General features: G+C 44.2%; 1 protein-coding gene and 1 long non-coding RNA gene across 6 annotated transcripts in view; one reads left to right on the forward strand and one right to left on the reverse strand.

The window, feature by feature from the left end:
* Nucleotides 1–9,750: 9,750 nt before the first annotated feature.
* LBR (lamin B receptor) lies at nt 9,751–39,593 on the reverse strand. Of its 4 annotated transcripts, none has more exons than XM_042257128.2 (14): nt 39,463–39,593; nt 33,930–34,108; nt 31,901–32,116; nt 29,423–29,506; nt 28,569–28,761; nt 26,504–26,700; nt 24,618–24,672; nt 20,528–20,719; nt 19,731–19,834; nt 18,709–18,834; nt 15,051–15,219; nt 12,767–12,847; nt 12,542–12,664; nt 9,751–11,801 (listed from the first exon to the last, which is right to left on the reverse strand). In XM_042257128.2, the coding sequence occupies exons 2-14, from the start codon at nt 34,092–34,094 to the stop codon at nt 11,641–11,643; spliced, it is 1,866 nt and encodes a 621-aa protein (XP_042113062.1). In that variant the 5' UTR covers nt 34,095–34,108; nt 39,463–39,593; the 3' UTR covers nt 9,751–11,640. The 4 variants fall into 4 exon arrangements, with proteins under 4 accessions (XP_042113062.1, XP_004013674.1, XP_042113063.1 ...); XM_004013625.6 differs by lacking the exon at nt 39,463–39,593 and adding an exon at nt 38,580–38,682; XM_042257129.2 differs by lacking the exon at nt 39,463–39,593 and adding an exon at nt 37,995–38,664.
* Nucleotides 39,594–70,018: 30,425 nt separating this feature from the next.
* LOC114117292 (uncharacterized) overlaps nt 70,019–72,089 on the forward strand; it is a 4,603-nt gene continuing 2,532 nt past the window's right edge. For both annotated transcript variants that reach the window (XR_006061453.2, XR_003591009.3), the window contains exon 1: nt 70,019–72,022. This is a non-coding gene — a long non-coding RNA (uncharacterized LOC114117292). The remainder of the gene's footprint in view (nt 72,023–72,089) is intronic.

Here is a 72,089-nt window from a genome sequence, read left to right on the forward strand (position 1 = left end):
AAAGGGGCCGCACTAGACTGTAATATCCACGAAGGCAGAAGCCAGTTCCGTTTTTATTCCCTATTGTATTCCAAGCACCAAAAAAAAGTTCTCAGTAAATATTTGAAGAAAGAGTAAGTGTCTTTCTAAATGAATATAAGAATAGATGAATATTCTTAGAGCCTAAAACAGGAGGACCTAAACTAAGGGTCAGGAAAGGGAATGCTACTAAGGAAATAACTTCTAAGATGAGACTTGAAGCTTCCTTCTTACCAATTAGATATTATCCAGGTAGGGACAGAATAAGAGGACAGCAATTAGCACCCTTAGCACTTACTAAATATAGTACTTATTAGTAGGTGCCAGGCACTCTCTAAGGAGTGTGTGTGTGTGTGTGTGTGTGTGTGTGTGTGTGTGTGTGTGTGATTTTTCATTTTTATTTATTTATTTGGCTGCACTGGGTCTTTGTTGCTGCCTGGGCTTTTGCTCTCGTTGTGGAGAGCTGGGTTTGCTCTCTGGTGGCGGTGCGTGGGCTGCTCATTGCAGCAGATTCTCGTTCAGACTTCAGTAGTCATGACACGTGGGCTGAGTAGCTGCGGTGCCTGGGCTCTGGAGCACAGGTTCAGTAGTTGTGGTGTATGGGCTTGGTTGTCTTGTGACACATGGGATCTTCCCGGAGCAGGGATCGAACCTGTGTCCCCTGCATTGGCAGGTGGATTCTTTACCACTGAGCCACCAGGGAAGCCCAGGATTTTGTCTATATTAAGTCATTCAATTCTCATGACAATCTTATAATGTTGTTACTATTATTATCCCTATTTTCAGATAAGAAAACCTAGGCAGAGAGAAGTTGTAATTTGTCCAAAATCACATAATAAGCGACTGAGCCAAGGTTCAAACTTAGCCTATCTGACTTGGAAATTCACATGTTTAACCACTGCATTAAACTATGAATAGCATTTTATCAGAGAAAATATCATCCTCTCCTGGAGCATTTAGTCTTCTGAAAGGGGCACAGAGAGAGGTCACTTCTGGCTGGGTCTGTAGAGATGGTCTCTTGGGCATTGAAGAACTGTAGGGAAATTTGAGAAAGATTATCTAAGGCTAAAGGCTGAGCAAAGGCACTGAGTCAGGCCCAGGAAGTGGGTATTTAGAGTAGAGAAGACATGACAGGATGACAGGGTTTAAATTGCCCAGTCAAAAGAAACTAAAATTCACTCTGTGTGCACTGGTATAGTGGCTTCTAGGCAGCAGTGTTCCATGATCAAGAAGTAGAGTGGAGTTACTTAACCGGCAATTTATGCAGAACAAGAACTAAACAAGAGAAAAGGAGCTAGTGGCAAGGAGAATAGTGAAGCATTGTGTTAGGTATCTTGGTATCAAGCTACAGAAGGCAATCCAAACTTGTGTAAGCAAAAGAGGACAAGTTATAAGCACGTATAAGTGGAAGGGAAGCCAAAGGGGCCTGGCTTCAAGCATGGCTGGATTCAGGTAGTCAGTATCCTCCATGTCACTCTCGGGCTGCCTCCTCATGTCTGAGCTCTGTTTTTGCTCTATCTTGGTCTCTCTGTTTTTCTCTGCTGCACATAGCCTTTCTTGATGCAACCAAAGGAAAAAATGGCCACAAGAAGTTTAACATCTCCACAGGAAAAAGAGCCTTCCTCTTCCTAATGTCCATATGGATCTTAGTTGTGGCATGTGGGATCTAGTCCCCCAACCAGGGCTCTAACCCAGGCACCCTGTAGAGCGTGGAGTCTTAGCTGCTTACCACCAGGGACGTCCTCGTACGTCATTTCTTGAGAAAGGCTCTGACACACTTGGGTCTTGCCCTTGCCCCTGGGCCCCATGTTTGCTGCCAGGAAGATAAGGTACTTTGATCAGCCAAGACTGGGTCTAAAGTGATCAGGTCCTGGGATCCATAGCCCCTCTCTTCCCATGTTGAATATGGGAGGAACACTGGGCCTACAAATGCTCTCCATGTTCCCCAGGAAGCTCGCGCTACTAGCCAGACTAATATCCCCAAGTCCTTAGTGAGGCAGTTGGATTTATACTCTCCTCCCATCCAGCCCTGTCTCGCACCCACCACAGGTGTTTCCTGACACTTTCTTCACTCTTCCCTTCCCATGAGATATCAGTGTTGCTAATCCCCACGGGAAACTTTGGGACAGGCACAGCTCCTGAGTCCCTGAGACTCACAAGGAGCTTGGCGCATATTTTTCTCCAAAGCCTTTCTCATCACTGTGCTTCAAGACTATGGACGGTCCCAAGGAATCTCTACAGATGCCCTGACTTTTACCCACCATGTGATCTCGGACACCACCGACGTCAAAGACAAGGAGTTCTCCATAATCATCCAGAAGAAACTCAACATAGTCAGGAGAGCCTTTAAGGTACTGGAATACTTCAGAGGTTGGAAAGGATAATCATTCATTCATTCAATCCATCCATCAATCATTCCCTCAACAAAACTTCATTCCTCATTTACCAAGTGCCAGGTCCAATGCTAGGCACTAGAGCATGGCACAGTCTCCCTCAAGCCCAAATGCCATCAAATGCCATCTCTCCCACTCTGCTTCTAGGGAGTTGAGAAGAATTAGAAATATATTAAATGAATAAAAGATTCAGATAAATACAATAAATGAACTTTACAACTCTCCCCTGACATAAAGGAAGACTGAATGCTGTTAGATCAGGATTTGAAGATGGTATTTCTTTCTTTCTTTCTTTCTTTCTAAGATTTTTTTTAATGTGGACCATTTTTACAGTTTTTATTTATTGCAATATTGCTTCTGTTTATAACTCTTCCCTGACATAAATGAAGACTGAACACTTCTACATCAGGATTTGAAGGCCGTATGTCTTTCTTTTTTTAAGTTTTTTGACTTGGACCATTTTTTTTAATTTATTATAATTTTGCTTTTGTTTTATGTTTTGGGGTTTGTGTTTTTTTTGTTGTTTTTTTGTTTTTTTTTTGTCATGAGGCATGTGGGAAATTAGCTCCCTGAGCAGGGATCAAACTTAGACCCCCTGCGTTGGAAGGCAAAGTCTTAACCACTGGAAGCCCCCAAAGGTAATATTTCAAACAAATAGGGCAGATCTCTCCTGAGGCTGGCTCAGCTGAACTGCCTGCCATCCAGCAACCCACTCACTCCAGAGTTCAGCCACTTGCAAGGAGAAGCACTCACCCAGCCTGCCATGAAACTCAGGGCACTCAGCACATGTGCTAATTATGCTGGAAGCAGTTTATCTGGGCGTGTGAGTGCTGACAAGCCAGATGCTCAGGCCAACCCTAACCCCATCATGCTCCCGCCATTGTCCCACTGGTTTGAGGGCCACTCTTGTGGTTTACTAAACTCCAATCTGTTTTAGCAATCTATTTTCTATTCCAGGACCAACACCACACAAGTCAAGAAGTTTTAAGTTATATATGGAGACAGTAGAGCAAATCATTCCTCATTTTTCCTTTTTTTTAATTGAATTTTTATTCTATTACTTTTTTTTTTACTATTTTTGATTGTGGTAAAATAAACATAACATAAAATTTACTATTTTAGATATTTTTAATTGTACTGTTTAGTGACATTGAGTATATCCACACTGTTGTGCAGTCATCTCCAGAACGTTCTCATTTTTTCAAACTGGAACCCCATACCCATTAAACACTCCCCATTCCAACCATCCCAACCACCACACTACTTTTTATCTCTAAAAATGTGACCACTGTAGGAACCTCATATTAGTGGAACCATAACATATTTGTCCTTTTGTGACTGGCTTACTCGCTAGTGATGAAGAACCCCACCTGCCAATGCAGGAGACATAAGAGATGCACGTTCGATCCCTGGGTCAGGAAGATCCCCTGGAGAAGGGCATGGCAACCCACTCCAGTGTTCTTGCCTGGAGAATCCCACGGACAAAGGAGCCTGGCAGGCTACAGTCCACAGGGTCGCTGAGTCAGACACGACTCAAGTGACTTAAGTGAAGTGTTAATCGCTCAGTCGTGCCCGACTCTTTGCAACCCCATGGACTGCAGCCCACCAGGCTCCTCTGTCTTTTGGATTTTCCAGGCAAGAATATGAGTGGGTAGCCATTTCCTTCTCCAGGGGATCTTCCCAACCCAGGGATCGAACCTGGATCTCCTGCACTGCAGGCAGATTCTTTACTGACTGAGCTATAAGGGAAGCCCTGAAGTGACTTAGCACGCACATTATTTCACATAGCATAATGTCTTTATAATGTCTGTTGTCTATGTGGTAGCATGTGTCAGAATTTCCTTCTTTTTTAAGACTAAATAATAGTTCATTGTATGTGTATACCACATCTCAGCTCAGGTCTCCATAACAAACACCACAAGCAGGATGGCCTAAATAACAGAAATGTGTCTTCTCCCAGTTTTGGAGACTGGGAGCCTGAGATCAGGGTGCCAGCTGAGAGCTCTTCCTGGCTTGCACACAGCTGTCTTCTAGCTATGTCCTCACCTAGCTATGTCTTCACTTGGCCTTTCCTTGATGTGCATGTGTGGAGAAAGAGAGAGCAAACTCTTTGGTATCTCTTCTTATAAGGATATTCATCTTATTGGATCGAGAAACCCCCATTCATATGACTTTAATTGCTTCTTTAGAGGCCTCATCTCTAAATACAGGTACTCTGGGCAATAGGGCTTCAATTTATGAATTTGAGGAGGGTACAAACTTTGGCCACCTGATGTGAAGAGCTGACTCACTGGAAAAGACCCTGATGCTGGGAAAGATTGAGGACAGGGGGAGAAGGGGGTGACAAAGAGTGAGATGTTTGCATGGCATCACCTACTCAATGGACATGAGTTTGAGCAAGCTTCAGGAGATGGTGAAGGACAGGGAAGCCTGGCATGCTTCAGTCCATGGGGTCACAAGGAGTCGGACATGATTTAGTGACTGAACAACAGCAACAAAAGACTTTTCGTCCACAACACCATGTTTTTTTCATCCATTCATCTGTCCATAGATGTTTAAGTCGATTCTATTTGGCCATCGTGAACAGTGATGCTACGAACATGGGTTTGCAAATATTGGTTTGAGTCCTTGTTTCAGTTCTTTTGGGTATAGATCTAGGAGTGGAACTGTTGGATCATATGGTAATTGTTGAAATTTTTGAGGAAATGCCATACTGTTTTCCATAGTGGCAGCATCACTTTACATTCCCATAAAGTGGCACCCCACTCCAGTACTCTTGCCTGGAAAATCCCACGGACGGAGGAGCCTGGTAGGCTGCAGTCCATGGAGTCGCTAAGAGTCGGACATGACTGAGTGACTTCCCTTTCTTTTCACTTTCATGCATTGGAGAAGGAAATGGCAACCCACTCCAGTGTTCTTGCCTGGAGAATCCCAGGGACGGGGGAGCCTGGTGGACTGCCGTCTATGGGGTCGCACAGAGTCAGACACGACTGAAGCGACTTAGCAGCAGCAAAGATTATTGTGTCTATGTTCATCAGTGGTACTGGCCTGTAATTTTTTGTTTCCATCATATCTTTTTCTGGTTTGGTTTCAGGGTAGCACTGGCCTGGCAAAATGAGGTCCAAAGCATTATTTCCTCTTCAATTTTTTGGAATAGTTTGAGAAAGATGGATGCTAATTCTTCTTTAACACCCTGTGAAGCCTTCTGGTCCAGGACTTTGTTTGTTGGCAGTGTTTTGATTCTGTTTCATTACTGACTCGATTTCATTACTGGTAATCAGTCTGTTAATATTTTCTATTTCTTCCTGATTCAAACTTGGGAGATTGTACATTTCTAGGAATTTATCCATTTCTCCTAGGTTGTCCATTTTATTGGCATGTTGTTCATGGTAATCTCTTATGATCTTTTAAATTGTTGTGGTCTCTTTTGTAACTTCTCTTTCGTTTCTGATTTTATTTGGGCCCTCTCTCATTTTTTTCTTGATGAGAGTAGCTAAAGGTTTATTGATTTTGTGGTACTTTTTAAAGAATCAGCTGCATGGATTCAGTTTCATTGATCTTTTCTCTATTTTTAGTCTCTATTTGATTCACTTCTGCTCTGATTTTTATTATGTATTTTCTTCTACTAACCTTGAGTTTTTGTTTGTCCCTTTTCTGGTTCCTTTAGATGTGAGGTTAGGTTGTCTGAGATTTGTCTTGTTTCCTAAAGTTGGCTTGCGTCAATATAAACTGGTCTCTGGGAACTGTTTTGCTGCTTCCTTAGCTTTTGGATCATCGTGCTTCCATTTTCATTTGTCTTAAGGTATTTTTTAAATTTCCTTTTTTATTTCTTCAGTCAGTCACCTATTGGTTGTTTAGTGGCCTATTGTTTAGCATCTGTATGTTTGTGTTGTACAGGTTTTGTTCTTGTTAATTTCTAGTCTCTTAGCATTGTGGTAGGGAACTTGATACGATTGCAGCAATCTTCTTAAATTTAATGAGACTTGTTTTTATGGCTCAGCATGTGATCTGTCCTGGAGAAAGTTCCATCCGTGTACACTCAGACCACTTGCTCCTTGTAGAGAACCTCTGCAATTGTGATTATCTTTCCATTTGTGGTCTGCCTACCTAGGGCATGGGTCTTCAGTAAATGCTGCATTTCTGCCCCTCTTACCTGTCTCATTTTGGTTCCTTCTTTACATCTTGAGTTGCAGAAAGTCTTCAGATCACTCTCATCGATGTTTGCTCTGTAAATATGGTGTGGCCATAGGAGGAGGTGAGCACAGGGTCTTGCTGCCCTGCCATCTCACTAGAAGATTGACTTGTTTTGTCATTGTTTTTGCTCTCTTTTTAAAAAGTGACCTAAGGATTACAATTCTAGAAATTTGAAGTTTTACTGTATTTGAAATACTTGTGAATCCAGGATCATCATATATAGATCAAAACCTACAAGTTGCTCATGCTCTCAGAGAAGAGAATGAAGTACTTGCCTTAGAACCTGGCAATGAGTATCTCTAAGATGAAGTACTCACCCTAGAACCCACACGGCAGTGGCAGGAAGTGCACCCCCTCCTCTTTGGCCTCCTCCCTGACCTTCCTCTAGATGCAGCTTCTATTAAAGGGAACATCTCACCTGGGACCCTCTGACACCACCTCTCTTTGTTCTTAGGGCACAGACCCCACACATGTTGGAGTTCACGTCTTTGGTTTATTCATTGAGGGGGCAAGGTGGAATCACAAAGAAAAAATACTAGAAGACTCGCTACCTTGTGAGATATGTTGTGATTTTCCTGAAATATACTTCTTGCCAACAAAGGTAATCTCCCAGATGTTTATCACAAAGTTTTAAACCACTGAGCTTTCCCTCAGTAATACCAACCATTCCTTCTAGTTTCCATCCTTATGATTTCACTAGGGAGATTGACCAATATACTTCAGACTACAAACATGTAAAATAGCCCCAAATACTCCTAAAACCTAAAATAGATGCTGTACAAACATCCAATGTGATCTCTCAAGAATACATACTATAAAGCTATACTAGTGACCCTAAAAAATCAGGCATAATTCTATATGCAGTTACATAACCACATAATCACCTAAATGTATTCAATCTATAACAAACTTCCCAAATCTAGTATAAAAGAAATGTTAGCTGCTGGCTTACTTAACTGTGTAATTTGAGCGTTTTTTTTTGTTTGTTTTTTTTTTTTAGATTTCTACTGAAAGTTCAACTGCATCTAAGCAGACAGAGCCAGAACTCTATACTTTTGAATGCCCAGTTTACCAGACACCTGAGAGGTCGAGTATTTTGACAGCTGCTGGTTTATCCTCAAACTTTTTAACATCTGTGTACTTATCCACAAAGAAACCTCCTAGTCACTGGATCACAATGCAGGTTGCACTGCTGTGTGAGGAGAATGAAAAATAAAACTTCCATAACAAACCATGTAATTGTGGACTCTAACCAGTTACACGCTTCAAGACATTCACATGGAGTCAGCATCCTTCATGAAAATAATCTTGTGTGATCAAGGCAGATTAGACAGTGCCATCTCTTCCTTCCATTTGTACGTGAAAACTTTTAACATGTAGGGGAAGCTCCCAGCTGCTTCCATTCTAAGCAATATCCCTGTGGGTGGGCTCTCCTCCAGGTGAGAGAACATGCCCCCAGAAAGCAGAAGGTCTGAGTTTTCTAAAAGGGAAAGCCACGGCAACTAGCATGGCATTAGGGCATCTAATTCTTATGGAACTTTCGACTTCAGAGCGATTTCTGCAATTATATACAATAAAACATATACATGAAGAGTAGTCCTTTGGAATACTTTCCCAGGCTGCTCTGAGAGAACACAGAACATGACACTGTTGGCCTGACTGCAGACTTCTGAGACAAAAAGTCTTCCCTGAAAGAAATGATCTTGTTCTGATTTCACCAGATTTTCTCTTTCCACTGAAAAATCAATGCTGAGAACTGAGAATTTAAGTGTCAAAACTGGATGAAAAATGTGAAAATTGCATGTCAAAATGTATTTCTGTAGGTAGATTTTTATTGTTGAACACCAACTATGCTGAACTCATATTCCTATACCTTCAGGCCACCTGTACTATGTGGCATATCGATCTTTATACATGAAGACACTGGTGCTCCTGGAGCTTGCGTTGCCCAAGCTCACACTGCCAGAAGCAGGGCCTGGATTCCAAGCCACGTTTGTTGTCACATTACCTCAGCAGTGGGCCCATTGGCAGAAAATAAATCCCATGTTTCCACAAATGAAGATCAAACAATCCCTTCTATCTGCAATAAGGGGGAGAAGAGGTTGTGGAGAGAACTAGTCTAGTTCATACCAGAACTAGACTCTAATAGCCATGAACAAAATATTAACATCTACTTACTTTTGTGTCTAGGAAACTACACTGAAAGTCACATTATCAAAAACATATACATTGTGAATCTAATTACACACAGTGCTGTAGAAAATAATTATAAAGACCTAGCCCCTGTCATTCAGGAACCAATAAGAAAATGACAAATATAGGATTTTAACAAAAGAAACAAGCTGCTGCTGCTGCTGCTAAGTCCCTTCACTTGTGTCCGACTCTGTGAGACCCCACAGACCGCAGCCCACCAGGCTCCCCCATCCCTGGGATTCTCTAGGCAAGAACACTGGAGTGGGTTGCTATTTCCTTCTCCAATGCATGAAAGTGAAGGAAGCCTTATTTGGTCCTTGAATTCATTAAAATAGTTTTAGCAATTATCCATGATTTGCTAAAACAAAACAGTCCATGAGTTACAGAAACCACCAATAAGCAAACTCTTTTCCGCAAAGAGTACAAAAATAAGACCAAGAATCACATGATGTGATATTTTTAACTTAATTGGTTTTGGAGTGTATTCTGACACACCCACCTTCTGCAAAGTCATTTCATACTGTGAAGAGAGATCAAGACATGGTGTCTGATCTCACTGACACACAAATGTGTCTCACATGCATGTACTGGCTTTCAAATGCACTTAGGTGCATTTGTAATTAATACAAATTCATTTGAAAGCATTACTGAGTCTATGACACTTTTGATCATTCCTCTATTTTCTTAAAGAGCAAATACTAAATCTATGATCACCATCTGCAGGTTAAGACCCTCCACTAACCCTCTTCAAGCTCTGATGTCTGAGAACCTTGATGCAAACTGCAGTTTGCCAGGGGTCTCAGTCTACCTTTTGGATTCCTTGTGTCCAGGAGGGACCCAAAGGATCCTGGAATAAACCAGGGGTTGGGTGGGGAGCAGAAATCTAAGGGTTCCTGTTTTGGTCCCAATGATCCCAAGAGTTACAGGCAGAAAAAAAAGAGAGATTCCAAAGTGGTCAAAGCAACATCTTTATTTTCAACTTTATTTCCAAACTTAAAACTTCATTATAAAACCTGTCAAAAAAATGTCAAAAACAAATTAAAAACAAATTGTGGCACTATATTGGTAACAGCCCTTTTTTCATCACCAAGGAAAGAATTAATGGTCCTTCTTCCTCCCCTAATGCTTCATTGGTGAATCTAGTATAGAACAAGCTGGGACATTTTCTGATGCCAGAAGAAAAGCATAAAAAAAACTGCTTGCATACATCAGTACTAATAAACACTGACAATTTCACCAAAACCACATTTAAAGATTACAGGATGTGGAACGCTTGAGCAAACCAAGTTCATGATCACATCAACACAAGCACAGTTATATACACTTCAAACTGCAGCACAGAATAAACACTGCATATCTAAATGGCTCATATAGAAAATGTATAATTGAAAACCCCAACATACAGACTATATTTATTAGGTTTGCCTATGTTTAAGATACTGAGAACAATTTAACTCTGAATATGAAAGCTTAGTGAATTTGCTACTGTTCCACTATAGGATAATTAACAATGAGACTATATCAACTTAAGTAGAATTTAAAGGCTAAAGCTACCTTATGCACATCTGCTAAACTAAAAGAAATGATTTTAAACTATTCCCTTAAATTGCTTTTAGACAAACAGATTTCAAAAGATGAACACAACACTCCTTAACTGGGAGTAGAGTTTTGTAAATATAAAGGATATGCAAAATACAGTATACACTGCATGAACTAACAGTAGCAAAAACACAGTTTAATTTAAAAAGTCAAAAACATATAAAAATATTAGCCTTTCTGGAAATGGCAAATTTTTAAACACCAATCTGTGTAAAAAGGTTTAAATAGTGATGTTACTCCAAAAATATATATTTATTCTATTTTTCTATTTGCAACAGTTTATAAAGGCAAACAAACACCTGCAATCGAGGTAGCAAAGCCAAATTCAGAAACTTTGGATTAGGAAAAGAATACCCTTCCTATGTTTTAATACCATCTTTCATACAATAGTAAATGAATTCTCCTTGTTTCAAAATGTTTAATTCACATGTATTACTTTACAAAACTTAATTAAAATACTGCAAATGTTTGTTTAAAAGATATTGGGTTGGATAAAAAATTCGTTCAGGTTTTTTATGTTAAAACCCAAATGAATATTCTGGCCAACCCAATACTTAGTTCTGAAAATTATTTCACATTCAAAATACTATACAGAAAAACCTGAAGTCACCATATATTACATAAAAGCTACGTATTTACAGTTTCAAATGCAGTTTTAGAAGCTGAGGTTAAGCAAACCACTACTAATGGTCTTCATTAAACAGTGTCCACTATCAGTTATTCCCCTTCCCCTACAGCATTGAACAGACAATTGGTTTTTACTTTCAAATCACACAACTAGAAAATGATTTAAGGGGAAACAAATGAAAGTTCTATCCCCTTAATGCAAGAAAACATAAATGAACTTTAAAATGTAACAATGTTTTTATTTAAGACAAAAACCAACCCAACTGGACAAAAGAATCAAAATTTGAAAGGTAATCAAAAATCCTGAACATCAGTATTCAGTGCATTTATAAGACTGTTTTTTGTTCTCAGGTTTTTAAAGATTAAAAATTTACTACGTGCAAATTCTATTTATATTTTCCTTATGTTAATTGTTACGATTTATTAAACATGGCTACAGGAAAAGACTTACTACTTGGCTCTATCTTTAGTCCTGCCTGAAAAAGAAATATACAGATTCTGTCAGTGCAATGAAAGAAGGTTCGTTTTGGATTTTTTTTTTCTTTTTCTTTTTTTTTTTTTTTTTGCAAACGGAAGATAGAACTGCAGGAGCATTTAGAGGGTGCCCAGAGCAGAATCAGTAGATGTAGGGAAATATGCGGTAGGGGACTCGCTGGCAGTACTTCTCCCACGCCAGGCCATACTTCTTCCTACAGTGGTGCTCGTCACGGGCTTCCCGGTGCACCAGCAAGATGGTGAAATAAATCACATAGAAATAAGGCAGAATGTGATTGAAACCTGGGGGAAACAAAAGGAAACAGTACCTAGTATTTTTATTTTTCACTAGACAACACTGTTTCCTGCGCTTCCCCAAACAGCCTAAAATTGGGGCGTCCCATTACTCCATTTTCTCCAATAATAGGGGAAACAACTAAGCCAGTTCATAAAATCCCACTGCTGTGTGGCAGGAGGTAGTCATTTGAGTTAAAAGCTATTCAGAGAAGAGTGATTAATCCATCCTAACAATCCTTCATAATCAGAACATCTGCCCTTCTAATTAAAGCAAATCCCTCCATTTCCTCCCCTCCGGTGCTCAGGGTAGAGAGCTGCTGGCCATCACTGCGGGGCAGGCAGAGCAGGGCAGCCAGTGCTGCAGGGTGTGGGCTGACCCAGACGCATGAAGCGCCATGTGCGCCTTTTCTTAGGAGCCAAATTTTTTCAGAATCCATGTATAGCAAGTCATGAATAAAAAGTTAATTATTAATTCCTACATAGTCCGCTTAGGAAAAAAGCTACCAGACACAGTTGAAAACAAAGTTTTGCTTGCAGGATTTTAGAGTAAAACTTCACGGTCTGTGAATTCCTAATTCCCCTCAGACACAGGATGAATGAGGTGCTGGAAATAGAACCCAACACTCAATCAGGGAACGAAAAACCCCAACCTCTAACAGAGACAACACCCAGACCCACAGAGGACAGACAGACATGTGTGGGCGGCCTGGGAAAGAGTCCCATCAGCTCTCTTCCTGAATGCTTACCACACGGGAGGGACCAGGCCAGGGCCATGATGAGATCACCCAAGTAATTGGGGTGGCGAACAAAACCCCACCATCCAGAAACAAGAAGATTTTTTCCCGTTGAAGTATGAATGGTTTTTAAATCTATACAGAAATAAAAAATACACGTTTAATGATTCTAAGACAAGCAGAGACATAAAATCCTTACGTAATGCAAAAATACAATAAATATAAACCAATACTTACGTGCAAGCCTTGGATCAGTGGGATTTTTCCGGAATGCATTTTTCTGAGAATTTGCACATCGGAAGATTACAAATCCGCATACTGTAATTTTTTAAAAATTTCATTTGTTAACAATTCACATATAATCTTTATTTTAAAGCATCTGTAATTTCATTTAGAAATGATTCCTGTGTTTCAAGGAAACGTCCAAGGTACAGAAGAGTCTGATTTCTTAAGAACAATTCACACCCTCTCAATCTCAGGATGACAAAAGAAGATCCAATCCTGATATCTCACTATCTTACAGCTTTCCTCATCTACCTGGGGACACCTTGAAGGCAAAACTAACAAATACGCATTATTATTCACGGTGCATCCATGAATAAAATCTACTGCAGCCCACATTACAATAAAATCAATACTGGAGTTCATCTGTTAGTTATGACATCTACTGACCGTAACAGGAATGCTTCATTAATAAAACTATAGCTCAGAATCTGTACCAGAACAATATGCACATAAACGTGAATATATGCCAAATCCCACTGCAAGCCTCTTAAGCTGGTAGATTTATTTCAAATTTCAAAATGTCAAAACTAAGAGGCCCTGACATATGACTATGTATCATCAGTCCTCAATAAAGTAGTAAAAAATATCTCCATTCCCCATTTTTAGCTTAACTGTAAAATAGACATAGCCTGTCTTGAATAACACACAGGCATGTGTTAACCAAACCAATAGTGAAACTAAATCTTAATTTCAACCAGAGACTTGAATTTTTCTTCTACCATAGATATTAGTGTAGTGAAACTAGCAACATTTGAAGTCCAGTGGTCATTTTCCCTGCCCTCCCTCTGGTGGATGTGTTTAACGAACAGTGTAACAGAAGAAAAAACCCATCCTGAATCTAACCTGCTACCATCAGCCAAGCTGTACTCCTCACTCTTCCCCACCATCCTGGTTGAGCTGTTCCCTCTGTCCAATGTATCTGTCTCCCCATGCCACTTTCACCCACCCAATAGATCAAATGTCACATTCTCCAGTAAGTTTACAGTGATATTCCCCAGAGAGACGTGCTCTCTACCTTAAACTCCCATCATATTTGCTCTATTAGTCCCTCCTCTAGACTCTTCCTGTGCTTCAATCCAGTGTCTGAGTGTCTTATTTCTTCTATAAGAGCATAAGCTCTAGGAAGGCAAGACCATCTCCCTGTTTTTCAAGGTACTACCAGAAAAAGCGGGCTCTCAACAGAAGAAAATCAATCATTACTAAAACAATAAAATTTTATTGTTTTTAACAATACTTGTATTATTTTTAAATAAAGAGCCTCTTGATGAAAGTGAAAGAGGAGTGTGAAAAAGTTGGCTTAAAGCTCAACGTTCAGAAAACTAAGATCATGGCATTTGGTCCTATCACTTCATGGGAAATAGATGGGAAATAGTGGAAACAGTAGCTGACTTTATTTTCTTGGGTTCCAAAATCACTGCAGATGGTGACTACAGCCATGAAATTAAAAGACACTTACTCCTTGGAAGAAAAGTTATGACCAACCTAGACAGCATATTAAAAAGAAGAGATATTACTTTGCCAACAAAGGTCCATCTAGTCAAGGCTATGGTTTTTCCAGTGGTCATGTATGGATGTGAGAGTTGGACTGTAAAGGAAGCTGAGTGTCAAAGAATTGATGCTTTTGAACTGTGGTGTTGGAGAAGACTCTTGAGAGTCCCTTGGACTGCAAGGAGATCCAACCAGTCCATTTTAAAGGAGATCAGTCCTGGGTGTTCACTGGAAGAACTGATGTTGAAGCTGAAGCTCCAATACTTTGGCCACCTGATGCAAAGAGCTGACTCATCTGAAAAGATCCTGATGCTGGGAAAGATTGAGGGTAGGAGGAGAAGGGGAAAACAGAGGATGAGGTGGTTGGATGGCAATACCGACTCAATGGACATGAGTTTGAGTAAACTCCGGGAGTTGGTGATAGACAGGAAGGCCTGGTGTGCTGCAGTCCATGGGGTCACAAAGAGTCAGACATGACTGAGCGACTGAACTGAACTGAATAAATTTTTAAAACAGGTGTTTTGTTCAAAATGATGTTTAAATAACTACTGAAGAACCCAAGGAAGAAGTATCCACTCTCTTTGCAAGCTGCAAGAATCTTTTATGACTCAACTCATCCATGACAGATTATTTCATACTTGAGCTACTCATGGCCATTTAAAAGGGCACGCTGTAAACATGTAGATACCACACTACAACAGACTCAGTACACAGTATTTAATACACAGAGACTGAAATTAATACTCACGTTTCAGAGCAATGATTAGAGAAGCCATTGGCCAAGACAGTTCATTTGGATGACTGACTAAATAAAAGGCCTGAAAGCTGTAGATAAATGGAACCCACACCAAATCTCCAAAAGCCAGCATGAATCCAAATCCATCATGGATAATGTCCATGGTTGTCAATAATGCTTCCTAAATGGGTACAGAGAAGGGAAAAAAATGTTCTAAAGTTTGGGGAGAAAAGCTTCGATGTTTAAAGTATTCAAATACAGTACTAATTTACAGTCAAATTTACAAAAGGTTAAAGGAAGGTAGTTGTTCAGCCACCCAGTCATATGCGACTCTTTGTGACCCCATGGACTGCAGCACACCAGGCCCCCCAGTCCCGCACCATCTCCTGGAGTTTGCCCAAGTTCATGTTCATTGCATCAGTGATACCGTCCAGCCATCTCATCCTCTGAGACAGTACAGCAACCTAAAATGTTTGAAGGCGGGAGCGGGGATCTGTCTCCCTTGGCGCAGGTATCACACTGAGTCATTCGGCTTCATCCCGTCACTCTAGCCACTCCCTCCACAATCCTGAACCACAGAGCTCCCAATGCCTCTTCTGCCTCCCCGCCTCTGCCTGGAACACCCTCCCCAAACTGCAGCTGAAGCCTGGCCTGTACTCCCTTCCTCAACCCACCACTCGCCGAAGCCAACTGACTGTCCTGTAACTCAGCGGCCCTCTCTACTAGACTGGAAGATGCGGCGAGCGTGGGTTTCCAGCTGCCACCCCAGCACTGAGTACAGGTGTGCCAACCTAGCTAATGTTGTTCAGTCACTAAGTTGTGTCCGACTCTTTGTGACCCCATAGACTGCAGCACGCCAGGGCTCCGAACCTAACTTCTGAGCATAATCTAGCTTTTCAGGTAGCTTGTCCACACTACCCGGCATCATGGGAAACCGCCTGCTTCACTGCTCAGGGTAAACCAGGGCCTGAATGCACTCTCTTGTGGATCTGGCTGGCACGAGCCAGAAACCCGCAGGCCCTGGAAGTGGAGAGGGCACTGTCTCAGGGCCTCCCTAACCTGCCTCAGATTCCAGTACTCAACACTGACCAGAAAAATTAGCAAGTATAATCTCTATCAAAGAATCAATGTTCTAGGTTAAAGAAAAAGAGTGAGATCTCCAAAATGCATTTTCCCCTGCAGGAAGCAAACAAAAAGACCACAGAACAGAAAAATGGATGTTAGAATTTCCAGGCCTATTGGGTCACCCTCTAGTCAACACGCCTATTCTTTTGAACTGGGGAGCAGGCAAGATAGTATACGAGGGATAATGACAGGGGCACATGGGAGTGGGCAGAGAGGAAGGGACAAGATACCAACATCCCGTGCCAGGAGGGGCAGGGAGGACCCTCAGCCCCACCCAGTTCCCAGGGACTCAGAGGGCTGCAGGACAGAAGCAGACGCTCAGAGGAAGGGTCATTTACATTTAAGTTCATAGTCTCCATTTCTCAAGGTGTGCCACATTAACACATAGAGGAATTTCTATCACTCAATCAAATAAGAAAATTATTAAGCATCCACTCACTGAACAGCAGCATGCCAGATACTAAAGAAAACCATAAAATCAGGTTTCTCCTTCAAGAAGCTAACTATAATCTGGCTGAGACAGTGATGGCTTATTTAAAAAATAACTTCCCAACTTTAATCCACTACCCCAGGTTAAAAAACTGCCTTAAGAGTTTTGCCTTAAGACACAATCATTTTTTGTTAATTAACAGAAGTCAATGTTTGTTTCAATCTTTAGAAAACATGAATTTCTAAGTCACTTAAAAAGTGACTTCCATGACAAGACAGAAAACTAGAAGGAAGAATTACTCATCATCAGATAAGAATTTAAAAAAATAATCTCTGAGGGGATAAAGCAACCAAGGAAATATCATCTGACTTGTAAAACATATCCTACCATCTTCTGAGCATCTATTTGTTACATAATCAAAGAAAGACCTACAACTGGCAAGATGAAGTACATTTATAAGAACTGGTGTTTTTTTTTAAACTTCAGAAGCACGTTTAATTTTGAGTAGACTTGGAATTTTCAGAGAACTCTGTATCAGATGCTCCCAACATCTGTGCAGTTTCCCAGGCTGAGCCCAGGTCCACATTTAGTGGTAGGAGCTCAATAAGGGTCCAAATGTGGCTACCTGTACTCAAGATCTGCTTACCTCCAAGAGGTCCTAATCTCCTTCCAAAGAAAAGGAAGATTATCGACATATCAGTATCAAGTTTTCAAAGTCGCCTTGACTGAGTATGACCAAATAATACAATTTTTCAAAAACAGCTTAAAGAAGGATCTTTTCTCAAAATGTCAACAGGCTGCCATGTAACACTTGCTTTGGAACATCATGATGTAGGACCATCAATTGTGTTTTTTAAAATTGAAAGAAAACTTAATTTAGAATTTGGAGGAGATGGTAACAAAGATAAAAGTAAATGATAAAACAGTTGTAGAACAGACCCAAAGAAGATACTGTTTTCAAGAATAATATATTTAGGTGAGACAGAGACTAGCAAACATTGCCGGTCTTCAAGTAGCAGAAAGAACTGATCTTGCATCAACGTATGAGAAAAGCCACCTTAAGAGGTCAGTGTCATTTAAACTGGTTTCCTCAGTGTATCATGATTTCTGATTTTATATCCATCTGATTAAAGTTATTCTTTGTATTCTGAAACACCAACAATAAAACAACTCCCCCAGTATTTAAGAACTAGCCTCTCCTTGATAATCCAAAAACTGCTATCCTAATTCAATGACGCTTACTCCTTGGAAGGAAAGTTATGACCAACCTAGACAGCATATTAAAAAGCAGAGACATTACTTTGCCAACAAAGGTCTGTCTAGTCAAGGATATGGTTTTTCCAGTGGTCATGTATGGATGTGAGAGTTGGACTGTGAAGAAGGCTGAGCGCCGAAGAATTGATGCTTTTGAACTGTGGTGTTGGAGAAGACTCTTGAGAGTCCCTTGGACTGCAAGGAGATCCAACCAGTCCATCCTAAAGGAGACCAGTCCTGGATGTTCATTGGGAGGACTGATGCTGAAGCTGAAACTCTAATACTTTGGCCACCTCATGCGAAGAGTTGACTCACTGGAAAAGACCCTGATGCTGGGAGGGATTGGGGGCAGGAGGAGAAGGGGACGACAGAGGATAAGATGGCTGGATGGTATCACCAACTCGATGGACATGAGTTTGAGTAAGCTCCAGGAGTGGGTGATGGACAGGGAGGCCTGGCGTGCTGCAATTCATGGAGTTGCAAAGAGCTGGACACGACTGACCGACTGAACTGACCTGAATTCAGTGCTAGTGTTTGATCCATCCATTTTCACCCATTTGAATCACTAAGAAATGAAGTTTTATTTATATGAATCAGTCACACCCACTAATTCAAGATCCACAGATCTTAAATATCCAGCGGCTGACAGAGCAGCTGATACACACGGACACCTACCATCTGTTAGAGCTCACTATGTGTCAGCTCACTGTCACACGGACCCACACTTCATTTAGTCTCATTACCCGTGGAGGCAGGTTATGTTCTCCTCACCTTGTGTGTAAGAATCTGAGGCTTGGACGAGTCAAGTCACTCACCCACACCCAATGCCATCTGACTCCAAGGCTCTTAAAAATTACTTACCTCATTCCAGAGAGCATCTACCACATACAGGAGCTGGAAACTGTTAACCAAAATCATTGCTAATGATGGAGCGGCGCGATTCTGTTCCTTCATCTCAGCCAAAAGCATCACCAGGTTAATGACCACCTAAAACAAAAGGGGCAGGTACAGTTTCCAGAGAGAAAGGTGGTAATTTCCCAGCTGAGAAAGCTGCAGACACACCTCACTGAGAAGCCACCATCGGTGACAAGACATATCAATCCCTTGATAAGATGTACTGAGATAGACACTTATTCTGTGGCAGTCTTGCCAATCATGAGAAAATGCTGGACTAACCCAAATCTAGGGGCCCTCTTACAAAACAACTGAGTATTCTTCAGAAGTGTCAAAGTCATGAGGGACAAAGGACGATGAATCAACTGCTACAGACTAGAGGACACGGACACCAAATAACAAACAGATGCACTGTCAGGCCCTGAAGAGAATCCGGGAACAGGAAAAGGCCGACAGCGGGAAAACGGCGAAACCGGAATAAGGTCTATGGACTTAATTTAACCTACTGTAAAAGGTGAGTTTGTCATTCTTTTTTTTTTCTTTTTTTCTTTTTTAACTGCTATTCTTGATAACTATATTATGGCTCTGTCAGACATCACCACTGCAGAAAGTGGTGTGAAGGAACTCTTATTTTTGCAACTTTCATACAAGTCTAAAATAAGGTAAAAGTACATTTTTTTTAAAGGAAGAAAATATATTTTTTCTTCATATATTCATCTACACTATTATTTTCTTCCATAAACACAAACTGATATAGTCAAAATAATATAAACTCTCTTAACATTTAATAACCTATAACAGGACATCTTAACCAGTTGGACTATATTTAAAGAAAGAAAATATTTGAAGTAGACAAAATTATGGAAAGTTATAATTATTCCTAAAAACATACCACCTATAAGCTCACTTCAAAATTGTCTACATTTCTTTCTAAATGCAAGACTAGTTTGTACTACTGAACTGAAATTTAAAAAAAAAAAAAGACATACCCATCCAATCAATCCGGGACGCAATTCACAAAAGTACTTGAGATCAAAAGTACCAATCCGAGGGTTTAACTCCCGGCCAATGAAGAAATCATAGATGGCATTTCCTAAGAAGGGAAAAGTTTTTATCCAAACAGTATTCTAAAACCAACTATGAGACTTTAAAACTGTACTGCTGTCTACTACCCAGGATCACTATTCAGTCATCCCCAAGAGCCTGGCAAACCATCAGGGAAGACAGGCAGGGGACACCAGTCCCATCTGGAAATATCCATACTGCTACAGGCATGGGACCTATGGCGCCCAGATTCCTGTATTTTGAGGGAACTAGAGTTTTTATTTTTAATGTAGACTCACAATTTTTAAAATAAGTCACTTAATTTTTTTTAATGTTTTTAAAAACTTTAAGTTAGAATTGACCAGTTTATAATCTCTATTATTTGATTTTTTAAAAAAGGAGGTGTACTGTTTCAAACAAAATATAACATAAGCTATAAACTGTTATAACACTAATGTTACTGAAATGCTGCAACTTATTCAAATGCCTCACTGTCATCAAGTGACTAAAAAAGGAAGAGGAAACAAACAGGAAAGCATGAGGGGAGAATCACATTTCCTTCCTCTCGTTTTTCTTAAAATTATTTCTCATCTTTTTTTTTCCTATTTCTCATCCCTCATTAACTGAAGAGAGAAGAGAGTTCTATGAAAGCCTAGAATTGGATCCTGGGGGTGGCCAGGGGGGTGGGAGGGCACGTTCATGGGAGGCGTTCGTGAGACCCACACAGTCTAACGCTGCTCACCAGAGCTGGCTGGCGACAGTTCATCCTGGGGCGCTTTCAAAGCCCTGGCATAGAGGTAAACACTCAAGCCCATGGCAAAAACCACGGCTGCAAGCGCAAACTGAAGGAAATGATGGTACACATAATAAAGCTCTACATTCCAGAAGAAGCACGCTCCGACCAGTGCAGATGTCAGGATAAAAGCATAGAATCCTTTAAAAAAAAAAGGGGGGGGAGGGTCAAAAAATTAATGTTAACCCAGGGTTCACAAGAAATTTATACCATTATAAATTAATGTAACATTATTTTTCAAAGTCTTAGTTTCATTATCCAGGCTAAATACACACAAGCGCATGAAAAAGCAGTACCCCTGAGGTTAGCAGTCTTCAATATAGACGCTACATCTCCCATACATACTTAATCAATAACAGTATGTTAATTAATAACGTAATTATTAATAATACTTAATAATAACATACTTATTTTTCATTGTGAACAGTCATCTGCTTTTAATTAAGAGAGAGCGGAAAAGAGGTGCACCAAAATTTACCATAAAAGATCCTCAAAATTCTCATGGTCCAAATGCACAGGCCCAAAGTCAAATGGCTAATTACTGACAGAGCTGGGCCAAACACACATTTTAAAGTGAGTGAGTGAAGTCACTCAGTCATGTCCGACTCTTCGTGACCCCATGGACTGTAGCCTACCAGGCTCCTCTGTCCATGGGATTTTCCAGGCAAGAGTACTGGAGTGGGGTGCCACTGCCTTCTGCAGAGGATCTTCCCGACCCAGGGACTGAACCCGGGTCTCCCGCATCGTAGGCAGACGCTTTACCATCCAAGCCACCAGGGAAGTCCCGGTGGACATGTTTTAAAGCCCCAGGGTAATCTTGGTTATAAATTATGAATATTTTTACCTGAAATAATTTCTCAGTAATGGTCTCAAAGGACCCTGAACTGTACTCTATCTCCCAAACACAGACCTCAAGACCCTGCCCTCAAAGAATGCCCCAACACGAATGGCCCCTCCAGAGCCGGGCAGGAGACTGAGGGGACCAGCGGGCTGGAGACCCCAGGGAGGGACTGCTGGGGCCCAGAGACAATGTCCATTCCAAAGTAAAAGGGAGGCCCCACGAGAGGAACCCCTGTTCTGAGCTAGCCCTGGTACAGCTCAACAGAGAGAGGCTGTGTCTGCTTTTTCTTCTGACCCAAGGAATAGTTTTCCTTTCAGGAGTCAAGTGTCTGCAAAAACTGTCCTCTAAGTCATCAAATCACATTTGGATAAAAACAGTCTAACACAATGGAATTTAGAAAGATGGTAACGATAACCCTGTATGCGAGACAGCAAAAGAGACACAGATGTGTAGAACAGTCTTTTGGACTCTGTGGGAGAGGGGGAGGGTGGGATGATTTGGGAGAACGGCACTGAAACATGTATAATATCATATATGAAACAAATCACCAGTCCAGGTTCGATGCAGGATACAGGATGCTTGGGGCTGATGCACTGAGACTACCCAGAGGGATGGTACGGGGAGGGAGGAGGGAGGGGTGGTTCAGGATGGGGAACACATGTATAGCTGTGGTGGATTCATGTTGATGTATGGCAAAACCAACACAATAGTGTAAAGTAATTAACCTCCAATTAAAATAAATAAATTTATATTTAAAAACAGGAAAAAAAGACAAAAAAAATACAGTCTAACACAGAAAAGAGGTAGATATTATAAGAATTCTGAGAGGGGGATGGGAGGAGAGTTTAGGAGGAAGGGGACACATGGATGCCTATGGCCAATTCACATTGATGTATGGCAAAAACCACCACAATATTATAAAGCAATTATCTTCCAATTAAAACAAATTTTTTTAGTTAAAAAAAGAATTATGAAACCAAAGTTTTTGTAAAGTAAAACTGTCATCTCTAATTAACTATTTAAATCCACATTTTCCACCTATCATGTTTACTCTAAAGAGTAACTTTGTAAAACATTCATTTAACGCTCATAAAACTTATGAATATTAAAGAAAAAGAATGGTAGATGACATAGTTTCTTGCTCTTGCTCTCTCGCCTATGTGGATTAAATTATTCAAAACATTTTAAGACTCTCCTTAGTTTATAATGGTAAAATTTTCTAATGCTAGAGTGAGAGTAATCAGACGAGGAAATTTTAAAAAGAAGGATCAAGCAACTGGTCCAGCCACTGCCGGCGTGCTCTGCCAGCTCCAAGCACAGGACTACTGTGCTCAGCCTGGGAGGAGCCGCGCCTTCAAATGGAAGCCAAAACAAAAAAGAAGAGCACTCAGAGGTAAATGGGCACCTAGAGAGAAGCTCACAAAACACAAATAGTGACAGACCTGATGGCAAGAAGTGGACACCAACCCATCCCTCCCCAGATTCAGCCTCACTGGGGAAGCAAGGCATAGGGCAGATTCTACACCTGGTTCCAGAAGCAAGCAAAATATCTGACAGTAGCAGCAAAAAAGTGTCAAGCAACCACCATGGGTCAGGGGCTGAGCTAGGCTCGCTGCTTTACAACTTGGCACAAGAGGCATCTAGAGCACCTCTGGCTTCCCCTCTGAAGCCCAGCAGAGGGACTTCAGATATGGTGGATGCCAGGTGAGCCACTGAAAAAGGCACCCACAGTCAAACAGGTGAGAAGTGACAGGGTCAAAACAGCCCAAGAATTTAAAATGATAATAATAATTCCCAAGGAAAGGAAAACAGTCTACTCAGTCTAGTTAACATGGAAAATCATTTAAGGATAACTACACTATATATCCCTGGAGGAGGGCATGGCAACCTACTCCAGTGTTCTTGCCTGGAGAACCCCCATGGACAGAGGAGCCTGGTGGGCTACAGTCCATGGGATCGCAAAGAGTCAGACACGACTGAGCAACTAGGCACAGTGCAGCACACTATATATGCATTTATTTCTTAAGTTAATGAAACTTCATCAGTCTTTACATGGCAAAGGTAGGCTGATCCTCTTCTTCAGCACACACTCCAACCACAGGAGGTGCTGGATCAAGGGGGACAAGGCCCTCTTGTTGAGATGTTCAGTGAGACTTCCACTCCATCCACTCAGAGCTCCCACTAACAAGCGCCTCCTACAGGCCAGTCACTCTGCTGACACGGAGGGTACCACAAAGATGCAGCCAAGTCCCAGCCCACAAGCCACCTTCTCGTGGGGAGACCCCCATGAACAGACAAGTACCCTGATATCTGGAAGACCTATCATACAGGAAAATAAGGCAGGGTAAAGGAAAGAAAGGGACCTGAGGGCTTGCTTCTCTGAGCAGAGAGACATCAGAGATGAGGCAGCTGACACAGGGGCAAAGTTTTCCAGGCAAAAGCACTGAGAATATAGCCTAGAGATGGCCCACAGGCCAGTGGCCGGGGCAAATGAGCAAGAACTCCCTAGAGCAGGAGTGGCCAGGAAGCCTATATCGTGTAAGACTTCACTACATGGAGAAGACTCAGGATGATAAAATGCTTGTGCAAAACTGCTTCAGTGAATAATAAATACTATTAAGAAAATAAAACTGGGGCTTCCCTGTAATGCAAGGGACACCACCAGTTTCATTCCTGGTCCAGGAAGATCCCACGTGCCGCAGAACACCTAAGCCCATACACCAGGACTACTGAGCCTGCATGCCTAGAGCCTGGGATCTGCAACTACTGAGTTCACTCATTACAACAGCTATGGAAGTCCACGCACCCAAGAGCCTGTGCTCCAAACAAGAGAAGCCACTGCAGTGAGAAGCCTGTGCACTGCAATCAGAGCAGGCCCTGCTCACTGCAACTAGAGAAAGCCTGCAGGCAGTAACACAGACCCACCGCAGCCAGAAGTAAATTAACAAGTACATAAAAAGAGAATAAAACTGGAGAGAGGAAAAGAGTGACTGAGGGGCTTGTTACCCTACACAGCATAATTTTGACATACTGGCTGCAGGTGTGAGCAGTTTACTTGCATGCCCTTTAGACTACTAAGAAATAATTTACATTTTACTGCTCTGGTGCAATCAGCTTTGATAGTTTAAAAGAGTACAACACCCAAAAGTCTGTGTATCAAGTCATCAATTTGAGTCTTAAAAAAAAAAAAAAGATTACCATTTAATCTGTACTTGAGTCTTCTTCCATTAGTAAGAGGTGTTCCTTCTACAACCTTAAAAGAAAAGTTTTGTTTTTTAATTAAAAAATTTAAAAAGCACATCACTTTACTGTGTGTGTGTGTGCATCTTGTAAAATCACCTAAATTTCAATATGCCCAACAAGGAGGATTGTCTTTGGTAGGAAAGTTTAGTAACAAGTTTCAAAAATCTTTGCAGCATGCCCTTTGGTGAAGTAATTCCACTTTCAGGAGTTTATCTCAAATACAAATCTAGTAGTGACTTCTCTGTGTGCTCAGACTATTGCAATAGCCACCCTCCCCCAACCATCCCATGTCCCACCACAAGACTAGATGTGTTTTCAAAAACCTGTACATCTAGTTGATCTCTAGCTCAAATCCTTCAATGACTCCCCACTGCTTACAAAGTGGAATACAACTCCAGCAACTCACATTTGTGCAGTCCTTTCAATCAGGTTCAACCCCACTCACCCAGTTCACTATGGCCCGTATCACTGATGGCAGGAGCTCATATACTTACTAGCTCTGCTGTTTATAAATAAATGCTCACCCAGTTATTCAATCATTTCATGTGATTCTTTTATCTCCAATTAGAGACAGTGAGCATGTTCACTGGACCATTTCATCTCTTCATCTGGATCACCCACAGCATCCCCATATTAAAAGGTACTCAAGAAACACATTTGAATGGGATGAGCTAAAAAGTTCACTTGCCCAATGGCAACGAAATTTTACTCCCCAATATTCAGAAACGGTGCAATTCATTGTAAATTATAAAATACTAATATGGTATCATCTGTCTTCGGCCAAACTACTATACTCTTTCATTAGCTATGAAAGGGAACCCAGTACAAATGTAATGTCTGTTTGAGATCACAGGATTAGCAAAACCACATGCTAATTTCAAATGATTCTTATCTACTAAAGTTATCTAATAACTCCTATGTTTGGTTTTAGTCTGCGAAATATATATATATATTTATAAATAAATATATATAAACCCCATCAAAACTGCTTTTCTCAATAAATATTATCTAGTTGACCTAACTTTAACTTAACTTTATCTGAACTTATGATTTTTACTGTAGAGTCTTATTAAAAAATACCTGAAAATTCATATCACAAGAATCCTCTCTAAGGCCAATGTTATGGTGAGGTCCCAAAGTATTTGAAGTTTGCAGCTCTAGCCTCCTATCACTGACATTCTCCATTCCCAATAAAACTGATCCTTTTGTCTACAGACAGTTGGCAAACTTGCAAAGCCCTAAGAATAAGATCTTTAAATGAATTATTTATTCACTAAGGAATCTCATGTTCCTTTAAATATATCCAAGTAGAGGATTCTACTGAAAAAAAAAAAAAGTCTATACTCAGCAATGAGGACAAGTTTTAAAGACACTGCATGAGTTTGAAGAGAACATTCAATGGTCCAAACAACAAAGTTCTGAGATGAAAATTAGAAAACTTATCATATTTTAAAAAGTAAAAGAAGCGGACTAAAATCCATTGAGCTCAGTAGCCTATCAAGTGATAATTTAAAATTCTGTACCTGAAATGACATATGAGGAAACTTTTTTCTTCCCCAGAAACCTCTATTATTCGGGCTATTTTGCAAAATAGCTTATTCTTTCCTATTTGGTCTGGAAAGTTACACAAGAACCCTTAATCAGATTCTTAAAGCTCTGCTTGATAAGCAAGTGTTACGGAGCACAAAGAGTAAAGGTTTAACAAGCTAAAATTTCTAAGCTTGGGTGGTTGTGACCATGGACAGCTTTTAACCTTAAAACTACTATCAATACGTTCACATAAACATGGGAGTGAAAGGAAGACCATCTCATTACACTACGCCCCACCAACATAACCTTACCTTTCCAATCGGCAGTAAGTGGAACAGAGCCTGAAGGAGAAACCAGAGGAGGTAGACCCCAAAGACTCTGGTTTCCCATAAATCACCCAAAGCTGGCAGAGGAGGTGGGAAATTCAGAAGACTGGGCTCCTTCTGTTTACACATCAACAGCAACAGGAAGAGGAAGGCCGGCAGGCCAAGCATGATGAGAAAAGCACCTGTAAATAATCAGTGAACATTCAAGGCTCTTATTTCAATCCAGGCCGGTTTGTTTTATTTTTTTTTTGCAAGAATCACTTGAGTTTCTAGTGAAGGTCAGAACTCAAGTCTGGCTAGCTGTTTGAAACCAGTGTCTAATGTCCCACGAGATAGTCCTCATGTCCACCTGTTACATCTTCTGGGAAAGCAACCACAGGCATAAAAGTAGTAAAAAAAAAAAAAAAACAAAAAACAGCACACAACCAGCACTGAAGACCTAGATTCCACCTCAGAAACCAACCTCTGAAACATTCAAAATCCAACCACAATGGGAAAAAATATGTTGAGATTCCAGCAATCTGAAGACTGGAACATCTAAAAACTATCTATTGGTCTAATCTTTAAAACACAAAAAACTTTATATCCCTAAGTTTCTAACAATTAAACCAGTACCACATTCAGGGCTTCCTTCATGGCTCAGCAGCAAAGAATCCACCCGTGAGTGCAAGGGACGTGAGTCAGATCCCTGATCTGGGACGATCCCACGTGCCACAGGACCAGAGCCTGTGCCCTGAAGCCCTGGAGCTGCAACTGCTGAATCCATACGCCACAACTACACAAGTCCACGCCCTCGAGCCCGTGCAAGAGAAGCCCCCGCAGTGAGAAACCCAAGCACGGCAACACAGAGCTGCCCCTGCCCACCACAAGAGAAAAGTCTGCACAGTGATGAAGACCCAGCAGGGCCAAAAATAAAGAAGTAAAATTATTTTTAAAAAAACAAACAGTATCACATTTATGTAGCATGTGCACAGACTGTTAAGCAATGTTGGACACCACCTAGAGTTTAGTTCAATTCAGTTCAGTTGCTCAGTCATGTCCAACTCTTTGTGATCCCATGAATCGTAGCACGCCAGGCCTCCCTGTCCATCACCAACTCCCGGAGTTCACCCAAACTCATGTGCATCGAGTCAGTGATGCCATCCAGCCATCTTATCTTCTGTCGTCCCCTTCTCCTCCTGCCCCCAATCCCTCCCAGCATCAGAGTCTTTTCCAATAAGTCAACTCGTCGCATGAGGTGGCCAAAGTACTGGAGTTTCAGCCTCAGCATCAGTCCTTCCAATGAACACCCAGGACTGGTCTCCTTTAGGATGGACAGGTTGGATCTCCTTGCAGTCCAAGGGACTCGCAAGAGTCTTCTCTAACACCACAGTTCAAAAGCATCAATTCTTCGGCGTTCAGCTTTCTTCACAGTCCGACTCTCACATCCATACATGAGTTACAACTCATAAAATACAAAGGAGTTAAGCCATGCAGAATTTTGAACCATTTGACCAAGAAGTCCTTTCTTGGTACAACCTCATATAACCTCACCACTCCACCCACTTAATAACTCCAAGCCTCTGAACGCTTCAGATCTTTGACCCTCAAAAGCAACCTGTCCAGCAGGTAAGGCAGACACCATGACCCCACTGGAAGCATGCGGCTTATTCCCAGTGTTACTGCCAAGCCAGGCCCTGGCATCATGATCTGATTATTAGCAGATTTCCCAATCACCAATCATTCACTGTCCTTCCTACATACAACTTTCATACCAACCTTCCCTTCATCACTTTACACTTCTTTGCTCAAAACCTATGAAAAGGTCGCTAAAAGTTTTACATTCAGCCACAAGGGCACCCTTTCTCCTCTATGATAACCCTCCAAAATGCTCCCACTCAGGCCTCTGCACCTATTGTTCCTCCTAACTGAAAATTCTTCCCAGGCTCCTGCCAGGCTCACTCCCTGGCTGCCTGCAGATTTCTTCAGAGAAAGGCCTTTCCTGCTCACTTCACAGCAATGACCACTCGCCCACGCCACCTGCCCTCCCCAGGCTGATTCTGCTACCTACCAGGCACTCCTCCGAACTCTAAGTCCTTCGACTGTGTGGCTGTCACTTCAGAGGTTCTCAACAATGCAGGTCTTTTTGTGACAACTGTTTCTTCCTTCAAATCTACTTCTTTTAATTTGATCTCTTCTCTTCTTGCACGAAGGCTATACTGTGTAGGTATATAACTACTCTCTTGTGACAAATGGAATTTTTCCTATGTAAAAAATAAAAAGTATTAAGTATCTATAGTCAATCAGTATCATGAATGCTACCACATTAACTAATTCAGTATCTTAATATAGCCATATAAACTAATAAATTTGTTAAATTACACTTTTTTTTAACTTTTTATTTTGTATTGGGGCATAGCCGATTAACAATGTTGTGATAGTTTCAGGAGAACAGTGAAGGGACTCAGCCATACATCATATACACATATCCATTCTCACCCAAACTCCCCTCCCATCCAGGCTGCCACATAACCCTGAGCAGAGTTCCATGTGCTATACGGTAGGTCCTTGTTTGCTGACCATTTTAAATATAGGGTGTACCTGACCATCCCGAACTTCATAACTACCCTGTCCCCCCGGCAACCGCACGTTCATTCTCTAAGTCTGTGAGTCCCTTTCTGTTTTGTAATTCAGTTCATTTGTATCATTTCTTTTTAGATTCCACACATAAGGGATATCATACGATATTTCTCCTTCTCTGACTGACTTCACTCAGTGTGACAACCTCTATGTTTAGTCTTAATTTAAGGACAGAATTTTAGAAAAGATTCTAAGAAAAATGATGGTTTTCAATGTGCTTCTTTAGAGAAAGTCACTTCAACAAAGAAAAAGATTGCCCAAGAGGAGAAATGAACCACGTCATACCTGCGTGTTTTTGTGAGGTATGTCATTCCTCTCGATGAGCTCGGGCTCCCCATTATATCTGTTGATGCTATTTCCAAATGGCTTCTAAATTGAAGAATATAAAACATTTTAACCATAAGAATGGTAGTTTAGTAAAAGGGAACATGATGGTAAAAATTCAGTACTGTGAAACCAAGCAATAAAACCAATCAAAGATTTTCAAAGTCTGAACTCAGCCTATTTCAGCCTATTTTTGCTAAAAATGAAATGGAATAGAATTGACTAGAATTTCCCAGTCTTCAAAAGATTGGCTCTTAGAGGTTTCTATTGTGTTGGCCAAAGAGTTCATTGGGATTTTTCTGTAATATACCATTTTTCATAAAATGTTTCATCTTTTAAACAAAATCAGACTAAATCTTATAATTTCACTATTCAATAACAGATGCTCTAAATAATAGGAAATGAAGAAATAGTGGGTACTTACAGAGTACTACTAGTAATCTGTGAACTGCCTATTTTCTCGAGTTCATCTAGCTCATTTTTATTTAACCTTACATTTTCTCTCCCTAATTCTCTTTTCTCAACTCAGTCCCTTTCCTTGAATGTCATTCTCTTTACGCAGTGGAGGGAATTTCTTACTGATGGTACAAAGGAAGGACTTAAATTTACGAAACATTTTTCAGGCCACGTACGGCTGAAACCTGTCACTTTGCTCCTTTAAAGTCACAGACAGATTATACTGCTAATAAAGCAATAGGAGGAAAACAAATTAAAAAGATAAATATATCCTTTGAGGGGCTAGCTATCAGAAGACATTAATAGAGGACCAAGTTCTAGCTCAAATCAAGGTCTAACTGAGCAGTGACAGATTTCAACATATACTTAAGTTTATCAAAGTGTCAATGAGCCACTTAGCAGTGGTTTTGCAAATGTCCAATATGTGATCCACAGCAACCACAGTATAATCCTGTAACGTAGCTAGTCAACTGGCCCTAAACTATAATGATGGCAAATTGACAGAGTATCCACGCTGAAGCAAAGTAATGCAAATATCACAATGAGGAGTCCAAAAGAACAAGGATGACGTGATGTCAAAGCTACGTGCAGTCTAAGTACGGTCTTTCATGCACATCACACCATCCTCAACTCAGCAATGAGTCCGTGGTGAGCCCAGGGCTCAACTGGTGAAGAGCAAAGCTAGTCTGTAGCTCTTGGGTCACCAGGACTATAAGGAAGTTACACTGTAAAAAATATAGTGGTCACTAAAAGCTAAAAATGACATGTGACAGAAACCATACAACATTTGTTCCTTACCCCGAGTCATCTGACTAGTAAAGAGAGCCACTGACAGGTTCAAACTCACTAATATAATAATCACCAAAATGCAATTTAAAACAGTGAGTTGAAAATCTCTGATGATCATATTGGCGGGAAAAAAAAAAAAACCTAATAACTATTTTACTCAGAATGAGAAAATAGTCATTCATACCCTACCTGAACTGGTATAAACTTTCTTGAAACAATTTGGCAATATGCAGTAAAAGCCTCAAATCTACTCTATCCATCTGACAGAGCAGTTCCACTTATAAGATTTTATCCTAAGGATACATCACATGTGTAAGAATATTTGTTTATAATAATGAACATTTAGAAAGAAAAAAAGCTAATGCCTATCAACAAGGGTGCTAACAATTACGTGACCTCCATACGATTTACAGTAAATCCAAACAATACTGTACAACAACAAAAGTGATGCAGGAAAATGTAATAGACGGTTATTCCCAATATCTTAAAATTTTTAAATCTGACTGCAAAATACTATGTAATAATCCAGTTTTTTAAGGTTATTAAAAATCTATGTGCATTTTGTCCAGGAAAGAGGTAACATTAAGTGAAGAGAGTAAACAATGACATTTCAATTCTGTTTATTTATAATTTTGATTTGGTCTGTGATCCAAATTATTCATTGTGCAAGGTCCTACAGGCTCTGCATACCCTAATATTTCCAACCTTGAACTGTGAAAGTAATTCAATTAAAAGTGTCATCTTTGAGTACAGACGGTAATTAAGTACAGTGATACTAAGCAAGAATGTTTTTATACCATATATTATGTCTCATTCTTTTCTTTCAATTTTTTAAATTTATTTGTCTCATTATTGTCTACATGAACTTTTATTTACAATAAAAACTTAGTTCAATCTATAATTTGCATCTATTTAAAATTTAAACACTGCTCTTTTTCTTTTAAACCCACAACATTAAGTAACACTCAAAACTTAAAAACGTTCTTTTTCATGGCACTTAAAAGCATTATACCTTCTATTCTTCCAAACAGTCATTTTCTAATGTAACCTTTCCAAGTCACCACCTTAGATTTGATGTTTCCCTGACATTTTAATATTATTAACTGCAGATCACACACGGACACATAAAGGGAGAGACGTCATCTGGGCAGACTAAACACTATGTGAGGCTGGAGGGCTCCCAAACACACGCACCAGCACCAGCGGAGTCAGTTTAACTTCCAACATGTCCTTCTTGGCTTCCTTCCTTGCTTCCTTCAGGTCAGCCTGGTACGACGCTGAGGCGGATCGGCGGGAACCTTTTGGGAGCCGGCCAGGGGACCGGGAGCGAGACCTCGAGCGGCTCCCCCGGCGTCTAGAAGGAGAACTAGAAGTCGAGCCACTTTTCCTTTGCCTGAAGGAGGTTAAAGGCTAGAGAGGGAGGAGAAGGCAGAGCTTCAGCGTCTAAGTCACAACACATACAGACCCACACTGCAAGAAGGGAGCAATGGCGGTGATTGGCAGCAATGCTTCTAAAGTCACTTCAGGAGCTCACGGGAGCAGAGCATCCATCCAACGAGGCCAATGACAACTGCGGCAATGGCCTGTCTCTCCCGAGGCCAAGGCAGCCTTTCCACCCCTAACTCTCCTTTGACGGTACTGCCATGAAATGCCTATTCTAAATCAAGTAGCTGTATATTGTCCCAATAACATATACAAGAGATATAATAACACTGACTCAGACTGAGATGGGAACTTCCCTGGCAATCCAGTGGTTCAGACTTCACCCCTCCTGATCCAGGGGGTTTCGATCCCTGGTCAGGTAGTTAAGATCCCACATGCCTTGCAGTCAAAAAACCATAACATAAACAGAAGCAATATGTTAACAAATTCAATAAAGAGTTTTAAAAATGGTCCACATCAAAAAAAGAAAAGAAAATCTTTAAAGAAAAAAAGACTGAGGTGATGGGACAAAAGAAAAGAGCACACAAAAAATAACAAGAAAATCAGTCCCACCGTTTCACTCCAAATAAAACGCTGTCAGATTTTTGAAAAAAAGTCCAAGACTGGGTTATTTAGTAATATTTTACCCTGCCCTAACCTACTCCAAATGTTTCCAGGGATCTAGACCTCAAGGAAGGCAAACTACCCCCCAGTCCAAATCCTTCCCACCCACTTTGTGTGGTCCCAGAGCTAAGAATGGCTTTACAGTTCTTAAATGACTGCAAATAAACTCAAAAGAAGAATGAAACTTGGTGGCACGTGAGGATTATCTGAAATTCAAAGTTCAGTGTCTGTGAATAAAATCTCATTGAGACACTGCCGCGCCCAGACCTACTCTCACGCTGCTCGAACTATACATCCCACAGTGCCTCAGACATCTGCAACCTGTCCTTTTACTCAAAACCGCCACAGACCCCTGGTCTACAGCACTCGAACTGTGGTCCACACGCTGTGGGCTCGAGATGGGTTACTGATCTGAGACAAGGAATGAAATTGAGAAGTGAGCAGAAATTTTTATACAATTTTGACCAAGTAATTTTATGTCTATTGAATCTGAGAATTAAAAGTCGGGGCTTTTATTTTGTACTTTTTTTTTTCATTTGCCTAGTAATTATGATATATTAATAAGTACTTATATAACCATGGATCAGATATTTTCAAGCTCAGGTCCTCACCAGACAGGTTGAGAAGCCCTGGGCTCAAATCTAACTAACGTCACTCTCCTGATTAAATCTCAGTGTCTAGGATGAAGCCCAAACCCCTCCAGTTCTGGTTCCTTCTTAACCCTCCTCTGGCCCTTGTCCACCACACCCTTTCAGCACTGGTTGTCTGTCTCCACCCCCCACCCAAGCCTTTGGCACACAACCCACTGTGGAAGCCCCTGGCCCCATCACCTGAGTTTCTCTATCTGTCTTCAGCACTCAGCTCTGAAAGGCTGCCCCAAAACCCCAAGCCCTTCCCTATTCTTGTTACACTCCAGTACCACCCATGACAAACTGTCACAGAATGGCAGAGTGCATTAAACCAGGGAGAGGGCGATCTAAGTGTCTGACTTCAGCAGACTGGGAGCTTCCGAGGAACACAGCACTGTGCCTCATTGATCCACTTCTAGAGCCAAAATCAGGATATAATCCAGAGAAGGGGTGTGAGAGCCAGACCTGACTGCTCTAAGCTTAAAAACCACGCCTACCAGGATTTCCCAATTATTATAAACATGGTCTATAAACCAAAGAGCGCTTACCTTGATATCACTCTCTTTCAATTCAAGCTCAGTTCCATCTTTGTATTTCACGTTGTAAAGCTGGGAGTTGCTGTCATGGCTCAGAATTTCTACTTCATAATAAAGCGAACTCCCAGGCCATCGACCTCTTACCACCTCACCATCGGCAAATTTCCTACTTGGCATTTTCAAAAATCTGTCTGAATAGTTAAAAAAAAAAAAAAAGAGTCTGAGCATATACACATTTGTCTTTTCACATTAAACACTAAAATATAACTTTCCAAAATATTTAACTGGTCAAGACTTTCGTGCTGGAAAAGCCTCTGGAGGAAAGAGTGTACAATTCCTGTTTTACAGTTGAAGCTTAAATATGTTAACTGTTCTGTCCAAGGCACGAGAGAGACGACATGAAGTGGCGGAGTCAGGACACAGAGGTTGTTCTCTCTGCCACACCATATTTCACTGGAAATCACACTACACACAGCAGTGGCACTGAGGATTAAATATGACAAAACATAAAGGCTCAAGTGATTTGCACCATGCAAAACACCACCCACCTACAGCGACCACACTTCTCTAATTAGCAAGGCACAATCTCACAAAGTCTACATATTTTCTGACATTTAAATCTACATAAACAGTAGTTCCCTCCTTATCCGAGAGGGATATATTCTAAGACCTCCAGGCATCCCCAGTGGATGACTGAAACCACAGACAGTACAGAGCCCCGTATATACTATGGGGATGTATACTATAGTCCGATGGATACTACACATACATACCTATCATAAAGTTTAATTTATAAATTAGGCACCACAAGAGGATAACAACAATAACTATCAATAGGACAAATATAGAACAACTGATTCTTGAGAGTCCCTTGGACTGCAAGGAGATCAAATATAATTAACATTATATTACCTACCAAGAGCGAGAAAAATAACTTCAAATCCAAAATGAGCAAATTTGGGGTTTTCACAAATCTTTCAAGTTTTACAGCTGAAGTCTCAAATGTATACCAAGTAATTCTGCCAACCACATAACTAGGCCAGTATCCTAGTTCTTTATTCAGATGCCTACAGCAAACATCAACCTCCAGTTATAGCCTTCTTTTCCAGTGAACCACAGCCCATGAAGCCTGGTATAAGAACACCACCCTAAGAAGCCACAAGCAATCTGCAGGAATTGCCACTTACATGAGACCTGTTTGCTACTTTTTTCCAAACATCGACTGATTGCTGGGTGCTTCTAGCTCTTCGGTAGTAAGAGCTTCTCCCTCAATGGACCAGCAGATTCACATTTCCACAGGATAAAACCAGCTCCTGAAGACATCTACAACACCAACTGAACAAGCTAGGCCCTCTGAAGAAGGCAGTACGAGCAGAAAAATCTCTCCTTGCATCACCTTCATCCCCGAAATATCCTCTGGGCATACAGACAGACATTCCTCACTCAGCTCCTGTCAAGAGCTGATTACATAACAATACCAACATCTCAGAGCTTTTGAAGACACTCCAGAATTAAGACAGGAGAAAGTCACATTATCACACCCCTCCTGAGAAAGTCTTTCCCAAGCATCACATTTCTTCCCCGTTAATCATCGGAGAGGCAAGCTTCACAAGCTTCACTTGTTTAGATAGATAGGAGCTAGGTGGGTAGATGAAAGAAAACAGAAAGACTTAGGTGGTGATTACAGGATGTCAGTCCATTCGCATGTTAGGTACAAGGCATCTACCTGAGATAGCATTACCGGGGTAATAAAGGAGCTTGGGCTGGGGGCGGGGGCGGGGGGAGCAAGGACAAGGAGCCCAAAGGCTCTGAGGATGAAGTCCCACCTGGCTGAGGAGTCACGTGAGGGGAACTTGAAAAAAAGAAGGTGGTGGACACCTTGGGACCCGGAGGAGGGGCACAAAAAAGGAAGGTGACAACAGCAAGTTTTGCCTATTTCAACATTTAGCTCCAAGCCTCCAAACACTAAGAAAGAGGAAGGAAATGTGCCCTCTCCTCTCTTCTCTTATGCCCCTTCCTTCTTCTCAGACCCCTTAAAATCAAACCTCTGTTATCAGTACTAGTTCTCTGATGTCAGTTGACCAGGGTTGGCAGAAGGCGATTACATCTTTCTACATGAAGATGTCATTCAAGTTTCAAATAACTCTTCATAAACTTTTGAAACACAGTCCCTCAGGAATTAAGGGCTGCCTGTGTGTGTGCTAAGTCGCTTCAGTAATGTCCGACTCTGTGCGACCCATGGACTGTAGCCTGCCTCTATCCATGGGATTCTCCAGGCAAGAAGACTGGAGTGGGTTGCCATGCCCTTCTCCAGGGGATCGTCCCGACCCGGGGCTCAAACCCAGCTCTCTTATGTCTCCTGCATTGGCAGGCAGGATCTTTATCACCAGCGAAAATCCCTTGAGCAGATTCTGTCCCTTTCAGAAATTTCATTGCACAGATACCACATACACAGTATCTATCCAATACTGGTCATAGGTCAATGCCAAAGAGGTTTTTCTGTTATCAATCAAATATTTGGGGTTAAACAAATTAAGATATCTCGTGGATATCTGTTAGGTCTCTAAACTCAACTTAAAAAAAAGAATTAGGAACAGCAATCTTTCATACGGTGGTTGAAAAAGGGGGAACAAAAAAGGGACAAACCAGCATTCTTCTCAGGAGACCTCTATCTCGTACACAAATGTTCCAAAAGATGAAACCACCACCATTATGATGGTACACCTCCACTTTGCACGAGTATTGCACAGTGCATCACATCCTAACCCTGCAGGAGTAACGAGGCAGGTAGGACAGAAAAGCCCCAGGACATTTATGCAGTCACCGTACCATCACCTGCTGCTGCTGTTGCTAAGTCGCATCAGTCATGTCCTACTCTGTCAGCCCACCAGGCTCCGTTGTCCCTGGGATTCTCCAGGCAAGAACACTGGAGTGGGTTGCCATTTCCTTCTCCAATGCAGGAAAGCAAAAAGTGAAAGTGAAGTTGCTCAGTCGTCTCCGAGTCTTAGCGACCCCATGGACTGCAGCCTGCCAGGCTCCTCCGCCCATGGGGTTTTCCAGACAACAGTACATGAGTGTGTTGCCATTGCCTAGAAAATCAAAAGATAGGCCTCCCTCAAAAGGGAGGTTTTAGCCAAGTATGTCTGCAAAGAAAGATTCTGTTTACTGAACACAATGACTGCATCCCCCCATTAGCAGTGGAAACATGGGGACCCTCAGGCTTTTCTCTATTAAGCCACATGCTTGCTAACTTCAGCTTCAGTTGGCACTGGAATCCTTACACATTTCGGCTCCAATATGTTACTGTTTATCAGCACAACAGAATGTGCTATTCCCTGCTGATCACATCTTCGGTCATCTTTCTTCACTTTCCCAAATCAGTCTAAACATGGCAAAGAAAGGGAAGAGCAAATGAAGCCTCACAGCTTCCCTCTTCAACACCTGCACCCACGGCTGGCCTACCGGGCAAAACTCAAACAGGAACCCCTGGCCTAGCTCCTGCCCCTGCCGCAGGGTGCAGAACAAACTGCCATCTTCCTGGCTGCACAGGCAGAATGGCCCCACTATCGTCCTAAGCAAAATAAATAACTGAAGGAGCAATAATTTCCCTCGTACTCACTCTTTCCCCTCTTCTCTAGACAGCTCTCAGAAACCAAACTTAAATTGGACTTGGTGCTCGATCTAAATTAGTGCACACACACCCATCCTCTTCTCCATGGCAGTTGCCACGGTGTCTTTACAGATGTGCACGTGTTTATTTTAAAGGTCCCTGAGGGCTGGGACCAGAAGCATGGGTCTAGCTGGGGTCCGGCCGGGTGCAGGCTCCTCCACACATCAGGTGAGCAAGTTCACTTGCTCCAGGTTGAACCCTTGAATCGTCCACGCGCTGTCCAATGTATCTACTGGCTCATTCTGAGTATCAACAGCCTGATTCCCGATCAGACCGCGTAATTATTTTGGTGAACCGCCTGGAACCAGGCCCTTTGCAGTCAGGCACTTATTTTTTTTAAGCCTTAAAAAGCTATATTAAAAAGAAGGGTGGAAAAAAAGATAGAGCTTTAGCAGGAGCACGCAAACCTGCCCGTTTTTTGAGTGCGGAGAAACACCGGGCGGGGGAATCCAATGCATGCAGCCAGCCTTGGAAGTCGCCAGAGACGGCCACGACCCTCCAGGGCAGTGACAACCACCGACAATTAAAGTCAACTTGCCAACCCCACTTCCCCGTCCGCCAGGCTGCCGCGCCTGTTCTGCCTACCCAAGAGCTGGGCCCGCCAAGCCACCAGGCTAATCTGTCAAAAAGGCGCTCGGAGCAGTCTTGGGAGGGCCGATGTTGCAGGGCGGGGACAAAGGCACCGGGGTGGATCACCCACCCACACATCCTCCCCAGACAACATCATTTTACTCCGACGCGGCGCGTCCAAAATGGAGGGAAACGTCGGCAATTTAAAACCATAGCTTCATTTCCGCAGCTGGCCGGGCCCGGCGCACTTCAAGCCTCTCCAGCAGCCGCCCGGACCGACCCGGAGGAGGGTAGGGCGAAGCCGCCGCTCCACGCCAGGCGCCCCGGGACCCCTGCCCATCCGCCGAACCCTCCCAGCGGGCCTCCCCCAGATCCCTTGGAGACCGCGCTGCGGGGAGCGGGGCGGGGTTTCGGGAGCTCACCTGCTCGGTGATCCTGCGGGAACACGAACGGCTTCGGGAGAGTCGCGGAGCAGCAACCCGGCGGCGGTTCCGCGCGCGCGACACTGCCCGCTTTCGCGCTCTCGCGCTCCGCGGTCCCGCGGCCCGGGCGCGCGCCTCCCCGACCCCGCCCTCTCCTTGCCCCGCCCCTCTGGTCAGCCTTCCCAGGGTTCCTATTGGCTTCTCGGCCTTTTGAATCATGCCCAGAGCTGTCGATTCGTCACGAGACGTGGCGCGTCCGCCCCGCCCCGCCCCACCCAGCAGCCTGACCAGTACTGCGGGTGGCAGATTTCGGAGTATTAGATCCTGGCTCAGCCCGAGAAGGCTGTGTTTCCCCCGGCCTTATCTCAGCCGCCAGACCCACGGACTGCTCGCTCTCCCCACCCTTTCCCTCCCAGCATTCGCGCCACAGTTGCCTGGCGATACACAGCAGGGAAATTGGTGTGTGAAGTAGTTTGGCAAAAGAGATCGTAAAAAGCTGTGAAGAAAATAAATTTGCATAACGATCACTAAAGATCAACTTTCCGAGGCCGAAAGTACTTCTTGCTGAAACACTATTAGTGCTCTCCTTACTGTGTTTTTTAAAAAAAAAAAAAACCCTCTGGAAATCTTGCGGACAAACAGTGGCTCCGAAGGCAATCTGGGACTCCTTTGTCTTGGCAATGGCTGCATCTCGGTAGAAACTGACCTGGACGGTAGCTTGGGGACAGTGGGGGCAGTGGGGCCATTGGGTGGTTGTGGGGGTTGGTAAAAAAAAATGTCCACGGGTTCCCTACAGCTCACATCGTTTCTAGGACTGCTGATGTAAGGAGGAGAATCAACATTACGGGGAGGTCCTGCAGAGATATCAGTAAAAAATACTCACCAACGTGCGGTGTCACACAGAAAATTCTGTCCGTGTATGCTGAGATACCACTTGACCTGCACACCCGCAAGTCTTGTTTTACTTGGCCTCCGAATGCTGAATCATTACACTGTTGACGACGAATCTGTTATGGATCCTAAACCTTTTTTTTTTTTTTTTTCCCTCTCCAAGTTATCATTATTGGTTAGTTGGTTTCCTTCCTCTGAGGTCAAGAGTTTAAAGCAGTCCACTGAGGTTCCCCATTTTGCAGTGTGGTTTTAATCAAAGTATTTTTTTAACCCAACTACTAGGTTAATCTAACTTACTATGTAAATTTAAGTAAATTTCTATTTTGGAAGCACTGTCCATTAAATTATAATAAGTGGACTTTACCATTTATAGCCCAGCTTCCGGTGCAAGACTGCTCATTTTCTCAGTTACAACTACAAAACACCCAGGTTTACAACTACAAAAAAGTAAAAGCAAATAACATACTGAACTTTCTCTGTCTTCCACATCCAGTGTTGAATGAGTGGTGAATTTCCCAGTTTAGTTCTCAGACATTTGTCATCCACCATTAGCCAGCTGTGGATTTTCAGAATATATAAAGTCACTTGAAGAGCCGTATCTTGGCACTGGTATTTCCCGGCAGTTTAGTGGTAGACTCCAAGCTCCCTATGCAAGGGGCATGGATTCGATCCCTGATCCGGGAACTAACTTCCCAAATAAAAGGCTCAACCAAGAAAAAAAAGTAGATTAAAGCATAACCAGTAGTTAAGAGGCACAGTCCCTGTTCCCACTGAGTAGTGGAGAAGAAAAGTCAATCAGCACTGTCACTAAAGCAGCCAAAAGACATACATGGGGCCAGGAAGGCTTAGATGTGAAATACAAGAAATGTGATGTCTTCTAATGTGCGCATTATTTGGCTCTGCTTCCCAGAGGGTCTGGGGTATCAGGTCTGATACATGTCTTTCAGGATATAGGTCTAGGTACAATTTCCCATGGCATGAAGAAGTACAGCTGGACTCATTTGGTACTGTTCATAACAAACTCTTATGCACTGTGAGCTGCAAAAAGCCTTTCATAAAAGAATCCCAAGAGCTGTCTGATAAAAACACATTTTTACCAATGTTGTTTGACCTGATTGGCTTGTATTCACATAGCTATGGAATTCGTGATTACCGTGACGAAATAATTAAGTTGGTCTTGACACAATTTTTTCTTTCATTTTTATTTGAAGAACTTACATTTATGTGTATTTGCAACACTTACTTAGCCCCCCCACTTTTTTAAATATTTAACTATCAGAGGCCAGAAGGAGAGACTTTCAGTACATGGACCCAAGTATACTGCTATCCTCAGCTTCAGTGGAAGAATTTAAAAGAGGTAAGGCTAGTAAGAAAGAAAAGAAGAGGCAGGAGTTGGTATAATAATCATAGTAACTAGTTTTATTTATTAAGTTCTGTCCTCTGCCTCCTGCTGCTCTAAGGACTTTTTGTATCTTCATTTATTTACTTCACTTGACCCTCAAGACTTCACTGAGCCCTGTGAGTCAGTGTGAATTTCAGTTCTAACACTCACTTTCAGTCCTCTCCCAGCCAGTTCTCAAAGGCTTGATTTCCTCATCTGTAAAATGGGGATAAGTGTACCTATTCTACAAGGTGATTGTAAGGATTAAATCCAATTATATTAAGTTGGTGCAAAAGTAGTTGTGGTTTTGCATTGTTGAACTTTGCTGTTTGATATTGGAAGACATTCTTAAATGTGATTATGTTATACATCATTTTAATCCACAATTCTTGCTTTATGCTTCTTTGCTAATGACATTACTTGCTATTTATTTATGTTTATTTTAGGCTAGGGAAATAATGTTAGACAAAAAGCAAACTCAAGCGATTTTCTTGTTTGAATTCAAAATGGGTTGTAAAGCAGCGGAGAAAACTCTCAACATCAACAACACATTTGGCTCAGAAACTGCTAACAAATGTACAGCGCAGTAGTGGTTCAAGAAATTTTACAAAGGAAATGAGAGTCTTGAAGATGAGCAGCTCAGTGGCCAGCCATCAGAAGTTGACAATGACCAAATGAGAGGATCATTGAAGCTGATCCTGTTACAGCTACACAAGAAGTTGCCAAAGAGCTTAACCTTGACGATTCTACAGTCATTTGGCATTTGAAGTAAATTGGAAAGGGAAGAAAGCTCATTAAGTGGGTGCCTCATGAGCTGACCAAAAATCAAAAAAGTTGTCATTTTGAAGTGTCATCTTATTCTACACAACAACAGCAAACCATTTCTCCTTCTAATTGTGACCTGTGATGAAAGTGGATTTTATACAACAGCTGGCGACAACCAGTTCAGTGGCTGGACTGAGAAGTTCCAGAGCCAAACTTGCACCAAAAAGTGGTCAGGGTCACTGTTTGGTGGTCTGCTACCGGTTTTATCCACTACAGATTTCTGAATCCCAGTGAAACCATTACATCTGAAGTATGCTCGGCAAATCCACGAGATGCCTGCAACTGGCATTGGTCAACAGAATGGGCCCAGTTCTCGATGACAACGTCCAATCGCAAGTTGCACAACCAGAGCTTCAAAAATTGAATGAACTGTGCTACGGAGTTTTACCTTGTCCATCTGCCATATTCGCCTGACCTCTTGCCAACTTACTATCACTTCTTCAAGGACCTCGACAGCTTTTTGCAGAGAAAATGCTCCCACAACCAGCAGGAGGCAGAAAATGCTTTTTCTGAGAGTTCATCAAATCCCAAAGTATGTATTTTTTATCCTACAGAAATAAACTTATTTCTTGTTGGCAAAAATGTGTTGATTGTAATGATTCCTATTTTGAATAACAAAGATGTGTTTAAGCCTAGTTATAATGATTTAAAATTCACGATCCAAAACTGCCATTACTTTCATACCAACCTAATACATATTGGGAGGTATAGCAGCCAACAACTCTTATTACAGCTTTATTTCAAGTTCATGGTCAGCATTTTTAATCAATTGTAGATAGATTAACTGGTGTTTTCAATAGCATATGTGTCAATACCTTTTTGATGCCTTTGTTGTATTTTATCTAAGTATCTAAGTCCTTTGAATCCTCCTTTAGCACAGATTGGCTTCCTTCGTTGCTCAGACAATAGAGAACTCACCTGCAATGCAGGAGACCCAGGTCCAATCCTTGGGTTGGAAAGATCCCCTGGAGAAGAGAATGGCAGCCCACTCCAGTATTCTTGCCTGGAGAATCCCATGGACAGAGGAGCCTGGCAGGCTACAGTCCATGGGGTTGCAAAGAGGCAGACATAGCTGAGCAACTAACGCTTTCACTTTCATAGTATAGATTAACTGGTGTTTTCAATAGCATATGTGTCAATAAATTTTTAATGCACTTTTGTTTTTTATCTAAGTATCTAATCCTTTGACTCCTCCTGTAGTGCTAGTTTATTAAATATAAGACTGCTGTATCCTCAGTCTTTTGGTCTATACTATTCTAAGTGAAAAATCTAACCCACTCACCAGATTTAATTTTTTTAACATTTAATTACTTGTTTGGCTGCACCAGGTCTTAGTCGCAGCACGCAGGATCTTTGATCTTCATTGCAGCACATGAGATCCTTAGTTGCTGCATTTGAACTGTTAGTTGCAGCACGTGGGATCTAGTTCCTTGACTTGCAATAGAACCCGGGCCCTCTGCATCGGAGCACAGAGTCTTAGCCACTGGACCATTAGGGAAGTCCCAGATTTAATCTTAAAACTTAAAGATCCTTTGTTCAGAAAGTAATTATTATTCAAACATTTTGTTTTTAACATTTGCTGATTAATAACTTTTAAAATTAGCATAAAATTTACATGGGTGTGTTGGGGGTCCTGAATTATTTTTCTGCAGGAAAATGTTCATACTTCATAGTATGACATATAGGAAAGGGCTTCAGAAACTCTTGCCCTCATAGATCTTTGCCCCAAGATGGGCTCCCTCTGTTCCTTTTTATGCCTATCTGAAATTTCCCACCCACTTCACCCTCCATTTCTACAAAATTTCTGATGGGGCTTTGGTCACATTGCTTGAATGCCTTCTCCCTTTTTCCAAGAATGGCCTTCTTGCTCATCCTCAGCAAAGCTTCCCCCATCTCTCTGCCCCCATGGCACTGCCCACATATGCCTGTCACTGCCTTGCTGTGTGATGGACATCCTGAAAGGCAGGAATCATATTTTATTTCTCTTTGTGTCTCACCCCATTAAAGAAATGACTGGTTAGCTAGGAAACTGTGTCATCTATGTTTCTCCAAAAGCTAGACTAAGTAAATTTTCTCCCTCTTGGGCTAGTAACTGAGATTCTTCTGAGGCTGCGTTAAGGGAAGAGGCAATGGAGCTTTCACTGGCACTAACTGTTCCCATTAAGCAGGGTAGATAAGAGAGCTTTCTGCCTTAGAAGCACAACTCGACTGCCCTCCTCTCCGTGTCTCCCTTGCCCCCAGCCACCAGTACTCACTCTGCTAACCATTCTTCCCTCTGCCCTTGTCTCAATCTCTGAGCCCTTATCCATCTTAATCCAGAATATGTTTCTATTAAGAACCTATTGGATGCTTCACATGGGGTTTAGACATAACCCAGACACATGGTTTGTGTTGGCACAGTGGCTAAACTGTAAATCCCTGAGGGCAGCCGTCCACCCCCACCTCCCACCCAGAGTCTGTCTGGGGCAGACTGGGGGCCCCAGTGTGGGACAGAGTGTACTTGTTCGTGTTATATGTAATTGCCACGTTGCTTCACTATCGGCCAAACTAAGCCTGAGCTCATCAACGCTAATGTCCAGCACTTGCACTCCTCTTTAGAGATTACTCCGGCCCTATCACTAAAACTGCTCCACACCATTTAGGAAAAGTAGGGGGCATGTGCAGTTGGCATCTGGGTGGTGGAGAAAGGGATATGATGGAGAGGGGACTAATGTCTAATGGGAACTTGGAGTGTGGAGAGCACTTCTATTCCTTATCCTTTTTTTTTTAATTTGTCTGCCTCGGGTCTTAGTTACAGCACATGGGATCTTCATTGCATCATACAGATCTTTCACTGTGGTGCACGGACTCTCTCTAGTTGTAGTGTGTGGGCTCAGTAGCTCCACAGCATGTGGGATATTAGTTCCCTGACCAGGGATCAAACTGGAGTCCCCTGTATTGTAAGGCAGATTCTTAACCACTGGACCATCAGGGAAGTCCCCTCCTTATCTTATTTATGACTCAAATCAATTCAATGAAATAGTTATCATTATGCCCATCTTTAGGATAAAAAATTGACTCAGGTCGACAAACATGCCAAGGCACATCCAGGAAATAAGTGCTGGAGTGAAAATTCTAACCCAGATCTAAAGATTCCAAAGCGCCTGCCCTTTCTTCTGCCTGAGCCCCCCTGGTTCCTGGGGCAGTCTCCTGGTTCTCCTGGCCATTAACTTCTAATTGCTACCTGCCCCCACTGTCGAATCAGCTGGAGGCTTCCCAGGCTGATCACAATAAAGCTCATGGGCTTTTTGTCTACCTTTTGAAGATGCAGAACCTTTGTAACTATGCGCCTCTGAGCACACCTGGCATGCAAGCTGGCCCTCGCCTCCACCTTTAATCCTTTCCTCCTCAGCTCTCGATTCCTATGCCCTAATTCTGCAGGTTTGCCTGAATGCCTTTCTCCGCTCGAGGCTGTTTTAGAAGATTCACTTTTCCCCTGTAATTTTTTTTTCTTTTCTTTTCTTTTTTTTTTTTTTTTAAGTATCAGTGTACTCACTGTACTCCTGCAATGCAGGAGACCCAGGTTCGATCCCTGGATCGGAAAGATCCCCTGAAGAAGGGAGTGGCTACCCACTCCAGTATTCTTGCCTGGAGAATCCCATGGACAGAGGAGCCTGGTGGGCTACAGTCCATGGGGTCGCAAAGAGTCAGACGTGGCTGAGGACTAAGCACAGCACACAGCCAGCGCAATTAAATCTGCTTAAAACATGTTTAAGGGGGACTTCCCTGGTAGTCCTGTGGGTAAGAATCAGCCTCCCAATGCAGGGGATGTGGGTTCCATCCCTGGTTGGGGAACTAGATCCCACCCACATGCCCACAGGGCAACTAAGACCACCCACCCACTCTAGAGCTCCTGTACCACAACTAGACACCCTCCACGGCCAAATAAATACTGATAAGTAAATTTTCTTTTTTAAAGTTTGAGGGAGATGATATAAAATACTTGAGATGAATGTTGAAAATCAGATTTGCAGAATTTTTTTAAATTTCTTCATTTTTCTTGAGCAAGTGCATCCTATTGATTGTACAACCTAAAGCCTGTCTGAAGTACAATAGCGTATTATTTTATTCAGAACACACATCTGCATAAGTGACTAATTATATATCTAACTATTATGTCTATTAAAACAGGGGACTTCCCTGGTGGTTCAGTGGTTAAGACTTCACCTTCCAATGTGTTGGGTGCAAGTTTAATTCCGGGTGGGGGAGCTAAGATCCCACATGCCTCAAGCCCCCCCCCCCCGCCACCACAAAAAAATCAAAACATAACACAGAAATAATGTTGTAACAAGTTCAATAAAGACTTTAAAAATGGCCCACATTAAAAAAATGGATGAAATATAATTGTAACATAGATGTATTTGCAAATTGTGCAGAGACAGCCTGAACAGCCATTCAAGAACTCTAAATATTATTTAACATGAGTAGTTTGGCAGAAAAAAAAAATGCATCATCATACTAAGTTACTTAAGACATTTCTTTGCTTATTTATGTCTGATACAAGAGACTATGATCACAGAGACGACCACCTCTATGTAGCAAAGTAAGTCATGGTACTCTGAACTCCGAATTTTCTCCAGGGTAAGTCACATTGTGAAAGAAAATGCCACTTTTGCCTATATGAGTATAGTTTTTACAAACTTAGATTTCTGAAATCTCAGTAATATAACCTTTTGTCTATGTAATGTAAAAAAGAAAGGTTTACCTTTCAGAATCATCCCATTTGTAAAGTAACAAAAGTACAAGATTATAAGCCTTCCCATAGCATTGGAAGCGGAAGTGAAAGTCATTCAGTCCAGTCTGACCCTTTGTGACCCCTTGGATTTCTCCAGGCCAAAATAGTGGAATGGATAGCCTTTCCCCTCTCCAGGGGATCTTCCCAACCCAGGGTTCAAACCCAGGTCTCCCACATTGTAGGCGGATTCTTTACCAGCTGAGCCACAAGGGAAGCCCTCCTATATCATTAATCTTCCAAATAGCATTGTAGCAGCACCCATCAAAAATGTCATTTCTACAAATATACAGCTCTTTTTATTTTAATTTCCACATCTTTTTCCTGTTTTACTTTCTGTGATGTTCTTTGTGTTCATTCTCCTGGCCCTTCCATAAGTCAAGGCCAAGACACCCATTCTGAACAGAGGGGAGATGCTCCCATTTTTCTGGGAATCACCTCCCACTGGCTAAGGCAGGCTACTCAGATCCCTTTATGCTCACTTTTCTTAATGGTCTGAGTTTCAAACATGCTTTTGCTTCCCATATGCCTACTAGACAATGTATATACCTGTGAAAGAGTCCCAGAGTGCTGACCACGAATTTAATCGGATGCCCTTCTTAATGTTCACAGTCATAGTCAAATGAGGGAATTCTTATTTCTTATTACATCCAAAAGGGCAATATAAATTCTGCCAGTTACTATGAAAATCCTTTGCTCACTAATAATAATCAGTAATATTTGTAAATACTACCGCTTTTTGCTTCTTTTTCTAATTGTGGTAAAATGCATATAACATAAAATGTTTCCTCTTAACCATTTTTAAGTGTGCGGTTCAATGGTACTAAGTGGCTTCACATGACTGTACACCCATCATCACCGTTCAGCTTAATAACTTATGGTGAACGGTGCTGCCGATTCATGGTCTCTGAAGAAGATTTAACTCTAGGACTGAAGACAGTCTCAGTCACTCTGTGCTTTTATTTAAAGTGAAAGTGACAGAAAAAGCTTCTGGCATAGACATCAGAAGGAGGAAGGAGAGTATCCACCTCACTAGATTAAGCCTTATATTCTTCTTGACTTCCCTGGTGGCTCAGAAGGTAAAGCGTCTGTCTACAATGCGGGAGACCTGGGTTCAAGCCCTGGGTTGGGAAGATCCCCTGGAGAAGGAAATGGCAATCCACTCTAGTACTGTTGCCTAGAAAACCCCATGGACAGAGGAGCCTGGTAGGCTACAGTCTATGGGGTCACAAAGAGTCGGACACAGCTGAGCGACTTCACTTCACTTTACTTCACTTCTTGACTAGCTGCTGAAAATAGATAAAAAATACCTCAAGGCTGTGAGAATTTCACCCAAACCCTTTCCCGTAACACACATCCAGGGATGACATCAGCACGAGATTAGCCAGAAGGAACAGGTTAATCCAAAACTCAAGGCTGTGGAAGTTTTACCCAGGCCTTCTCCCATAACATTCATTCAAAGCTCAAAAAAACGTATGTCCTTGAATAAGAGATACTGCTGCCTACAAGGCCTAGTTGTCTAAGCCAAAAGAATGTGAAAAAGAAGGAATGTTTACCTCCTCCTTAAAGGGGCCTTGACTTCCCTGGTGGCTCAGAGGTTAAAGTGTCTGCCTGGAATGCAGGAGACCAGGGCTGGATCCCTGGGTCGGGAAGATCCCCTGGAGAAGGAAATGGCAACCCACTCCAGTACTCTTGCCTGGAGAATCCCATGGAGGGAGGAGCCTGGTAGGCTACAGTCCATGGGGTCACAAAGAGTCGGACACGACTGAGTGACTTCACTTTCTTTAAAGGGGCCTTAGGCTTGGACTCCTTATCAATGTGCCTAAGTTAACTCTCTCAGTCTCCAGAACTTTTTTTCATCTTTCCAGATGGAAACTGTACCCATTAAATAATTATCCCGTGCCTCCAGTCCCTGCAACCATCATTCTGCTTTCTGTCTCCATTAATTTGTCTATTCTATATACCTCATATAAGTGGATTCACAAAGTATATGTCCTTTTGTGACTGGCTTATTTCACTTAGAATAATGTCCTCGGGCTCATCCACATTACAGCATATGTTAGAATTGGTTACCTTTTAAGATTGAATGATTTTCCATTGTATGTATATACCATACTTTACTTTCTTAGGCTTCCCTGGTGGCTCAGATGGTAAAGCGTCTGCCTGCAGTGCGGGAGACCTGGGTGCAATCCCTGGGTTGGGAAGATCCCCTGGAGAAGGAAATGGCAACCTGCTTCAGTACTCTTGCCTGGAAAATTCCATGGACTGAGAGGCTCCTCAGAGCCTGGTAGGCTACAATCCATGGGGTCGCAAAGAGTTGGACACGACTGAGCAACTTCACTTTCACTTCACCATACTTTGTTTACCCATTCACTCGTCAATGGACTCCTGAGTTGCTTCCATCTTTTGGCTATTGTGAATATTTCTGCTCTGAATTTGGGTATAGAAGTATACGGCTTCCTACTTTAAGTTTTGGGATTCCCAGGCGGTACTAGTGGTAAAGAACCCACCTGCCAATGCAGGAGGCTTAAGAGACATGCATTTGATCCTCAGTTCAGGAAGATCCCCTGGAGGAGGGCATGGCAACCCACTCCAGTATTTTTCCTGGAGAAGCCCATGGACAGAGGATCCTGGTGGGCTACCGTCCATGGGGTCGCAAAGAGTCGGACATGACTGAAGCGACTTAGCGCACATACACACATCCAGAGGTAAAATTACTGGATCATATGGTAATTCTGTGTTTAATTTTTTCAGGAACCTCCATACAGTTTTCTATAGCAGCTGCCATGTCTTCCACCTTTAGGTAGATTTTGCAAGGAATACTCGCTGAATTCACACCAATGCCTTTGAGATCTTACCCACAGTTTGGCGTCCACTGAGGAAAGTGCTCGCCTCTGGTAGAGTAGGGCCGGCCTGGGGCATGGCACTTCCCAGGTTCAGCAATCCAACTGAGCACTCCTGAAAATCACGTGGCCACCGATGCCCACGGCACCGTGAACTTTGTTCATCTGGCCACAGGCTCAGGAGTGTTCCCCATGACAAGTTTCACTCCTTGTCGGTAAGATTTGGATTATTTTCAATGTTCGCTCCTGTTGTCCATGTGCCATATGTTAGAAATTCTGGATACCCTTAGTTAATAATTAATGACATCCCTGAGCTCCCTCTACTGGCTCTGCCTCAACCAGCTGTGGCAGAGTATTCTGCTTCTATTTCTTCCAAGAAGAGGTCAAGTTATAATCCGCAAACCAAGAGGATGGAGCAGAAGCTGTTTCAAAGGCAGCTAGAAGTTGATGGGCTGCCAGGGGCACTTTCAAGACGGAAGTCTGGATTGCCTGTGCCATTCCTGGCATGGGCAGGTGGTGCACAGTCTAGGAAGCCTTCTAGAACCTTGTCGCCACAGACAGATGAAACTGAAAGCAAAGGGGCTGGGAAGTTTTCGACTTGTTATGCACTTAAGGACTTCAGAGAAATTAAAAAATCTCTGACTCCCTTTGTTGCCTGTTTGAAGTCTCTAAATAGGAAGAACAAAAAAGGCTTAAATCACATGAAAATCACTCCAGCATGACCAGGGCCTGAAGATTCCATCTTGGCCCCAATGTAGAGGAAAGGGCGCTCCGTCAAGATGCTCTTGGGGACTTCCCTGATGGTCCAGTGGTTAAGAACCCGCCTGCCAGTGCAGGGGACATGGGTTCGATCTCTGATCTGGGGAAATTCCACTTGCCTTGGGGCAAGCTGTAGGTGCGCACCACAACTACTAGAGCCTGTACTCCCTGGAGCCTGTGCCCCCTGGAGCCTGTGCCCAACAACAAGAGAAGTCACTGCAGTGAGAAGCCCGGGCACCGCAACTAGAGAACAGCCCCGACTCGCTGCAACTAGAGAAAGCCCTCTTGCAGCCATGAAGGCCCAGTGTAGCCAAAAATTAACTGAGTAAATAAATAATAAATTTTTTTTTAAAGATATTTGGGGAAGCACTGCAGACAGTCTCCGGCCTAGACTGGCCAGAGCCCTCGGACGGCTGTCAAGTATAGATGGAGGGCTGTCAAGTATAGATGGAGGGCTGTCAAGTATAGATGGAGGGCAGTCAGGTGGAGATGTGACCCAGTGCAGCCAGCAGAAGGGCTTGTCTTAGCTAACAAAAACTTAATGCGACATGTCCTTCACTCGTAACTGGTTTCATCACATGTCACTCAGCATGATGTGTTTGCTGACCTCTAACTCCAAACTGAGGATGGGCACTGTTTCATTATCTTAGTGGTCTTTGCGTCCTAGCCATGGTACGGGTCCATGGTTTTTTGAATGGATAAACAAAAGTGGATGAAAACACACACACACACTTGGAACAAAAAAGGGTAGGATAGAAAGAGAAGAACAGAGAATGTACCACTACATTTTCTCTGTGGTTGCTATAGTGATATGGTCCTACCAGCTCAGAGAGTTTCCAGACTCTCGGGGTCTGCCCAAGTCACCATCCAGGGGTGCGGCCCCTTAGCATGCAGTACCCTCACTGCATGAGGGGAGGAAGGTGACAGAATGCTAGCTGAGGGCAAGGTCACCCACAGATGTGTTCAGCAGTGGGGGTGGGAGTTGTATATCCTGGCATGGTTAATTTAAAGGACATACGGGAGGCAAGAAAAGAATAACGAAATGTGTGGAGTTAGGTCAGTGCTTGGACCCACCCTCTGTCCTGCACACAGAAATGCAGCAGCTCACCACAGGCCAGCCAATGTCTGGGACTACAGAGATATGTACGAGATTTACCTAACACTCATTAAAACTCTGCTAGGTGCCAGCATCTTTTGTGCCGATAGCTCTATTAATCCTTCCAAAAATCCTGTGAAGAGGGAAGTGGTATACCCATATTGCAGGTGAAGAAACTAGAAAAGGGGTTAACTGGCTTGCCAGGTTGACACAGGAGTAAGAGGCACAGCTGGGAGGAGAGACAAAGGCTGTCTAACTTGGAGCCCATGGTGACTCATGAGGGGCCAAGAGAGGCCAGCCAAGAGCGGCTGAAATCCCAACTGGTTTCCAGAGATTTGGGACAGGAAACAAGATGTCCTTGGTGGTCTGTTCCACCCCTCAAAATCAGTAATTCTATACCCAGTGAGGGTGGTGGCTCAATGTGCGGTTGGTGGCTCATGAACTGTAGGCACCAGGAAAGCTAGGACTTGTCATGTTGTCTCATTATCTGCCCTGTTTGCTGGCAACTGGAGCTGTGCATGGGCTTCCTTGGTGGCTCAGGGATGAAGAATCCACCTGCCAGTGCAGGAAATTTGGGTCCGATCCCTGAGATGGGAAGATCCCCTGGAGAAGGAAATGGCAACCCACTCCTGTACTCTTGCCTGGGAAATCCCATAGACAGAGGAGCCTGGAGGTCTACAGTCAGTCCATGGGGTCCCAAAGAGTGAGACACAACTTAGCAGCTAAACAACAAAAAGGGCCGTGCACAGTGCGCTGAACACACCCAATCAGTTGCCTGCTGTTTGGCGCAGCTGTCTCTTTAGGCTGTGCTCTCTGTAACAACAAACACCCAGCCCCTTGCAGGGCTATCTGATGTCACAAAAACCCAGCCTTCAAGCTCTCCTTGTCTGCTTCTATCAGAAGTGCCTTCTCTTACAGCTCCCCGGGGAGCCTCAGCTACACCCCCAGGAGAAAAAAAAAAAAGTGCAAGAGATAGAAGATCAACATCTTTATGCCTAAGCATAGAGCTAATCCATATTGCATTCCTAAAGTCTGGAGTTTGTGAGACTGGCTGGGATTTGTTACATAACTAATTGCAGTTTGTTCTGAAGTTAAGGCAATCCTGAGTCGGTGCCCAGGCTGGAGTGTCCGCCTCACAGAGTCGCCTGGCTATTGTTCGGGGCTTGCTTTTGACTTCACGTCCTGGAGTAAAAGGTCGTTGCAGACCCAACACGTGAGCAGGAAGTGGGCAGGGCTTGCTGCCCTGCCTGGTGGTTCAGGAAAGAAGAAACAGAGAAGTCATAACCTCTGTGGTTTAGAGTGCATTGCAACATGAAAATCCGGAAGCTTATCTTAGAGGAGGCTGATGGGTCGAAGTTGGCAGCGAAGTGAAGCCTTTACTGTCGGCAACTTAGGAGCAGAGCCAGCCTTTATCCTCCCAAGAAGCACCCAGGTCCTGGCAGCTGGTAAAACCATAAACCTTTGGAAAGAGTCACCAAATGTAACCCTGTCCTCAGAACAGCACAGTCAGAAGAGTGTTTACAAGAATGCGATTTTTTTTTAATAGTTTGCTTTTCTGTAAAAACTAAGTCCTCCCTATGGTTTGACTTGAATGAAAAGCACATGGGGCAGTGGTGATAAGAATGAAGAAACATGGGTACCCCAGCCCCTCCCCACGTGCATTTCAGGGCGCAACCTGCCTGTTTAAGCCTGTGGATCTGCTTGATCTTGGAAACCTGTCAGGTAGTCTCACAGATGGTCGAAAATTGCCACCTGGATCCGTGCCCACCCAAATGCTTAAAAAGTACTGCTTACGGGCTAGCCAGGAAAACTTTGTTGCTGGAAGATTGCTTGAGAAGAGACCACAGAGTTTCAGTGAGAACATGCCAGTTAAGGACAAAAACACTGAAGTTTGATGGAATGGGACATCGTGATGGAGCCACAAGGGATATACTCTATGACAGTCACATTGAAAGCGTTCTGAGGACACAGGCAGGGTGAACCTCACTGGCTTCCAAAATCTCAGGGACCATCAGGAGGGAGAGAGAACAGCCTCCCTAGGACCCTCTGCCTGCCCCCATGCAGTACCTTGCTCAGCAGGTAGATGAGACTAGATAATGGAGACTGGGAGTGGTTCTACCACGCTTGTTCGAGGAAACATCTGAGTATCATCTGTCAACCGAGTTCCTCCCAAGTTTCTCATCATACACCTTTAACTAGTTTCCAAGCGCACCCCCAAGGCAGACTATGATGCTGATGGTTCCCAGTGAGAAGCTTTCACAGGCTGTTGTCCATGGAGGGCTGGCAGAGGCTGTGTCACCTGTCCAGACTTCTGTCCCCCAGGTGAACGGCAGAGTCATTTTGATCTTAATTAGCATTTGGGTTATTAATATGAACACCCAACTCCCAGGACAGGGAATCAGCCAGTCCAGGGAAAACGCCAGGAGGTGGAGTTCTCAGGGGTTGGGAGTGGGCTGGCCTCTGAAGGCCGCACAGAGCTCTCCAGTGAGCCAGGGTCACAGCTCACGTCTGCCCAGCAGCCCCAGATGTTTCCCGGAAGCCCCCTCCTGGTTTTGGCCTGCCTGGCTTTGTTTGGTTTCTGAAAACAAAAAGAAGAGGTTAGGGGGAGCGGGGGGTGGGGGGGGGGGCAGGCCTGAGACACACAGAAAAACTATTGACGGCTAGGTTGCTGCTGCTGCTGCTGCTGCTGCTGCTGCTGCTGCTGCTGCTGCTGCTGCTGCTAAGTCACTTCAGTCATGTCTGATTCTGTGCGACCCCATAGACAGCAGCCCACCAGGCTCCCCCGTCCCTGGGATTCTCCAGGCAAGAACACTGGAGTGGGTTGCCGTTTCCTTCTCCAATGCATGAAAGTGAAAAGTGAAACTGAAGTCGCTCAGTCATGTCCGACCCTCAGCGACCCCATGGACTGCAGCCTTCCAGGCTCCTCCATCCATGGGATTTTCCAGGCAAGAGTACTGGAGTGGGGTGCCATTGCCTTCTCCGGATGGCTAGGTTAGCACATGTCAAAACACACCAGCCCCAGAGCTCCAGGAAGACAGTGCCATTTTGTATGGAGTGGAGAGAATATTCTGATACACGGGAAGGCACTGTGTCTGCAGAGACCCTAGTTCCCAACCTTTAGTTCCCGTGAGTTTCCCAACTCATGTCTTAGCATGAGTGCTCAGACACTTCAGTCATGTCTGACTCTGTGCGACCCTATGGACTGTAGCCTGCCAGGCTCCTCTGTCCCTGGGATTCTCCAGGCATGAGTACTAGAGTGGGTTGCCATGCCCTCCTCCAAAGGGTCTTTCCAACCCAGGGATTGAAACCGCGTCTCTTAGGTCTTCATTGGCAGGTGGGTTCTTTACCACTAGTGCCACCTGGGAAGCCCTCCCAACATTTGGCTTATGGCCAAAGGGACTTCCTTGGGGGCGGGGAGGTTTGGGTGCAAGGGAACTGGTGAGCAAGGGGGCGTTTGCCTCAGGGGCCCTTGCTCTTCCCCTGGGAGCCCCTCTTTGGGCCTAGGCTCCTGTCTGGACAGACACCGGGTCTGTCTGGTTGCTCTGTGCTTCCCTTGAAAGTGCCTCCTGCCAAGTTGTTCCTGGAACACTTGGGAGACGCCCCTTCCCACAGGCAGCATTCGTCCTGTAATTAAAAGGTTGCTTTTCAAAGACGCTTGTAATGATCCAAAATGTTGCCAGAAAGAAAATGATATAGTTGGCACCCCTGAGGCACTGCGTGGGGCCCATCTGCACAGTGCCTGGCATGGTGGTCAGGCCACAACAAAGGGTACACCCGCCCCAGGACGTGGAGAAGGGGCTTGGGGGTCTTGCAGAGACTCATTAAGGACAACACCCCAGGCAAGGGCCAGCAGGGGCAGTGGGAGAGGCAGTGGGGCCCACAGGGGGACGTCTGAGTCTGACTCAGCGAGTAGTGGGAGGGCATCCTGCAAGCAGCCCCCTGAACGGAGGGGCCGGAACAGAACTTGGAAGGATCCTACTGGGCTTGGTGTTTAGAACAGGGAGAGGCCCCTTTCCTCTCTCTGCCCTCTCTGCTTTTCCTTCATTCCTCATCACCCCCTTTCCCCACCACCTCCACTGAGTCTGCCTCCGTGTTTGCGTGCTAAGTTGCTTCAATCGTGTCCAACTCCTTGCGACCCCATGGACTCCTCTGTCCATGGGATTCTCCAGGCAAGAATACTGGAGTGAGTTGCCATTTCCTCCAGGGGGACCCTAATCCCTGCCCTCCCAGGACCCAGGGTCTCCCTAGGGCTGTGGGGCATCTCCACTGCCCCTCCCTGGTCTGCTGCCCTCTGGTCTGGCCCTGCCCTCCCTCCTCAGATTAGGGGCTAGTCTGGACCTGAGCACACACCAGGGTGAAGCGGCAGGCAGTCACAACTGGCCAGTCTGTCCTTTCATTTCTTATCCACGGATTCGAAACAGTACCCACAACAATGGGGCTTCGACCGAGTGCTCAGAACATCACCAGGACTTCCTCGGTGGTCTAGTGGCTAAAACTCCTTACTCCCAAACTTCCTTCTACTCCTCCATCTTCCACTTTATTGCTTTTTTATTTTTTGGTAGGGAGGGAAAACACTCCACTTTTTCAATCCAATTAAAGAGCCACCTGTAGGCCACCTCCCTGGCTGGGCTCACCAGTTGAACTCACAGGATGAGGAAGAATCCACCCTTGTCCCCTGCGGAATCTTCCCTCTCAAGTGAGGTCAGGAGGCGAGAGGGAAGGTGGGGCACAAGTGCCCGAGCGCAGAGCATGTACAGCTCAGGGCACAGCATACCCCTCTCACCTGGGCCTGTCTCTATCCTGCCCTCGGCCCACAGAGGACTCTAGGGGAGGAGGAGCCTGCGGGAATCCCAGCGCAGCTGCTTCCCAAGCTAGAGCAGGGGCTCTGTGAGCAGGGGACTTGGGACTCTCTACCTGCCCCCTGCCTTTCCAGGAATCTTGTTACCCTTCTGGGGCCTTGCATCCGGGTCCTTCGTTGTCTATATTCTCAAGGTAGAATATCATTCACAATTTACAGATGAGGACAGTCAGATTCAAAGAGGTGGAGTGGCATGCCGAGGTTGACACAGTTGGAAGGCTGCTGAGCCAGGACTCAGCCCTCCTGCCTCCAATGGGCCTGGCCTCCTGGTTATGCAGTGCTGTCCCCGCCACAGGGAGAGGGCTCATGGGCTGGGGACACGCCAGCGGGGTGACAGGGGCAGGTGGTATTCGAGGTGGGCCTTGAGGGATTGGCAGGATTTCAGCAGGGGTAGAAAAAGTAGGAAGAGGGCAGAAGGCACAGAGAGAGTGAGTTAGGGAGGCAGGGAGTGCAAGCCAGGCCCCAGGGAAGGCTGATGGCCCAGGAGGAGCCCCAGGCATCCTAGGAGGCAGTCCCCGAGTCTGACCCTCCAGCCGCCCCCGAGGCAGGACAAGCTCCTGATCCTTATTCTCATTCCTCACCATTATCCAGTGCAACTCCAGCTTTACCAGTTCAGTTCAGTTCAGTCGCTCAGTCGTGTCCGACTCTTGGCAACCCCATGAATCGCAGCATGCCAGGCCTCCCTCTCCATCACCAACTCCCAGAGTTCACTCAGACTCACGTCCATCGAGTCAGTGATGTCATCCAGCCATCTCATCCTTGGTCGTCGCCTTCTTCTCTTGCCCCTAATCTCTCCCAGCATCAAAGTCTTTTCTAATGAGTCAACTCTTTGCATGAGGTGGCCAAAATACTGGAGTTTCAGCTTTAGCATCATTCCTTCCAAAGAAATCCCAGGGTTGATCTCCTTCAGAATGGACTGGTTGGATCTCCTTGCAGTCCAAGGGACTCTCAAGAGTCTTCTCCAACACCACAGTACAAAAGCATCAATTCTTTGGCGCTCAGCCTTCTTCACAGTCCAACTCTCACATCCATACACGACTACTGGAAAAACCATAGCCTTGATTAGACGGACCTTAGTCGACAAAGTAATGTCTCTGCTTTTGAATATACTATCTAGGTTGGTCATAACTTTTCTTCCAAGGAGTAAGCGTCTTTTAATTTCATGGCTGCAGTCACCATCTGCAGTGATTTGGGAGCCCAAAAAAATAAAGTCTGACACTGTTTCCTCTGTTTCCCCATCTATTTCCCATGAAGTGATGGGACCAGATGCCATGATCTTCGTTTTCTGAATGTTGAGCTTTAAGCCAACTTTTTCACTCTCCTCTTTCACTTTCATCAAGAGGCTTTTAGCTCCTCTTCACTTTCTGCCATAAGGGTGGTGTCATCTGCATATCTGAGGTTATTGATATTTCTCCCAGCAATCTTGATTCCAGCTTGTGTTTCTTCCAGTCCAGCGTTTCTCATGATGTACTCTGCATATAAGTTAAATAAGCAGGGTGACAATATACAGCCTTGACGTACTGCTTTTCCTATTTGGAACCAGCCTGTTGTTCCATGTTCAGTTCTAACTGTTGCTTCCTGACCTGCATACAGTTTCTCAAGAGGCAGGTCAGGTAGTCTGTTATTCCCATCTCTTGAAGAATTTTCCACAGTTGATTGTGATCCACACAGTCAAAGGCTTTGGCATAGTCAATAAAGCAGAAGTAGATGTTTTTCTGGAACTCTCTTGCTTTTTGCATGATCCAGCGGATGTTGGCAATTTGATCTCTGGTTCTCTGCCTTTTCTAAAACCAGCTTGAACGTCAGGGAGTTCATGGTTCACATATTGCTGAAGCCTGGCTTGGAGAATTTTGAGCATTACTTTACTAGCGTGCAAGATGTGTGAAATTGTGTGGTAGTTTGGGCATTCTTTGGCATTGCCTTTCTTTGGGATTGGAATGAAAACTGACCTTTTCCAGTCCTGCGGCCACTGCTGAGTTTTCCAAATTTGTTGGCATATTGAGTGCAGCACTTTCACAGCATCCTCTTTCAGGATTTGAAATAGCTCTACTGGAATTCCATCACCTCCACCAGCTTTGTTCATAGTGATGCTTCCTAAGGCCCACTTGACTTCACATTCCAGGATGTCTGGCTCTAGATTAGTGCTCACACCATCGTGATTATCCAGGTAGTGAAGATCTTTTTTGTACAGTTCTTCTGTGTATTCTTGCCATCTCTTCTTAATATCTTCTGCTTCTGTTAGGTCCATACCATTTCTGTTCTTTATCGAGCCTATCTTTGCATGAAATGTTCCCTTGGTATCTCTAATTTTCTTGAAGAGATCTCTAGTCTTTCCCATTCTGTTCTTTTCCTCTATTTCTTTGCATTGATCGCTGAAGAAGGCTTTCTTATCTCTTCTTACTATTCTCTGGAACTCTGCATTCAGATGCTTATATCTTTCCTTTTCTCCTTGGCTTTTCACTTCTCTTCTTTTCACAGCTATTTGTAAGGCCTCCCCAGACAGCCATTTTGCTTTTTTGCGTTTCTTTTCCATGGGGATGGTCTTGATCCCTGTCTCCTGTACAATGTCACGAGCCTCATTCCATAGTTCATCAGGCACTCTATCTATCAGATCTAGGCCCTTAAATCTATTTCTCACTTCCACTGTATAATCATAAGGGATTTGATTTAGGTCATACCTGAATGGTCTAGCGGTTTTCCCTGCTTTCTTCAATTTCAGCTTTACCAGTGGTACCAGCCAAAAGTGAAGTGAAGTTGCTCAGCCGTGTCCTGGACTATAACCTATGAGGCTCCTCCGTCCGTGGAATTTTCCAGGCAAGAGTTCTGGAGTGGATTGCCATTTCCTTCTCCAGGGGATCTTCCCAACCCAGAAATCGAACCCGGGTCTCCAGCCAAAGCCTTGGGCTTTATATCAGGCGAAGGTCACTGTGGCCCATATAAACTCACTCTGCAACATTACTATGGGCAGAGGCCCTCTCTGAACTGTCTGTACAATAAGGACTTTTGCAGCAAATTGCAAAAAGAAAAAAGGTAGCTTACCTACACACACACACACAAAGAAGGAAATCACTTTATTGGTCCCTACTAGGGAAGGGCTGAGCTTTCCTGGTAGCTCAGACTGTTAAAGAACCTGCCTGCAATGCAGGGGACCAGGGTTCAATCCCTGGGTCAGGAAAACCTCCTGGAGAAGCAAATGGCTACCCACTCCAGTACTCTTGCCTGGAAAATCCCATGGATGGAGGAGTCTGCTAGGCTACAGCCATGGGCTCTCAAAGAGTCGGACAGGATTGAGTGGCTTCACTTTCTTTCAGGTAGCCTGGTCCTCTGTCTTACGCAGGACTTCCCAGGGGTGCTAGTGGTAAAGACGCTGCCTGCCAGTGCAGGAGAACTGAAAGATGAAGGTTCGATCCCCAGTTGGGAAGATCCCCTGGAAGGGGGCAACCCACTCCAGTATTTTTGCCTAAAGAATCCCATGGACAGAGGAACCTGGAACATGGAGGGTCGCAAAGAGTCAAACACAACTGAAGCAACTTAAAAGCAGCAGCAGCTGTCCTGTGCAAATTCGAGAAAAAAAAGTAAATAAAATGAAGAACATTCCCGAAAGATGCAGCCCCCCATCAGGGTACAAGGTCTGAAGCAGGACCCACACAGGCTGGATGTCTGTACCCACCACATCTCACGTGGGAGCCCTCAGACAGGGCACAGACTACAGAGTTGTCCGTGGCACCTCTGGCAGGTTATAGGGAGGGGACAGTCCCCAACCCCAGCATACCAGCACCCAGAGGCGAGGCAGAGAGAGGCGGCTGATCCCTCTGGCAGCCCCTCCCCCAGGTAAGAAACTCCACTGATGGAGAGAAATGCAACCAGAAATTAGTCGTGAAAACTAATCATCAGGGTTGGTTTTGTTTGTTGCAGAAACTCAGCAGCAGGTGAATAAATGACCTATCTTCATGGCACTCTGTAGCTTACAGTGAGAGGTCACCCACGTTTCTCCTTTGATCTTCTCAAAACAAAGACCTGCCCTACCGGTAAAGGGGCATATATTTCTCACTTCCTTTTTACAAATAAGGAAGCTGGGATCTAAGGGGCTGGTTTGCTTATCCTGTCTCACAGCTAACAAAAGGCAGAGCCAGAACTAGAGCCAGGCTTGTTGAAATCTAATCCCAGGCTCTTTCACACTTTTATACTCCGTGTTCAAAGAGAAACATCTAACCTGTCAGGAAATCCTGGTAGCTTTACCTCTGAAATGCTGCACACCAGAATCTGACCATCGATACCCTCCCTGCTACCATCTCTTGCCTGAATTATTGTAACAGCCTCCTAACTGATACCCTGCATCTGCCTTTGCCCATGGGCTGCTTTCCACACAGCCATCAACTGATTTTTCTCTTCTTGAAACTTGAGGTCATGTCAATGATCTGTTTTAAACCTTCCGGTGGCTTCCCTTCTTTCACAGTGGTACACAAAGCCACCCTCACACCCTCCACTGGCCTCATCCCCTGCCACACACCCCACACTCACTTGGCTCCAGCCACCCTGGCCTCCTCGCTGTTGGTTTCCATCTCAGGGCCTTTGCACGTGCTGTCTTTTCTGCTAGAACATTCTCCAGCACAGCTGGGCACCCTCCTTCTCTCCTTCAGGTCTTGCCCCAATGTCTTCTTCCCAGTGAGGTCTGTTTGGACCACTCTGTTGAAAATGACAGTTCCCTAGCACCACACATTTCCTGTCGTTTTCTCCAGAGCCCTTTCCCCTGGGGTCACTCCTTTTTCATTCATCAGCTTTTCTGGGCTAGAACTGATCCTGCAAAGCAGGGAGTTGGTCTGTTTTCCTAGCCTTAGAGCAAGGGAATGGCACATAGTAGGTGCCCCCAAATGCTGAACAGACTGCCCTGGGGCGGCAGGGGGTGCAACTTGCTGCCCTTTCTTCACAAGGACAGACACAGCGGTGGTTTAACAAGATGCCCTTTGAACAGCAGCTGCGGTAAAAGCAAAGTCTCCCTTCCTGGAGTAGTGTCCCTTTGCAGCCAGTCCCCTGCCACTTAGCTGCCCCAGCGTTGAGGAAGTTAACCTGGTGAATTTCTGGAGATCCGCATCTGACAGACTCCTTTGTTAAGGCAGAACAGTATTTTTTTTTTTTTTTGGAACTTTTGTTAAAAATTTTTTTTTTAAGTTTCTAAGGACTGTGCCTGTCAGAAATCTTCAAACTCCCTTTACTTGGTCCCCACCTACTGGAGATGTTCTGGAGAGAAGAGAAGACAAAAAAAAAAGAGAGACCAGGAAAGGAAACAAGAGCAGCTCAGATGGAGTGTAAACAGACCTCTTAGTCTTCTTTGAATGGCACCTCTTGGGGATGGGGGCACCTCTCGGGGATGGGGGCACCTCTCGGGGATGGGGGCACCTCTCGGGGATGGGGGCACCTCTCGGGGATGGGGGCAGTGCTGGGCCTGGCGCTAGAATTGCAGCTGCCATTAGGAAGCCCTGGAGCCAGTACCTCTCAGCATCAAGAGTCCAGATCCTATGCTGACACTTACAGCATCTGCACACTGCCTGGGCTCCCCTCTGCCTGGATTCCAGGAGAACAGGGGCTTTCAGGTGCCAAACATCAGTTTCAGAGACATGTTTCCTGTATTGAGACTCCCAGATCCTCACCTGGCAGGCATGTGACCTTGGAAAAGACCATGCCTCATTTCCTCATCTGTGAAATGGGGATTATGATAACGCTTACCTCATATGGCTTGTTATAAAGATTAAAATGGGTGATGCACTAATCTCTTGGCACAGCTCCTGACATATAGCAAATCCTCCAAACAAATGTTCGCTCTCATTCAGTTCAGTTCAGTAGCTCAGTCGTGTCCGACTCTTTGCGACCCCATGAATTGCAGCACGCCAGGCCTCCCTGTCCATCACCATTTCCCGGAGTTCACTCAGACTCGCGTCCATCAAGTCCGTGATGCCATCCAGCCATCTCATCCTCGGTCGTCCCCTTCTCCTCCTGCCCCCAATCCCTCCCAGCATCAGAATCTTTTCCAATGAGTCAATTCTTCGCATCAGGTGGCCAAAGTACTGGAGCTTCAGCTTTAGTATCATTCCTTCCAAAGAAGTCCCAGGGTTGATCTCCTTCAGGATGGACTGGTTGGATCTCCTTGTAGTCCAAGAGACTCTCAAGAGTCTTCTCTAACACCACAGTTCAAAAGCATCAATTCTTCGGCGCTCAGCCTTCTTCACAGTCCAACTCTCACATCCATACATGACCACAGGAAAAACCATAGCCTTGACTAGACAGACCTTAGCCGGCCAAGTAATGTCTCTGCTTTTGAATATACTATCTAGGTTGGTCATAACTTTTCTTCCAAGGAGTAAGCGTCTTTTAATTTCATGGCTGCAGTCACCATCTGCAGTGATTTTGGAGTCCAAAAAAATAAAGTCTGACACTGTTTCCTCTGTTTCCCCATCTATTTCCCATGAAGTGATGGGACCAGATGCCATGATCTTCGTTTTCTGAATGTTGAGCTTTAAGCCAACTTTTTCACTCTCCTCTTTCACTTTCATCAAGAGGCTTTTAGTTCCTCTTCACTTTCTGCCATAAGGGTGGTATCATCTGCATATCTGAGGTTACTGATATTTCTGCCGGCAATCTTGATTCCAGCTTGTGTTTCTTCCAGTCCAGAGTTTCTCATGATGTACTCTGCATAGAAGTTAAATAAGCAAGGTGACAATATACAGCCTTGATGTACTGCTTTTCCTATTTGGAACCAGCCTGTTGTTCCATGTCCAGTTCTAACTGTTGCTTCCTGACCTGCATACAGATTTCTCAAGAGGCAGGCCAGGTAGTCTGTTATTCCCATCTCTTGAAGAATTTTCCACAGTTGATTGTGATCCACACAGTCAAAGGCTTTGGCATAGTCAATAAAGCAGAAGTAGATGTTTTTCTGGAACTCTCTTGCTTTTTGCATGATCCAGCGGATGTTGGCAATTTGATCTCTGGTTCCTCTGCCTTTTCTAAAACCAGCTTGAACATCAGGGAGTTCATCACTCTCATTAAACACTAGCTATTGTGCACAAAAGAATACAGGACTTCATAGGAAAAGAAGTTACCCCAACCTGCCCCACATTTAGAAATGTGCCGCACAGTCTAAAGTTGGGACCAAACAAACATCCACCAGAAATCAGCACCGCTTCATCACACACAGGGGTGTTTTTATTTTAACAGCTGTTGGGAGTCAGAGTCAATAAATAGATTTGGTAGCAGCTGATGGAGCACTGTCAGTTGAATCAACATGTATTTACTTAAGATACTTCCCTGGCAGTCCAGTGCTTAAGACTCTGTGCTTCCAATGCAGGGTGCGCGGGTTCGATCCTTAGTCAGGGAACTAAGATCCCACATGCCACTCAGAGTGGTCATAAATTAAGAAATATATACTGAGAACTTGTTTGGGAGATTGGAAACACAGATGGGAACAAGCAGAGCACCTCTACCCTCAGGGGATGTGTGTTCTAGTGAAAGAGTGAAGACTGCCCTTCCTCTTGGTGAGTCCTAATAAAGTTGCATCATGAAAACATCTACAAGCAGGAGACCATAAAAGGAACACAACCAAAATAAAAGTAGTTGTTCTTGGCAGCGGAAGTGACAAGTCAGCTTAGGACACGCTTATGTGCTGACCAGACCCAGGGCTGGCTGGGAGGGGTCACGCTAGCAGAGCTTCCTAAGGGAGACCCCAACTGCTCATTCAGATCTGAACTGAAGTGTCATCTCCTTATCTCAGCACCTGACCTTCCAGTTGCCCTTCCAGTGCTCTCCAGACCGTTCCTGTTATTTTAACAGGATCTCACGTTATCCTGCTCATTCCTGGCCCTTCCCTTCCCCGGAGTGAGAACTCCGTGAGAGCAAGGACTGTTTGTCTGGCCAGCACCTGACAGGTGCTCATGGTGCCTGCCTGTAAGATGAGGCCCAGGCACAAGTTCCCACCGTGCTCCAGAAGTGCCCTTGCGTTAAGGACCCGGGGCCCCCCAAGACCAGACAGACTATCAACCTCATGGCTCTTCCCAAATGCGATTCAAAGACTTGAGACTTGGGACTTCCCTGGCGCTCCAGTGGCTGAGAATCTGGCTGCCAAGGCAGGGGACACGGCTTCCATCCCTGGTCCGGGAAGATCCCACGGGCCGTGGAGAAGCTAAGCCCACAAGCCACAACTCCTGACGGCTGTGGTCCACCGAAAAAGAAACCACCGCAAGGAGAAGCCCACACACTGCAACGAAGACTCAGTGCAGTCAAAAATAAAATTAATCAAATAATAACAAGGAGAAAAACTTAGAAAAAATGCAAAAACAAATAATCGTCACTCAGCCACGCTTTCGGCAGGAGTGATGGAGACACAAGGAGAGGAGCAAAAAATAAAATTAATCAAATAATAACAAGGAGAAAAACTTAGAAAAAATACAAAAACAAATATTCATCACTCAGCCACCCTTTTGGCAGGAGTGATGGAGACACAGGAGAGGAGCACAGCTGTGGTCCAGCACAGACTGGCTCCTCTTGTTGGTTCCCCCACACACAGCCCACTCCTCCGACAGAGGCTCGGGAAACCAGCAACACTGTGACAATTGCCACACAGTCTTAGAGGGAACCAGAAAAGATCTTTAAGCAAAAGAGTAACCCAGTTTATCACTGTCTTTACTCAAAGGACTCAGAGTAGCCCAAATTATCTTGAAAAAGTACAAATGTGAGGGACTCATACTTTTTTTATTTTAACTTACTCTTTGTAGAGACTCATAGACTTAGAGAATGAGCTTATGGTTGTTGGGAGGGAAGATGGGGGAAGGCGATAGTTAGGGAGTTGGGGAAGGTTATGTATGCACCACTACATTTAAAACAGATAATTCATAAGAACCTACTGTATAGCACATGGAACTCTGCTCAATGTTATGCGGCAGCCTGGATGGGAGCAGAGTTTGGGGAGAATGGATACATTTGTTTGCCTGAATCCCTTCGCTGTTCACTGGAAACCATCACAACATTGTTAATCATCTATCAGTTCAGTTCCGCTCAGTCGCTCAGTCGTGTCCGACTCTTCGAGACCCCATGAATCGCAGCACGCCAGGCCTCCCTGTCCATCACCAACTCCCGGAGTTCACTCAGACTCACGTCCATCGAGTCTGTGATGCCATCCAGCCATCTCATCCTCTGCTGTGCCCTTCTCCTCCTGCCCTCAATCCCTCCCAGCATCAGAGTCTTTTCCAATGAGTCAACTCTTCGCATGAGGTGGCCAAAGTACTGGAGTTTCAGCTTTAGCATCATTCCTTCCAAAGAAATCCCAGGGCTGATCTCCTTCAGAACAGACTGATTGGATCTCCTTGCAGTCCAAGGGACTTTCAAGAGTCTTCTCCAACACCACAGTTCAAAAGCATCAATTCTTCAGCACTCAGCCTTCTTCACAGTCTAACTCTCACATCCATACATGACCACAGGAAAAACCATAGCCTTGACTATCATCTATACCCCAATACAAAATGAAAAGTAAAAGAAAAAAATCTTGGTCTTTGTAAGTCATCAAAACTGTGTGATAAAGAAGATAACCATGGCTGATTCATGTCGATGTAGGGCAAAAACCACCACAATATTGTAAAGTAATTATCCTCCAGTTAGAATAAATTAATTAATTTTTTAAAAATAAGATAGCACAAGGATAGGGATTTAGATCAGGGGAAGAAAATTAAGTCCAGAAATACACAACCACATTTACAGTCAGTTGGCTTTTGACAAGAATGCCAAGACAATTCATCAGAGAAAGAACACTGCAATAAATGATGCTGGGACAATTATATCTCCACATGCAGGATAATGAAGTTGAACCTCTACTTCGTATTCAAAAATCAGCTCAACATGGACTTGAAAACCCAAATGTAAGAGCTAAAACTATAAATCTTTTAGCAGAAAATAGCAGCATAAATTTTGTGACATTGGATTAGGTGATGGTTTCTTACATATGACACCAAAAGCCCATGCAACCAAAGGGAAAACATAGCTAAATCGGCATAATCCGTCAAAATGAAAACCTTTGTTTCTTTTAAAAGACATTAAAGGACACTATCAAGAAAGTGAGGGGACTTCCCTGGCTATCCAGTGGTTAAGACTTCTCGTTCCAATTTAGAGGGTGTGGGTTCAATGCCTGTGTGGGTAGCTAAGATCTCACATGCCTCCTGACCAAAAAGCCAAAACATAGAACAAAAGCAATATTGTAACAAATTCAATAGTCTTTTAAAAAGTGGTCCACATCAATTTTAAAAAAATGCAAAAACAACCCATGGAACAGAAGAGTTTTGCAAATCAAATATCTGATAATGGACTCATTTTTAGAATACATAAAGACCTCTTATAATTCAATAATAAAGAGATAAATAATCCAAATTAAAAATGGGTGAGAGATCTGAATAGATATTTCCCACAAGAAGATATACAAATGGTCTACAAACACATGAAAAAGATTCTCAACATCAGTAGACACCAGGGAAATGCAAATCAAAGCCACAATGAAATACCACTTCACAAGCACTAAGATGGAGAGAGTTAAAAAAAGAGAGAGGGAATAACAAATGTTGGCAATCACGTGGAGAAAGTGGAACCATCATGAACTACTGAGAGGACTGCAGGTGTAGCCACTTCGGAAAATCATTGCTGCTGCTGCTGCTAAGTCGCATCAGTCATGTCCGACTCTGTGCGACCCCATAGGCGGAAGCCCACCAGGCTGCCCCATCCCTGGGATTCTCCAGACAAGAACACTGGAGTGGGTTGCCATTTCCTTCTCTAATGCATGAAAGTGAAAAGTAAAAGTGAAGTTGCTCAGTCGTGTCCCACTCCTAGCGACCCCATGGACTATAGCCCACCAGGCTCCCCCATCCATGTGATTTTCCAGGCAAGAGTACTGGAGTGGGGTGCCATCGCCTTCCCCGCGGAAAATAGTTAGGCAGTTTCAAAAATTTAAACATAGAATATGACCCCTAGGAATACAGAGAAATGAAAACATATGTCCACACAAAAACTTGTACACGAATTTCATAGATGCGTTATTTGTTACAGTCAAAATGTGGAAATAATTCTTTGTTGTCCAGTTCATCATCCACGGGAAGGGACAAGCACAGAGTGCCACACCCATACCATGGACTATTATTTGGTCATTGTATTATATTGTATGTGTAGTCCCTCAGGCATGTCTTGACTCTTTGAAACCCCATGAACTGTAGCCTGCCAGGCTCCTCTGTCCATGGTATTCTCCAGTCAAGAATATTGGAGTGGATTGCCGTGCCCTTCTCCAGAGGATCTTCCCAACCCAGTGGTCAAACCCAGGTCTCCTGCACTGCAGGTGGATTCTTTACCATCTGAGCCACCAGGGGATGTGGCCATAAAAGGGGATAAAAACCTGTTACAACATGGATGAACCTGGAAAACATCACACTAAGTGAAAGAAGCCACTCACAAAAGATCATATTATATGATTCCACTCATATGTAAGGTCAAGAATAGGGAAATCTATAGGAACAGAAAATAGATTGCTTAGGGCCTCCAGTACTCTTGCCTGGAAAATCCCATGGACGGAGGAGCCTCGTAGGCTACAGTCCATGGGGTCGCTAAGAGTCGGACACGACTGAGCAACTTCACTTTCACTTTTCACTTTCATGCATTGGAGAAGGAAATGGCAACCCACTCCAGTGTTCTTGCCTGGAGAATCCCAAGGACGGGGGAGCCTGGTGGGCTTCCGTCTATGGGGTCGCACAGAGTTGGACACAACTGACGCAACTTAACTAACTTAACTTAGGGCCGGGAGTGGAAGCAGGAATGGGGAGTACCGTTAATGGGGGTCATGAAAATGGTCTAAAATTGGTTGTGGAGATGGTTACACAACTCTGTAAATATACTAAAAACCATTCAGTATACATTTTAAATGAATGAATTATGTGGTTCAGTTCAGTTCAGTCGCTCAGTCGTGTCTGACTCTTTGCGACCCCATGAATCGCAGCACGCCAGGCCTCCCTGTCCATCACCAACTCCCGGAGCTCACTTAGACTCAAGTCCATCGAGTCCGTGATGCCATCCAGCCATCTCATCCTCGGTCATCCCCTTCTCCTCCTGCCCCCAATCCCTCCCAGCATCAGAGTCTTTTCCAATGAGTCAACTCTTCGCATGAGGTGGCCAAAGTACTGGAGTTTCAGCTTCAGCATCATTCCTTCCAAAGAAATCCCTGGGTTGATCTCCTTCAGAATGGACTGGTTGGATCTCCTTGCAGTCCAAGGGACTCTCAAGAGTCTTCTCCAACACCACAGTTCAAAAGCATCAATTCTTTGGTGCTCAGCCTTCTTCACAGTCCAACTCTCACATCCATACATGACCAAAGGAAAAACCATAGTCTTGACTAGATGGACCTTAGTCGGCAAAGTAATGTCTCTGCTTTTGAAATATACTATCTAGGTTGGCCATAACTTCTCTTCCAAGGAGTAAGCGTCTTTTAATTTCATGGCTGCAGTCGCCATCTGCAGTGATTTTGGAGCCCAAAAAAATAAAGTCTGACACTGTTTCCTCTGTTTCCCATCTATTTCCCATGAAGTGATGGGACCAGATGCCATGATCTTCGTTTTCTGAATGTTGAGCTTTAAGCCAACTTTTTCACTCTCCTCTTTCATTTTCATCAAGAGGCTTTTTAGCTTCTCTTCACTTTCTGCCATAAGGGTGGTGTCATCTGCATATCTGAGGTTATTGATATTTCTCCCAGCAATCTTGATTCCAGCTTGTGTTTCTTCCAACCCAGCGTTTCTCATGATGTACTCTGCATATAAGTTAAATAAGCAGGGTGACAATATACAGCCTTGACGTACTGCTTTTCCTATTTGGAACCAGCCTGTTGTTCCATGTCCAGTTCTAACTGTTGCTTCCTGACCAGCATACAGATTTCTCAAGAGGCAGGTTAGGTGGTCTGGTATTCCCATCTCCTGAAGAATTTTCCACACAGTTGATTGTGATCCACACAGTCAAAGGCTTTGGCATAGTCAATAAACCAGAAATAGATGTTATGTGGTATGTGAGTTATATCTCAATAAGGCTGCTCTATATTTCCCAACTGGACAGGAGTAGGGAGACTATGAAGGGTGAGAGAGTCTGCTGCAGTAGTTCAGAGTGGAAATAATGAGGGTCTGAGTCAAGGGTGTGGCCGAGATGGTGGAACACTGGGGGGCGGGCCTGAACGTGGAGACAAGGTCGAGCCCACAGGTCTGCGTCACTGGTCATGTGTGTGTGTGTGTGTGTGTGTGTGTGTGTGTGTGTGTGTGTGTGTGTGTGTGTTGTTGTTGAGGTAATAACAGCTGGTATTTATTGAGTACCATCTATGTGGCTGGGTCCCCTGGAACATTTCCTTTATTCCTCACTGTGTGTAAGGAGACTATTTTCATTCTTTGAAACTGAAGCACAGGAGGACCAAAGAACCTCTGTGCCAGGATAACACAGGATGTGGTGGAACTGGAATTTGCACCCAGGGGCTCAACCGGGAGCCTCATTCCTCTAACTACGCCACCCCCACACCGCTGGGTTTCTGGGTGAGTGAGTTGAAGGAGGGGGCGTCTCTGTCCGAGATAAGGAATACCAACAGACGGGCAAGGATTTGGCGGGAACGGGACAAGTTCAGTCTGGGATGTGATGAATTTGAGATGCTTCTGGGATACCATCGATATTCCGTGGAACAAGGGGTTAATGAAACAGGAGCATGAGAGAGAGGAGGCCAGGAAATGACAGATTTCCGCACCTTCGACGCTATCTGTTCTCCTCAGGAGTGGATAAGAGCACATGGAAGGCTCTATTCCTGAGAGAAGAGAGACGAGAGCAGAGATCTGAGGTCCTGGAGACTGCGTCCTGGGAGCAGGAGAGGGGAGGGCGGAGGTCTGAGCCCTCAGGTGCGGTGGGGGTGAGCAGCCACTGGGAGTGGGAGGAGGGACAGGTCTGATCACAGTGTGGGGTGGGGGAGTGAGGGAGGGAGGCGGGGAGCACAGATCTCTGTGAGAACCGCTGGAGACAGTCCTGCAGGCACCCGGTGGTGAGAGAAGGCGAGTGTCTCACCCAGAACCCTCCAGTCCCAGATGCCTCCAGGCACCAGCCCAGCCTCCGTCTGTGTCCGTGATGTGGAGACTCCAGGGGGGCCAACCCCCGATGCTGGGAAGACTGCAGATGCCCGCGGAAGCCAAGAGCAGGAAGAGCGGCGGCGAGGGTTTCTGTTTCACCGCTTTGGGAGCATATTAAGGATTTCAGCGGTAAAGAATAGAAAGCTGAAGTTTGAGGATTTTTTAAAACTATAGAGTATATTTATTGTGATGCAAAATTAGTTGTAACAGGGTTTGACCAAAGTTTGGATTCTGCTCAGAAAGCCATTGTCGTATCTTTTTGCCTTTTCCCTGATGCTGGGAAAAAGATTGAGGGCAGAAGAAGGGGGCAATAGAGAATGAGATGGTTGGGTGGCATCATCAACTCAATGGACATGAGTCTGAGCAAACTCCCAGAGGTGGTGAAGGACAAGGAAGCCTGGCATGCTGCAGTCCATGGGGTCGCAAAGAGTCCAACATGACTGAGCAACTGAACAACAGTTACAGAAAGCCAGCCTGTTCCACTAGGCCTTCTTGTTTGTCACGCTTGAGGAAATCCAATCTAACGTAAAAGCAGCAACCACAGCCACACAGCTGGCCAGCTGCCACGAATCGTCCCCCACCTGCTCTTAACCTCTCCAAGCTCCTTTCCTACGCTGCTGCCTCCAAATACCCCACACAGAACACATCCTTGAGGACCCTTCTGTGTCACCACCTCTAGTTAACTGCTTGCTGAATGGCTGAATGACCCACCTACCCGGAAGCAGCCGCCCCACTAGTGCTTTCGCACAGAAATGAGGGTCACCTCTTCCCTGGTGGCTCAGCTGGTAAAGAATCCGCCTGCAATGCGGGAGACCTGGGTTTGATCCCTGGGTTGGGAAGATCCCCCTGGAGAAGGGAATGGCTACCCACTCCATTATTCTGGCCTGGAGAATTCCATGGACTGTCTAGTCCACGGGGTCACAAAGAGTCAGACAAGACTGAGTGACTTTCGGTTTCACTTTTCTCACTTCTCTTTATGACCCCCATGACGACTCCAACCAAGTTTTGTGGTTTTTTTTTTTTCAGTTAAAGATGCAGAACCTCTCAGAGTTGAATTGCTAATCAGCATCTATTGGGTAAAAGTGACAGAAAGTATGGGTGTCCTCGCACCACCTGGGGTCTTTCACAGCCCTGCTGTGAACCGTGGCCTCTGCAATGGCCCAGTCGGGGAGGTAATTCCGCTTCTTCTTTGAACCACTTCTCTTGAGTCCGGCTGTCCTTGAGTGTTTCTGTGGGGACAGCAAGTGGGGGCTTCCCCCGCTGCCCTGAACTCACCCAGAGGGATGGACTGCTTTTGAAGGACCTGGAGGGCCTATCCCCTTCTCCTTCATCTTGCATCCACTGTTTATTCCTTGTCTTTTTACGTCTAAGGGTGTTCACTGGGGTCTGGAGGGCAGGGGTGCAGCGGACAGAGGCCTAAAGGGCAGTATGCAAACACATTCAACCCGAATGAACCAAAGAGAGATAAAACAAACCTTTAAAGAAATGAACTCCCTTAAGAGAGTCCCTGGTGGCTTGGCTCTGTAGCCCTGGCTGCTTCTCTCAAGACCGCACACTCTGCTCAGTGGGAACAGATGGCCTGCTGGAGACTTCAGGCAAACTTCCTGCTACTCTGCTGGGACCATGCGGCCCTCCCTAGTCTCTGCCCGCTGTGCCAGTCTGGGTTGCCGAGTCTTGGGCCTACTGGGCTCCCAGTCCAGGCTAGAAGAGACCACAAGAGCCAGAGCCAGCAGGAGGAGTCTGGACCCCCTCCCCACCCACACCCCCACCCAGGGCCCCTGCTGCCAGAGGAAGAGCATCACCTTGTTATGCGAAGACCAGAGTCGAGAAAGGCCTGGCCCCAAACCAGCCCAGACCCAGCAGGTCAGTCCAGCCCTCTGGCTCTCAACCCTTTGTCAGGAGTGCACTAAGGGAGGGGAAGGCGCAGCAG

Source organism: Ovis aries, chromosome 12 (assembly GCF_016772045.2).
Source record: "Ovis aries strain OAR_USU_Benz2616 breed Rambouillet chromosome 12, ARS-UI_Ramb_v3.0, whole genome shotgun sequence".
Lineage (NCBI taxonomy): Eukaryota > Metazoa > Chordata > Mammalia > Artiodactyla > Bovidae > Ovis > Ovis aries.

Coding starts and splice junctions, on each gene's coding strand:
- LBR (XM_042257129.2), bottom strand. CDS start 38,295: ATGTGTGGGTGGGTGATCCACCCCGGTGCCTTTGTCCCCGCCCTGCAA. Junction 34,109..37,994: donor CGCACTCAAAAAACGGGCAG/GTTTGCGTGCTC, acceptor TTAACTATTCAG/ACAGATTTTTGAAAATGCCA. Junction 24,673..26,503: donor ACTTACTGCCGATTGGAAAG/GTAAGGTTATGT, acceptor TTTTCTTTTAAG/GTTGTAGAAGGAACACCTCT.